This window comes from Macrosteles quadrilineatus, unplaced genomic scaffold (genome assembly GCF_028750875.1).
Source record: "Macrosteles quadrilineatus isolate MER2022 unplaced genomic scaffold, UCM_ALF_1.0 Scaffold_1__1_contigs__length_201487025, whole genome shotgun sequence".
NCBI lineage: Eukaryota > Metazoa > Arthropoda > Insecta > Hemiptera > Cicadellidae > Macrosteles > Macrosteles quadrilineatus.
Genome location: NW_026542594.1, coordinates 126184779 through 126255443, shown reverse-complemented (window position 1 = coordinate 126255443; position 70665 = coordinate 126184779). Strand labels below are relative to the sequence as shown.

The window sequence follows — 70665 nt, the reverse complement described above, 5'->3', positions numbered from 1 at the left end:
TTCCTTTAAAAATAAAAGGAGGGAATTCTAGACTTGGGGGGGGGGGGGGGGGTTGAAAGGCCAAGTCCAAGAATTGTAAAGAAGTCAAGAAGGCAATACAAATAAAAAAAACTGTAAGATGGTTATTACCGAAAAGTAGTCTTTAAAAGGCATTGTGGGGGGCTTCTGTTCCCCATAAAAAAGTCAGAAGCTTAAAAAGTTATTTCCCATAAGAATAACTTGGGGGAAAATTCTTAAAAAGGGTTACTATAGGATAATTTCACTTTTTAAAATTGTCTAGTTTGTTTGGAGGACAGGAAATTTTAAATTTCGGGGGGGGGGGGTTGTTATTGTAAAACGCCACTTTTCAAGAAGGACGCAAGACCTAAAGCAATAAAGACCTACAATCATACTAAATTTCAGATATCCAGTTGATTTAGAATTGGGTAAACGCGATTTAGACCGACGCACTTGTAGGAATGACATTGGGGAAGTCAATATTTTGGAAGGGGGTTATTATTTTCAAATGCCAATTTCCGAAAAGGGTGCAAGACCAACAAATGGGCCAAATTACAGTATCTCCAGCTAATCTAAAAATGGGTAAACGTGATTTAGACCGATGCACCTGTAGTGACTATAGGAAAGATATAAGGGGAGAAATCAATTTTTGAGGGGCTGGGAGGGAAATTTTTATATGGTTCATTTTACATTCACCTAGGTGTTAGCTTTAATACAGTAAAATGTGTCTAGTTTCAATACCCTTGTGCCCATATAACATGTAAAGAGTCCTTTTAAAACTTTGTAAATGTTATGGAGCTCGTAAACATATTTCACATTTTGACATTAAACTTAAGTTTTAGGGGTTAAGGAGTAAAGTTATAAAAAAGCATGTACAGTGTAGAATTTAAGGTAAACTAAGGAAAATACAAAGCATTAATAATAATTGCAAAAACAAATCGCAAAGTTAGGAAAACGTAGCGAAAACAAAAAAAAAGACTTAAAAGGAGATAGGTCCACCATTTTGGATTTTTGGGGTGGTTAAAATTTGAAAATGGGAATTTTGCAAATTTCACCAATTAATTTAAGATCCCATACTACGTTACTGTCAAATGTCAAATCTCCATCACGTTTCTAAACCTTTCAGATGAGCACACCAAAGTCGGCCACTTTCAATGTTATTCTCCATAAGAATAACGTGGGGCCCGTAAAAACTTTAAAATGTTGACATTAAAATTAAGTTTTAGGGGCCAAGGAGTAAAGTTACGAAAAAACATGTAGTGAGTAAAATTTAAAGAAAAGTAAGGAGAATACAAAGCAATGATAATATTTTCAAAAAGGAATTAATTAAGTATGAAGAAATAGCGAAAACCGGTAAAAAGTTAAAAGAAATTTACCAAATTTAGAAAGTAGGGCGTTTTTTGAAGCCGAAGGAGTGCGATTTTTGGAAAACACCCAAAAAGGTTTTGTAGAAAATTTAATTCCTTCCTGTTCATGAAAATCCTTTCAAATCTTTTCTAGCTCTTACTGTTTTCGAGCTATATCCGTTTGAAAAAAACGTGTTTTATCGTTTTCAGAGGTCCACCATTTTGAATTTTTGGCGGGGTCAAAATTTTAAAATGGGACTTTTGCAAATTTCACCGTTAATATAAGATCCCCTACTACAGTAATACCAAGTTTCAAGTCCCTAGCACGTTTCTAAGCGGTTCAGATGAGCATACCAAAGTCGACCACTTTCAATGTTATTCTCCATAAGAATAACATGGGGCTTGCAAAAGTGGTAAAAAACCTTTAAATTTTGACATTAAACCTAAGTTTTGGGGGTTAAGGAGTAAAGATATAAAAAACATTAAAAGAGTAAAATATAAAGTAAATTTAGGAGAACACAGAGCATTTATAATATCTGCAAAAAGAAATTATTTAAATATGAAAAAATAGCGAAAACCGGTAAAAATTTGAAAGAAATTTACCAAATTTTGAAAGTAGGGCGCATACTCGCCTTTGGCTCGTAGTCGTCATTGGTGGTAGGATGAAGGGGCGTGATTGTCAAAAAATGCCTAGAATAGTTTTTTAGAAAATTTAATTCCTGACCATGAATATTCTTGCAAATCTTTGCTAGATACGTTTTCGAGTTGTAGAAGTAAAAAAAGTGTTTGATACTTTCGGAAGGGGGGAGGGGGTTAAGTCTTGAAAATGGAGCTTTGAAAAATTGTAAGGGCTTATTTTTGGTAACATTGTACACTATTGTAAAGTTTAATTCTCTAGCAGGATTCTAAACGTTTTAGATCCTCATACCAAAGTCAGCCACTTTCAAGGTTATTCTCCATAAGAAGGGGGGTGGGGGTGGTTTTATATTTTAGGGGGGAGGTTTAATGTTGTAAAATGTCACTTTTCGAAAAAGGCATAAGACCTATAAACGTGCCAAATTTCAGATCTCCAGCTAATCTAGAAGTGGGTGTTAGCTGAAATATAGTAAATTGTGTACAGTTTCAATACCCTTGTGCCCATTGAATAGGTAAATAATCGTTTATAACCTTGTAAAAGTGGTAAAATATATCAAATTCTGACATCACACTTAAATTTTGGGGAAAAATGATTAAAGTACCTAATGAAAAAACATGTTATATGAGTATTTTGTATAAAATGTAATGAAATGAAATATTACTTTATTATCACAAAAACATTTCACAGATACAGCGTTAGCTGGTGAAATAGGTGATATTGTCAGAGATCTTAAACACTAAGTTACATAACAAAACTAAAATCCACATAGCTTAAACTAAAATATATTTACTTATCAATTAAAATAATTTCTAATTTTTAAATAATTTTAAAGTAATTTCTGACTCTGAAAATTCTTTAAACTCTTTGCTAACTCTTACCATTTTTTTGTTTAAGCCGTTTAAGGGAAAATATGTCCTCAATAATATGTATTTTCGAAAATATTTTAAGGGTATTAAAATTTGAAAATGTAACGGTTTTGATTTTCCTAGGCTGTTTGGGACTAAGACGGACGTCAAGTCTCTAGCTTGTTTTTAAATGGTTCTGATGTCCATTCCAAAGTCAGACTTTCAATGTTATTCCCCGTTAGATTAACATAATGGGGGAGAAATTGTTAAATTGGGGGAGAGGTTATTATTGGAAAATGTAGCTTTTAAGAATGTCCTAGGTCGTTTGGGGCCAAGACCAACAATCCTACCAAATTTGATATCTCCAACTAATCTTAAAGTGGGTAAACGCGACTTATACCGATGTACTTGTAGGAATAACATATAACATTGGGAAAGTCGATATTTCGGGGTAAGGGGGGGGGGTCATAATTAAAAAAAAATTCACTTTTCGAAATGGACGCAAGACCTATAATCGTGCCAAATTTCAGATCTCCAGTTAATGTGGAAATAGGTAAACGTGTTTTGGAACGATTAACCTGTAATAACATTGGGGGGGGAAGTCGATATTTCGGGGGGGGGGGGAGAAGGTTATTATTGGAAAAATGTTGACTTCGTAAAGGGCACAAGACCTACTATCGTGCCAAATTTCATATCATCTGGCATATTGTATAGCTATGGTATATTATATCATAGCATTAAATAGCTGTTTGTTGTATTTTAAATTCTATATATAAAAAACAATATGATATCAATATGAGGGACGACAGGACATGGCAAAATTTAAGAAAGGACGAAATTCCATGTTGTTGGACAGAACCCACTACAACAACCGTGATTACTTCGATGGACTTTAAATGTGTTTACATTATTAACTGATAATTATTTATAACAAGTAGTTTGGTTGGTTTGGTAGCTTAAATTGTTATTGTTTTTTAATTGGTTTATTAAATCTTTGTCAATCTAGTTATACTTTTGTATTTTAGTAAAAAGGAATGAAATTACAAATTTTTAAAATTCGTAACATAGTGGAACAGCTACGTCAAAGTAAGGGAATTCAAACTTTTAACGGTGGCTGTTGGCATAACTATGTCTGTCTATTACTACCTGTTTTTTATATATATATATGTTTCGGATGACAAATAAACTGAGCTATTGACACGTACGGTGACGGAAATTTGAAATTAAAACCAGTGATATACAACTAAAAGAAAACGATAACTAATTTCCACACATGTTTAATTTTCAACTGTTCAATTAGCATAATGTAACATTATCAATCTTGCATATTTTACACGCTGGCTGTATATAGTTTACACAATCATTTAATTAAAATTCATGATTGGACAGTGAAATAATATTTTGTTTTTGAGAACAACATATTTTAAAACCATTTTGTTCGTTTTAGCGAATTTCCTATATAGGGAATAAGCTATTACCGTAGGTCTCATGGTAAGACCTGTTAATAATTCAGCATTGTCGTATGCCTAATGGTTACGGATAAAATTCAAAAAAGTGCAAATTTAAAATTCCCATGTTATTCTTATCGAAAAAATGAAAACTGTTGTAGTTTACTTGCGGTTATATGTTGATCAAATTTGACAAATTTATTTTTTCCATCCTATACTATTGACGTTTGGTCAAAAAACACTGTTTACCTTCCCCGTAGCAGCAAACCTAAGCACTCGTTAAATCTAATGTTATTTAAATTGGGAATATGTCTTACTTATGGAAATATTTGAGTAAATATGTAATCAGACAAGTTGAAATTCGCTTAGTCTGCAGGTTTGCTGCGGCGGGGGTATTATTCATTTGTACTGAATCGATTTTCAAACTAACATTTTCACGAGGGCCTAAAGTGGCTCTTTCTAACAAAGACTTAAGTTTACCTACTAAACTATTGTTCTATTACAGTTATAGTAAACATCCACGAAGTTGTATTATTTTAGTGAAAGATACAAATTGAAATGACGATAAACTTGTTAAAATTTAAATAACGATACCACATTAGGTCTCTATTTATTGTTCGGAAGTATCTTCAGAAAAAATTGCCTTATTCCTCCTTACCTTAGACCAGACTCGCAACACATGTATTGAAAACAGTCGTTTTTTGCGGTACCGGTATGACAAAAATGCATTGCAATAAAGAAAAAATACGACTTGACATTGTTTACGTGAAGAAAGCTGTAGGTATAGCAGGCAAGAGATTGATGCAGTGCCGGATTTACCACTAGGCTGCGGTAAACAAAAGGCGGCCGCAGAGGATTGGCAAAAATATTTGTTCAGTACTATACCAAACAAATTAAATTTGTTGACCATCAATTTGCTGTGACCTCGTAATTTCGGCCGGAGGATTATGTTCATGATTTTTTCCGCGGCCGTGGGTGTTGATAATGATATTCTCGTGATTGCGGCCCGCGGAAGATGTTGACGATTTTGCCACAGTTGCGGTTATTGATAATGATGTCCCCGTGATTGCGACCCAACCCAAGGGAGATGTTCATGATTTTGCCACAGTTGCAGGTGTCGGTGACGATTTTCCCTTGATTTAGGGTAAGTGTTCGGGATTTCTCCACGATCGTGAGTGACGACGATAATGTCCCGCAAATGTAGCCTGTGGAAAATATCCCACATTATGCTGTAGGTGCGAATGTCAATGATTATGTCCTTGTGATTGTGGCTCGCGGGAAATGTTCACGATTTCATCCGCAATCACTGGTGACGATGATGATGACTGTGTGAGATTTTTATGATTTCACCGCTATTAGAGGGAATTCCACCACAGGTTTGGGGCCGCTCAATTAATTTGGCCTAGGACCCGCAAGCACCTTTAAATCCGCAACTGGATTGATGTATCAGTTATTCTCTGTCCAAACTAAGTTTATAAGTTATCAATTAAATCTGCATACAATTTACTAAATCCTAGACTCTAATACGAGCAAAGTCTGTTTGTCTGTATGTCTGTAATATTTATGTTGTAATCCAGTGGAAGACTACATTTTGGAATTAGGGAAATATAGCCTTAAAAACGTGTTTGACGACAGCCACCTACATCAATAAAATTCGTATTTCACTACACAACCCAATTGAAAATTTAAAAATTTAGGTGGGTTGCCTAGTAACTATGTTGGTTGAACAAAATAACAAGTAAAAAGTATGCAAAAGACTTGTAACATTTGTTTATAACTAGCCATCCACTGTATACGTGTAATAGCAAATTATAAAATACAGAACAAAGTGAAAGTGTGTCCCAACAAAAAATTATCATACTGAAGTATTGACCTCACCTAATATACCATGTCGTTTAGGAATAGAAAGTGAATGTGCACTGGCGTCAACTCAATGTTTCACTCTTATTTAAGGGTAGATTTTACAGTTTATATGCACTCTTTTTATAGTTTACATAATTTGGTTAGCTGTATCCATATCAAATTGTAATTTCACTGGAACAAAATAATAAAAGCCAAAATTACTTGTAAACAACGTGAGTTTCCTTTATAATGTATTGCTTTTACAATAGAAATAAACTATACAGAGCCATGGCTCGGTCACACTGTACTTTTATTTATATTGCAATGTGCTTCTTAAATTCACGGCTTTCGTGAACTTTGGCTTCAAAAGTTTAAAATAGCCACCATTCTCAAACGGTTTAAGAACCTTTATTCATACAACACACAAAGATAGCAACTAATAAGATTAACAATTTTGCAGAATTTTGACACTGTAGCTCAAAAGTTAAGGAGTTATGATTCTTTTTGTAAAAACACATACAGACAGACTGCCGATAAATGGACCTAGATAGGAAAATATGGTTATACAGGTTTAACTTTTTTGCTTATTTTGACCCTAGGAATTACTAAGTAAATTATGGCCCCAACTGTTTTGAACACCCTATATATATATTCTTCAAGGATTGAACTATGAACCAAGTATATTTAGTGAGTTTTATCCACCACTGCCTGGACCAAGTTTCCTTGTTTTACGACAACCCGAGTTATTTCCGCACCTCTCCACGTTTCACCACTTCTAATTAGTCTACTTAGTTATTTATACAAATCCTGGATTTATGTTGATCTTTATGTTTCTCCGACCGCTATATTTATAACAATATTGCGGCGCCAAGCGTTGCAGTAAACACTATCTTCCTCTCCTTTTCTCCTTCTCTCCCTTTCACACAGAATCTATTTCCATCTGGACTGTGAACACTTTGTTGTGTTCCCTAGGGTTACACAGGATTATACAACAAAATAAGAAAACCCGAGGGGTTTTTTTTTCAATCTGAATTTAGAAAGGTCAATGTGGCTAATTCAATTACGTTATTCTGTCATACTTTGTTATTTAATCATGTTAAGTTGTTTAAGACTGTCCATAATTTCAAAAGTAATTTACTGGCAGTCCCAATAGAGGGGAACAAATTACTCTAATTGGTGATTTTTATTAAACAATTATTATACAGGGTGTTTCCAAATTGTCTGGACATATTTTGTGGGCTTGTTCCTTGGGCTAAGACAAGCATAAAATGCCATATAAGTCTGGGTCTAAAATGCCTAGATTTCTGTTTGTCAGTCTGTTTGTGATTTTTAAGAATTATTTTATATTTTGAGCATTTTTCAAGATAGAAACTTCAAAATTGGTATAGGTATGTACGGTATTTTAGTAGGTAAAAAGAGGTTAAAAAGTTTCGTTCCAATATCTCAAGCCGTTTCAATATGGCGGCCATTTAAAATCTAAAATGCCAAATTTCATGAAAACCGTAAATATTAAGGAAATTGTTCTACAGATCAAAAAGATAGAGAATTTAAACCCATATCAAATGAGACCTTGTTTGTTAAAATCGGATGACAAACAACCAAGTTCCGGTTCTCAGTTTTTTCTTTTTACATTCGGTTACGCAATTTAAGAGGACTTCCATATTGTTTATTGCAGTTTTACAGAGCAGTATGATAGTCCTATTAAATTAATTCATTTATTGCGTAACTGAATGTAGAAAAAAACTGATAACTCGGTTGTTTGTTATCTGATTTTAACAAACAAGGTCTCATTTGATTTGGATTTAGATTCTTTATCTTTTTGATCCTTACAACAATTTCAAAATATTTACGGTTTTCATTAAATTTGGCATTTTAGATTTTAATTTGCCACCATATTGAAACAGCCTGAGGTATGGGAACGAAACTTTGTAAGCTCTTTTTGCCTACTAAAATACATGTTTATACCAATTTTGAAGTTTCTTTTTAGAAAAATGCTCACGATATAAAATAATTCTTAAAAATCACAAACAGACTGACAAACCGAAATATAGGCATTTGAGACCCATACTTATATGGCATTTTATGTTTGTCTTAGCCCAAGGAACAAGTCCACAAAATATCTCCAGATAATTTGGAAACACCCTGTATTGCATCATTTTTCCTATTTTGCAGGCAACATTGATTTGTGGTGTATTTTTTCCTAGTACAGCTCCTACGCCTTCATTATTTCAATGAATAATTTTCTTAAATGTATATATCTTTTTAGAGTTTTAAAATTTCACATTTCATTTACATTTTTATTTCAGTAAATAACTTGTCTTCCTAAGATTTACACAGCATAAAAAGTGGATGACAAAAAAAGTCTTGTAAGTTATTTAAGATTTGACTAAACTATTCAGGCATAGACAGTTCCTTTTCCTTATCATATGAAAGTACAATTAACTAATATTTGACAAACACCTATTATAGTGTGCTATCAAGTCTGGTCCAAACCATAGGATAGGGTTTGTTTAGTCCAGAAATTAGCACAGCTTAAAAAAGCAATAAACTTATAAGTTCTTAACACAGTGAGTCGGCTCCCATGGCATGTGAAAGTACATTGATTGCACTATATTGCTTGTTTATGGGCAATTCGTAAACACTTTGGCAAACTTTAGCCTACATCCCATTGAAGGTGTTTTTAAAAAACAAAAAAAAAACATATATTGTGTTTTATGTGTAAAAAACTTAAGTTTATTAAGCTAATGTTGCAGTTTATTAATGGTTGAAAACCAATTCATCAAATTTAATAAAACTCTATACTTCAATCAATATCTTTGGGGTTCCACACACAAAAAACAACTACTCCATGGGCCAATATTAATTACACTAGGAGCCGTAGTAACTGTAAATTTCCTTCAAATAGAAATAGTTTGAACATAAATTTAATAAAGTAATTAAGATGTTACTTAGTCTACATTCTGTTCCAGGGTATTTATTGTATTCATCATTAGGAATAATTTCATATACATTGCAAAGCAGATTATTGAAACAAATTTTGCGTTCTTATTTTAGACACCATAAGGCGAAAACTATCCAGTTATCGTAGTGATAGTAAGCTGCCAATAGCAGTAACTTCTTCCCTGTGAAGAAGACTCACTAGAACTATGAATCCGATACGATGCTTATATTTAGGGTTAGTATTCTTGATCATTAAAAAAGCCAATGTATACTTAAGAAGTATCATCCCTAAGTATCATATTTTAAGCAGTAGTGTAGTCATAAATTTTCCAGTGCGACAACGCTCATCATTGTCGCAGGGAAAATACAAGTCGCTTACCGAAAACCAGGTACAGTATCTTTGGAAAAAGCAGAGTGGGATGGCCTTCACACTTGTTCTCGCCCCAACACAAATTGTTTTCAGTCATGATAAGATAATACCTTTAAGCAAAATTTTCAAGAAGAAAGAGTTATCTTAAATGAAGTTTCATTCAACCACTCATTTCAGACTCTTTTAGAGTGACAAATTATTCTTTCTTTTCCAATTGCAAAAAAAGCACTGTGAGCAATGAAAACCTTCAATAGCTCTTTATGTTGTTTAGAGGTTTTACTATTCAGCATTTGTTTTTTTATTGGTGGCAGAAGATTTTTAGGATAATATTTAGTTTTACACGTTTTCTAGACCAAAGAGTTAAACTTGAGAGAATAAAACAAAAAATAAATATTCAGACAGGAACACAGAGTTATCTGGACTAAATCGACATTTATATTAATATTTACAAATTTTATAATAAATGTTTTACCCTGTCAAAGCAACTACTTCTGGTAAAAAGTAATGAACCACCTTATTTTTAAGGTATTGTATTTTTAAAACATACCTAAAAAATTGTTATGAATCAAGACAAACTAAAACAATAGAATATGTTTTTTTTTCAAAGTGTTTAATTTACTTTTGGGTGAAAATCTGGTGTAAAATTCTCTTTATTTCTGTCTTTGTGTAAATACTCTCACTAAATACAAAACGTATATTACATTTGGATTTGGAAACCAGGGAGAAATAAATATTATTTAAGCTTATACATTTAAAAATTCAAGGTAATATAATAAAATGGAGATTGAAAATAGATCTATTTATTCAAAAACATGTATATAGCTTTTAAATATAGTGCAAAAACAACATAGCTCTTTAAATTGTTGCATTTCGAGCCAAAAAATCTAAATTGATGCACAATGCAAAAATATATATATAAAACTAAAATCTTGAGTATAAACTATGGCACTTCTCAACATTTTTCATTAAATGCTACAAATAAATCAAACAAACTATCTTTTAATAACAACAAACCAAATACTAACTTTTTTGTGAGCGAGCTGCAAGAAAATCAAAAATGCCTAAAACGTTTAAATAAATTTATAATCATCGCCTAGCAAGTGATGAATCTATATTGTTGAAACTTAACTAAGAGAAAGACATAATCATAGATATATTATAACTTTCTAAAATATAACCAGATTCTAATAATCAAACGGTACAAGGATAGTTATAACGAAACTAACTAACTATAATCCATCTTGATTTCTTCTTATTCCTTTAAGTTTGTGTAATGTAACTCTAGATTTTGACAATAAACTGTTCAACATTTACTTGTTTTAAGTAGTAAGTCCCTAAAAATAGGAAATATGATAGAGTGATTTGCCTTAAGTTACTTATAGCAATATCTCATATCCAAGGTTTTCTTCCAGTCAGATGCCTCATGTAGTTTCACAAAATTCATATGAGTTATTAAATAATTCCTTAAAAATCACATGACAAACTGTATGTGAACACAAGTTTATTTTGCAATTCTATCACTAGAAATCTGATGTGTTTATATATTTTTTTGGAACAAAATGATTAAAAGAAATTGTGTTTGTTGACTAATGAGTATAAAACAGTGTTTCTTTTTTCTACGAGCTAGTTTGAGCTGCCTGGATTTGTTAGAGGATACAGATAACTAAAATGTCTTATTACTATTAGTCTCAAAAAAACCAAATCGCATGAAATACAATAAAATAAAACAACACTCTAATCTTGCAATATATTGGTCTTCCTCTTTTACTCATAGGGTTTTGCGGCCTATGTCATTAGAATCTATAGTGGTTTTCAGCATCAACTGTGTCAAACCGTGTCGGTTCACTTTAACTTTGAAAAGGCATGATCAATGGCTAGGATGATGATGCAGTTGACACAAAAAATCACAATGGATTTTAGTTATTTATCATTTTTGTTGTTATTATCATTTGTAGGTACCACTACATGGAAAATGAAGTTTAAATAACGGTTATTGGCGTAATGTGTGTAAAAATAAATTTAAATATTAATTAAGTTAAAACCAGCTTTACTAGATTGTGTACCTTACAATTAGTTGAATCAAAATCACTTGATGATTCAGTGCCATTTAAATATAAAAAAAAAAATTGAATAATATGTAGGTTATTGATGAACCTGATAGGGAGAAATATATATTTCATTTGTTACAAAAATTCCAACAAAATCAATTTTTATTGAATAAGGCATGTTACCCAATTTTTTTATAAGCCTTTATTTACAAATTTCTTTCTCCGACATTTTGAAACAATAAAAATTAGTTTTGGTTAGTCAACAAGTGAATCAAACAAACATTTTATACAATAAAATCTAACAATGACTAAAAAAATAAATCTACTGGTTACCAAACTAAAAACATATATTAATATCTATCAGTTGATAATGTGATGTAATCATATGGCACGAAAATAACTGGTAAAAATACAAACTAAAGTATAACCCCATAACCCTAACCAAGTCAACAACACAATTAATTACAAATTGAGATGTAGAATGTGATTTCCATTTGCATATCACACGATGCTTATAGACATTGAGCCCTGCAATAGCAACATTAGTGTATTGCTTGGACCATCAACATCAGGGTAAGGAAAAAGTAAAAATGACCATGAATAAAGACTATTTATGCCAAGTTAAAGATAACTTGGTATATTTAACCAAAAAGTCCCTTGCTGTGGAACATTATTTTGACCTCTAAATGTTGCACAACTACAGTTGTGCTTTTATTTTATTTTAATTTAAAATCAAGTCCCACTTAAAACTGTAACAGGACGTAATATCTGCTGGAATTTTTTATTTTCACACAAGAATAGATTGGTGTGTGTGATTATAAAGTGTATGAACTTTGTGGGAAAAATTATTTTATTGTTTTATAAAACTAACAAATACAAATAAAAATATATAATGTCTTATACATGTTTTTAAAACGGGAACCCAATTTGGTAACCTTAACTTAAACCAAAACAAATGAGTAAATATATTTTAATCTTAAAATAAAATAAATGTATTATGATGCAAACAACTTGCAAAAAATCTAACAAAATAATAAAACTTTAACATAACTAATACATCTACCTTAAAACAAAAGTTTTATTTGTTCTTTTTTACCTTTCACATATAATTATTTGTTTTATCATATCTTCTATGTATTATGTATATTTGTCAACATAAGGTATAACACTTATTTGTTGTTTTATACAAATAATTCAATAATATAAATCTTTATAAAGCTCTTAGTTTTACAATATTACAACCATTTTCAATTCAATATAAATGTCTCAAAGTAAACTCTTAAACCTTTAATGAGTACTTAACTATGGACAGTAAAAATATTTTCATTTGTCTAAGTTTTGCTCTATCAAAATATGATAAAGTACACCTGTCTTCTAAATTATATTTTATGAATGAATTTGAAAGTTAAGCACCAAAGAATATTCGGCTTATTTCCCTTAGAAAATGTTTAAGATTACCTCGAACCAATCAGACAAAACATTGTGTATATTTTAGGATTGTTTCCAAACATATATATAGGCCTAAACATCTTTAAAATATTTTTTTACCTAAAAACCATGAAATTCAATCAAAATATCCACGAGAATAATTAATTTATTTGCTAATGGTTAAACTACATCGTTTTGACTAAGATGGAAGCGAACCTACATTATAATAAACTAAACTACAAAAAATGAACACATTTTATGGAGCAGCTATCTGACTCGATGACAAGTTTTATGTGTGATGCAATTCAAATGGAACCTCCAACATTTCAGTTGTGTCAACTTACACCTTTGATTCATGTGTACACCAGTAAATACACATAATATATGTTAAAAATTATTGATTTTATTCAAAGAGCAGAGTACTGAACCTTAAAAATATATTATGAGTATTTACCCACGTACATTATAAAAATGTGAGTGTAAGGATGATAACTGAATTGCTAGAGATGGCATTTTTTTTAAGTTAAATCCCTTACTTATAAACCTAACATAGTAAAAGATTTTTAAGTTTTATCTTCACGAAAAATGTAAAAATGGGTAATCTAATCACCAGGAACACATGTAAAGCTATAGAACTGACAATTTAGTCCGTTATATGTAAGGCACTTTGTCAATTCAGTAACGAACCGGTGAAGTGGTATTTGTGGCATTTTGACAAAATATAACAACAACAATTGGCATGAAACTACTGTATTAAAAATATATATATATATCCAAAATAGTAGAGTGTAGAACACTGGACAGATAAACGTTTGTGCTAGGCAAAACTAAATAGTATCCTTGAAAAATGGTCTGTTGAGAGTATTGACTGTATAAAAAATAGAGTTTACACCACTAAAGGAGAGATTGCACAACCAAACCACTTAGCCTGCACCAGCCCTGGAGATGGTTTGGCACTTGGACTTTCATTTGTTTATGTTCAACTCTGCCAACTGCAAACAAAATTTATTTTAGTAAATGTGAAGAGAAGCTAAAGTAAACAGGATTCTAAGACTTAGATAAAGAATTCAGAAAAAGTGTATACCCGTACCCTTTTATTGGGGTGGTAAACTTTAATAAAGCTTACAATAACCTTCCCTGCGAAACAAGTAAAGATTAACTAACAATTACAAGAAACAAATAAAAATCTTTGAAAGAACAATGTAAAAGATTAATATTACTATGCAGTTCATTAACTGTTCATAATGTGTTGAAAGATCATGTAAACAATATAATTGTAGCCAAAAACACCCAAAATAAGTTAATGCAGTAGATACAATCCATAAAATAAACTTTTTAAGCATTTGACTAAAAAATAACTGTGCTAACTCTATATAAATTTCACATAAAAATGGAACTTTATGAAAATATGATAATGCCAAATTTAGTTTGAGTTAGTCTAATAAATGCAACCTAATGTAAAATACTTTCTCAATCAATGTGAGGAAGTTACAAACCAGGTGTAAGCAAATGCTTCGAAAAACATAAGTGTTAAGTTTAACCTAAGAACTTAATTTCATTGCATATTGTTTGAACATCAATAGTTCTTCATCAAATAAGAGTTAAGATGATCTTCCAAAACTTCAAATCCATTTCCAAATAATCAATAATACTTTCATTAAAATTAAATATAAACCTATTTAAAGGGAAACTAATCAAATTAATCCCTTAAACTACCCATCAAACCCAGATGATAAAAAAATATTGTTCACACTAGTGGTATTAGAAAAACTGTGTTATTTATTTTTGAGAAAATTCATTTGCTCAAATACCAAGTTGTAAATTTATTCATCATTGCCTCCAGAATTGATTTAGGATGTGTAATAAAAAGGAAACGTACCTTAACATCAATCCTATTCAAGTCCAAGGCGACTAGTTACGGAACATTACAGGTTCCATTTTCAAGCCGAGTCTTCTTAAAACTGATTGAACACATTGTTGTTGTCATCAATGTACAAACAAACATTATTCAACAAACGAACACAGATATATTAAAAACATTAACAATGAATACATGTAGTGTTTGTCATTATATATGGTAGCATTGACCACCGGAGGTTGCGTGTTATGGCGAGATTTTCACGATTTCAGATTTCACCTCGGTACAAGATGACATTATATAAAAAAAGGTTGTTTTTATATTAATCCTCTCCCAACCAATTAGTATTTTTTCAAATCAATAATTTCTAAAGCAACCCTATGTTTGCCCAAAATCCTAAGGCTTAATTTTTTCCCCGACCCGAAGTAAGCAATTCCGTCCTGCAGACCCATAATTAATATTAAGAAGAGAGGCAAATATGGAACCATCTATAAAGTTCCGGAATCAGTCCCCTAAGTCCTGTATGTAATAAGATTAACATTGATGAGGTTGAGGTACGTACCCCTATTTATCAAAAGTTGTAAATTTTACGGAAACCTATTTTTGATTAGATGGTGTTACCTCTTTCTCATCATCGACTTCATCCTCATCATCAGAACCATGACGGGAGCTTGCAGGGGTTGTGTGGCGAGACGCAGCTGGACTTGGAGGTTCTGAGAAGGGACGAGGGTAGTTCATGGTGCGACCCCCCATCCCTTCCTCATCATCATCTACATAGTCTGGGTACACGACCTGACAAGCCTTCTGTCTAGCCTGCCTGTAGTACTGTGAACAAACAGATCACCGATCTATATTTCAGATATGGTTTTTAATATCTTGAAGATTAATGTTTTGGTTTATATTAGTAGACTTAAAGCTTCATTATAAACTCTGAAGTTTGACGAACACACAAAATCTGCAGAATTTATCCCTAATACTTTGCTTGTTACAGTAATATGCATTTGCAGAACTTTGGCTTTTGACGTTTTGTTTTTTTCATTGTATTTTATTGCATGTTGCATGACAAGATCTATTGCACTGTATGTGTTTGTTTAATGATCAATAGTACCACATACAGTTTAATTAATTTAGATTAAAATCTAAAGGAGAAGTTTATGCTTTTTAAATAATATTGTGTATGAGGTACATTTAATTATTGTGAATTAAAAAACCATTCAACAAAACCAGATTTTATAGTTTGGTTTAAAAGTTTAATATATACTATGGTTTAAAATCATTTAAATCAATAAATGGAGGATTTAACAGTCAGGGTTAAATCTAATAATTTCAGTGAGAATGAAAATAACTACTGGCAAGAACGAAAAATGGAAATCTCGATCTCGTTGATTAACTCTCAACTATCTAACCAACAAAAAAATATTACGCAGTTTGATTTTAACCTGAGCTAACTATAAAAAAGCTAGCTGGCGATTAATGGTTTTGATATTTCTTCAAAATATAGCATCGAATTAATGAAATAAAATACTTAGCAAAAGACTCAAAACTAAATTTCAATTTTCAAGATACATTAAATGATATCTAAAAAATCCACAGAACTTACGATTCCCAGATTTCTCCAGTCTAGTAAATCACTGAGACGTTCTGTTCGGTTACGCTGAATGATACGCTGTCGTCGGTTAAGTCGAGCAAAGTCGTACATATATTGAGCCAATTGCTGCACAGAGTCCTCTAGACCAATGAAGCGACGGTCTACGATGTATATTCCGTAAGACAGTGGATCAGCAATGTGCTCCTGCATGAAGCATCCAAAACCTGCAACCAATAATTTTTTTATGTCAGTACGAATTCAAAATTTTACTAATATGAGACTAGATATTAGATAACCTATACTTTTTTTGAGATATTTAGTCAACAATAAAAAATATAAAGGAAAATTAACTCTTTTTTCAACTCTATCCAAAAATAAGGATTTAACAGTATCACCTGCTACAGAAAATTGCCATATCCGTTTCGGCATTAACTAACAAACTTCATTAGTTTATTTTTATTTTTTAACACACATTTGGAAGGATTCCATCTTTTCACTCTTTCAACCTAAACTTAATAACTTTCAGTTTTATATGGTATCAAGTTCAGATAACACTTTGTTATAGATGGACGAGATTGGATTTTTATTTTGAGACGAGACAGAATTTTTATTTCTCATAAAATTTTGGGACGGGATAGAGACAGGATTTCCCTTTTCATACACCAGAAATGCACATATTTTAAACTGATTTTGTAACAATGTTAAATACCTACTGATTTATGACAGATGACTGGCTAAATACAAAAATAATAATAATAGGCAAGAATATTTATATTTTTTTATTAAAAATCATCAGTATAAAAAACAAAACAAAAAGCAAATATTAATTAGGCCTACCACGCATAGGATATCATGGCATTATACATCAGCATAATGAATCATCGCATGGTGATATCAGTTAGTATATAGTTCAACATTGAAAAATACAAAATTTATCAGTCTGAAAACTCAGTTTTACAAGCTAAGTATTAAATACTTCTTATCATTTAGACATGTATACATATAGATATGTACATGTTAACACTCAAGAATAAAATAGTAATGCCTTCGCAAAGGAAACACAATAACTACGCGCTCCTGTATTGCGGGTATTGCATTGACTTTCTGCAGGCGATTTTAAGTTTTTTTATAATCTCTTCTCAAAAAAATCTTGATCAAAATAAAATCTCATCTCACAAGATTAAAAATTTCCCAAACATTTTTCAAAATGTTGAGACCCATCCATCCCTACTTTGTTTAACAAAATTAAACCATCTATGGACTTTGATGTAAAAACTTCAAAGTGGTATTTAAGGTATTGGAAGATACAGAATGATTTAGGATATTGCCGACACAGTCCCGAATTTGGTTGCATTGTCTCAGCGACTGATTTAAATACTTTTACTATCATAATTAAACTAATGGTGTCTTCTGTCTTTTCTATGAAGAGGTGTACAATACCTGAGAGGTTGGTGGTGATGGAAGGAATACCCATGACAGTACACTCAGCTGGGGTGTAGCCCCATGGCTCATAGTAGCTGGGGAATACTCCCAGGTGACAACCTCGCACAAACTCCTCGTAGTCTAGTCCAAACAGAGGGTTGGTGGATGACAAGAACTCAGGGTGAAACACAACCTGTGACACAAATGTGTTAGAATCTGTCAACCAAATATAATGAAATAGGTAAATCATTTATCTCTACTTTGTAGGGATGTGTCGAATGCCAATCTCGAATCCGCCGAATCCTAAGAAAAGATTCAGTTTTATGATTCGATTAACGAGATTCAAGGTTAAAAGAGGCCGCCAACCTCTTTAAAAAAAAAAAAAAAAAAAAAAAGGATGTAATTGATTTTGTTAGGATTTGGATTCAAATTTGAGATTGACATTCGACCATCAATACTACTTTATTTCTTTCTTTAAACAATCCTGTTAAGAGTAAAAGGTTTTAATAATGTGTGGTTGAAAAATTATTGTTGAAAAAAACAACCACAGATTTTGGCTACTATCCATCTTTATTGTAATCTCAATGTAACAAAACTAAAAATAATGGTTTTAATAAAATCCTGACAAGAAAACTGCAAAAATACTGGTAACTGTGTATTAAACCAATGTTGTATCGAGAAACGGTGTAAAAACAATTTACCGCATCGAACCGCGACTTTAAATTTTCTGTATCACAGACCCCTAGTTCTTAGCAACACCATAACCGTCTCCTGTGATTGCAATTTTTTACCACCAAACGAGGCTAAAAGAAAACCTTGTTAATGAATGAACACTCAGCCGCAGGGTGACAGTTATTATTCCATCATTCTACCCGTAAATGATGGTAAATATGGTAAACGTCTATGTGTTTTGCATATACGACAGCAATGATAGTGTTACCTTGACTCTGTCGTGCACAGTGTTAAACAGATGGCAGCGTCTGATACAAGCCAATACAGGATCAGCCCAGTCGTCTATCACGTTGTGTGTAGTGATGGGTGGTAGCCCTGTGCGCTGCAGCGCATACAGACATCGCTTGACCTTCACTTTGTCCTCTTTGGTTAGCAACTCTTCCGCGTTCGGCAATCTCCCACTAACAACAAATGATTATTTCAATCCCTCACTAGCAACACATTACATTACGATCTCATGCTGATAACATACAAGAATTGCAATTTTCAATTTTGGTACTTTCCTGTTAAAGGGAACATTCATTATTATCGATGATTTTGTTCTCGATATATCGATATTAACAAATTGAAACATATCAGCTGACAACTACGATAAATAAATATTGTTCAGAATCAACAAACAATAATTAAAAAAAAAAAATTGAAATTAAACTGTTCTAAACTAACCTAACAAAACTAACCAAACTTGCTGTAATGTTTAAAACTTCCGTTTAATATTTTCCACTCGCCTTTACTGTTATCAAACGGAATTTTTAAATAAAACAGCAAGTTTGGTTGGTTATGTTAGGTTAGCTTAGAACAGTTTCATTTCTTAATCCATATAGACTATATTTTAGCATAAAGATCAGCTGTCAATTTGTAATGTACCGCAAAGGAAAACAAAAATATCGATATATCGAAAAAATCATCGATAATAATGAATGTTCCCTTTAACAGGAAAGTACCTCAATTTTCTGCCATGACAAGGTATTGAGGATATTACACTAATTTAACCCTTTCAGAATTATTTTCGACGAGTACAACAGCCAAATTGAAATGAATTGGCTGAGTCTTAATACAAGTTTAGTCCATTTGATGAACTATATTTTTCATAATACTGCACCATTTGATTATTGAATGAATAATAAAATAAAAAAAATTATATTATTTAGATTTATAAGAAAACTTCCAGAATGGTTTGATCTTGTATTTTATTATAAACAAACAGATGATACCGAGGTATTAAACTTGTTAGTCAATCATTACAATTAATTACATTTACAATCAAAGATTATTAAGGAAATGAATTAACAGCCGATTCCCTAGATTCAAGCTGGTTCTTTTTTATGTTAGGGATAAAAGAACTAAATATTGAAATAGTCATCTTTGCTACAGTATGACAAAATCAAATTTAAGCAAAGGCAATGCAAAGTGAATGTTACCTTAGACAAATCTCGTACATCTGCTTGCTCATTTTGCTCTGGATCTCGTTTATGGTGTCTCGTAAACTCTTGGTTACCGCATGACCTCGTAAACTCTCCACATTGAAGTTGTTGGTCTTTGCAGGGAAGATGAGGAAGGCGACTACCGTAACATCTGGGTGTGATGACTGAGGGCAAAAGTAGAGAATTTGTGAATAAAAAAACAATAATTTAAAATATTTGTTCCTCTTCTGGAAAATTTACTTTGTCGACACTTACAACCCCTACAAAAATGCACACTTCATCTGACATCAATATAACTGATACTGAAACATTTGTAAAGAAACACCTACAAGGTTTATTTATAAAACTTTTAAATACAAATGTGTAAGTCTTGCTACTTAAGAGTAGGCTGCATGAAAATGGTTTGATGAGCATTCATGCAATGTCACTAAATGTCTATAAAATTTAACAGCAGTTACAAAAGACTACTATACAGGGTGTTAAAAAAAGGTGGGGACATAATCTAAGTAGTGATTCCTTGGGTCAAAATAAAGAGAAAATGAGGAATAACATTTTTTCCAAAATCGCTTTGTTAACCAGATATCTACAATTTTTTTTAAATAAACATCTTTGGATTTTTTAAACCGATCTTTACAAAACTTGGTATGTATGTTAAGGTAGAAGAGACCCATGTAAGAAAATAAATTCATCTTGATTCAACTTAAAATTTCAAAATGGCGGTCATTTGAACTTTTTCAACTTAAATTACTCAAAAGCGGCTGATTTTATGAAAAAATGTCACAAACACTTTTATTTGGCATTTTTAATTCCCTATCAAACGGTACCAAGTGCAAAAAGATCGAATAAGAAATAGCTTTAATATTACAATTGTTAGTTGTAAAATGGGGCAAAACTGACTAGCTTCTGCCTTATTCTACCCCATTTCACAAATTCACAACTAAAAATCATAATATTTAACTGTAATAACTGTTTAGCTGTAACTGTTATACTCATTTAACCTTTCATTTGCCCGGCCTCTTGTGCCTCAAAGGCCTTTTCGTATAAAAAAAGCAAGCCTATGGAAAACATGAGCAGGTACAGTACAGGAATGTATTAAACTGAAAAATTTTAAGTGGTGGCAAGTAGCCTGTTGAACTACTAACTGAGCCACCGACTCACCAAATTCAACTTAAGAACATCCGGAAACCTAAAATTTGAAACTAGAAGTAAATTATTTAAATAAGAGTGATCAAAAAGACTTTTAGAACTTCACCTTAAGATAGTGGTTTAGACGAGCGAGAGCTTCAATGAAGATGTCTGCTCCTTTGTTTGAAAACTCGTATCTGCCTGCTGTGAAGAAGTACAGAGTCTTTTCCAGGTCAAAGTCATAATGCCTGAAAGTTGAGAAATAAAAGTAATAAAAGGTGTCTAAGATAGATCTGGTATAAACTTTAGGACTAGGAATCATGTATATGTTGTCTTAGGTTTATTAATAGATGGAATTGACACATGAGGAAGAAGATAACAAGACGGTATCCCCTGGAGAGTCTAAGATTTTCCAAGAAAACTCTACAATAAAAATAGGAAGAGTCCAACAAAATTCTATCTGAATTTCTTTTTAGACATTAAAAAGAGTGGTCTATTTTGATGATATATTAAATCCAGGAATTCACTGTATGCTCTATTATGAAAAAAATTTGAAAAATTTGATCATGTCTCTCCCTTTTGAGAAGTAGCTAGTCTGCTTTACGTTGAAGCCATGTGCAGGTTGTTGACGTGCTGCATGACCCACCGAGTGTTGTCTCTTTGTTAGCCCAACTATTTACGCGAGAGGCTTTCTCTTCACGACGAGGTTTCCCAGCGCAGGACACGTCATGGTGGGAGGCTTCACCTCCCAAGAGTTTCTCTAGAGCTTGGGAGGAAGACCTTCTCATATTTTGGTCCCTCGTTGTACAATGGTCTACCCGACGGCATGAAGGTTGTTGCATCTAGCAAAACTTTTAAAGAAAAACTTAAAGATATGTTTTTAAGCAATTTGTAATTATTGTCTAAGTGTATAACGGCCAAATAGCACCTGTAGAGTAAGATATTTAGCATAGTGACGAAAGTTGTTCTGAAAAGCTGGTGTACCAGAGAAATGCTTAATAAAGACATTTTTATTTATATATTTATTTATTTATTATACTTAAAATATGTATAATCCTAAATAAAAATCTGCGAGGGCTGTCCAGAAAGTAGCAGACGTTTTGATATAGGCATAAACCATTTACAAAAAGAAAAAAAACAATATACATTTTAATAAACATTTTGGCTAAACTTTCAGGCTATTTTGCCATTTAAATTAGGTCATTTATCATAGCGTGGTACAAGCTTTTCAATGCCCTCTTTAAAGAAATCTGCCGCCCGTGAGTTTAACCATTGGATTACACCGGATTGGAGATCAGTGTCAATGCTCAGTGTCAAGCATTGCGTAGTGAGCCACAATTTTCATCACTGGAAACAGATGGTAGTAACTCGGTGCCAAATCCGGGCAGTATGGCGGATGATTGAAAACTTTCCATCCAATAGCTCTGGGGGTATGATTGGCCGTAAGTGGACGGACGTTCTCATGAAAAAACTAAACTTTTTCACTAAGTTTTCTACAGTCCTTGTTTTGGATCACACGTCTTCATTTTCTGTGTGTTTAACAATACCTCCCTCAGTTTATTGTTCGAACATGTTCAAGAAAAATCTACCAAAATCACTCAATGAGCGTCCCAAAACACAGTACCCATGATTTTTTTACTGGTAGCATCTGCAAACACTTAATCAGTTACTTGGGCTAATGAGTGTGACCTCTTTCCATCGACTGCCTTTTTGTTTCACAGTTGATGTGCTTTACCCAAGTCTCGTCACCAGTTATGATACGATCATCAACATGGTTTCCACTTTTGTCATTCTCTTTCAGAAATGTCAGTGCTACAGCAACTCTTTGTTTTTGGGTGGTCTTCCGTTAGCAATTTTGGAACCTACAAAATGTGTGGTATTCAAGTTTACCAACCACAATTTCATGAGGTAAACTCCGTGACATTTGAGGAAAATGTTCTGGAAATTCTGTAATCGTAAAACAACAATTTACACAGATTTTTCATCGATTTTTCCCACCAATTTATCAGTCACAAGACTAGGCCTACCACTGCAATCCTCGAAATATTTCAAACGAGCAAAACAATATTGTCAAGCTTAGACACCATTCATAATAGTTCTGCACATACACACTTTCTGAAATATAAAGAATACTTACCCATAAAAGTGTCCTCTGACGAATTCGTGGATCTTTTCTTTCGACCTGGCGTGAAGGTTCTGGAACTCGTGAAGGGCAGAGAACTTGATGACGTTGAGACCGTTAGGAGTGATGACTTCGGCCTTACGTTTGAGCAGATGTTCAGCTTCATATCCGGTGATCTCAGAGACGGTAGTGAAGATGTGAGCGAGATGAGATGCGGCTCTCTCCATGCAGTATCGATGATAGATCTGCCGTTTCCCTGCTTCCTCATCAACATTGAACTGCAAGCCAATGCATCATTACAGAATGCTATTTCATAAATGTTCATAAATATTTTTGCACTTTCTCAAGAAGCTTGGCGGAATCAATTACAAACTATGGAACCAGTGCAGAAGTGTTTTGAGCCAAATCAATGACAATGTATGTATACCCAAGCACTGCCTCTATTACATAAATCCTTCAAGTCTGATTCATAATTAGTGGCAAAACTTACTTGATTAATTATGAATTACTTGATTAAGTTATAAATTTGCTGGTCTGAGCAATTTTTCTATACTGCAGTGTTGCATAAAAAAAATAGATGCTACTGCAAGGTAAGTAGAAATACCGCTAAAATAGAAAATTAGCTACTAATATATGTTTGGATATTTTTTTTATCAGGAGTATGCTCAACCTCCACCTATTGCCTGCACACTCTTCCCAAAAGTCAGGAAAACTTATTCCGAATTTTTTAATTCCTCAGACTGCAAATTATTTATACTGTAGTACTGGAATGGAGAATTTTACTGTACTAAAGTTTTCATAGAGGCTACCAGGACTTACCGTGCTGAGATTATTGTAGAAGTCAGTGTTGCCAGCACAAAGGTATCGGCCGAGCAGTGTTGCGTGTGTTGTAAACACTGTTGCCACAGCAATCTGCTTGGTCCTCAGAGCTATGAGTCCAACTCCAGCCTGCCACTCGTGGAAATGTGTGACTATACGAGGTGGCCCAGCATTTAGCTCCTCCACTGCCTTCTTGAACTGTACAAACAAATTAACACTATATAAAATGGCAATATTCAGGATCATGGTCTTCAGAGTTGGTTGTATCACATCACTCAGCGGCATGATGATGTTAAGGCTTCAGAGCAGATGGGTTGGTTCTGAGATTGTAGATTATATAATATTATATTAGGCCTATACTAGCTGTTACCCGTCGGCTTCCCCCAATATAATTTTGTGTTTTATTAGTAGTAAGAACCCGCTGAAGGCTGAAATTTCCTTTTGCATTAATTTACCGTCTAACTGTCCTTTTACCAGGGGCTTCAAATTACTCCCCCTGGAACATTCGCCCTATTCGCACAATATTACAAATTATTTTTTAAATTTAAATCATAAACACAACTGTGAACAATCCTACTTTGACAGTTCTGCTTGGTTTAAAAACAAATAATAATGCTGCTACCTGTTGGTAAACCTTGTAACTTTCTAATGCTATTAAACATCATAGAACCAACTGTTTAATTGAAACAGCTGTTAAGATTCATTACTTTTAAATATGAATACCAATACTCATAAGGTTAATATGGGAAACTACAGAGCTACTGGGGTGGAGCCCGAAAGTCAGATCAGAACAAAAACTACTTAGTTTTCTTATGTAATGCCTAAAGAATCAGTATACCAAATTTCAGCCTTCTAGCTAGTCTGGAAGTTGGAGAATTAGTGATGAATCAGTGAGTGAGTGAGGGCTTTGGCTTGTATATGTTTAAATTATTATTATATATATATATCTCTTATATTAGAATATATGTAAAAAACCTTTTTAATCGAATCGTTGCTTCGAATCGAAAAGTTTTTGCTGCTTCGCACACCCTTAATAATAATAATAATTATATTATATGGATTATAATGTATTCTGTGTAAGAGGATGGATTACATTCTGCTTTGAGGGGGGTTGGGGCAGGCCTGATAATTTTAAATATTATGCAATGTCTTCCATTGATTGGAATGTAATCAACGTGTTGTTGCTCTTGTCCTATACATTCCTTGAATTATTCCTCTTGCATTGGAATTTTAAATTACTAAACAATGGTGTTTGAGTATTAGGTTTGTATTTTAAGATTTTTAGTGTTAAAAAGTATTGTTTTGAATATCTATAAACTGTAATACTCAAATTATCCTGGTGTAAAAGGTGTGATTGCCATTTTCTTGAGACACCCTTAATATTCTTAATAATCTTATGATAATAAAGATTATTTATGATTACTTTAGCAGGTTGTAAATGACACAGAATAAATACAGTTCATATCAAATCTACATTGATGACATTGATTGGAAAAATATTCAAACTCAGTCGCAAATATTAGATGGAGTGCATGTGACAAATCGCACCTTCAAGTTCCTTTCTGGTTTCATCAACCCACAATATAGTTTCTAAGATCTCAAAACACAACGATTGACTAGCCAGCCTAAGCCGGATGAACCAGAATCAGTAAAAAAAGTTGATGAAAACTTTTCCATCAAAACTTTTTTAGATACACAGTTTTAGGGAGAGAGAGAAAATACTTAACACTGAACCAACTATGTTTCAGGTCTAAGTTTCAGGTTCAGGTCTAAGTCAGTCTAAGTAATATTAGAAATTGAATTTTTTTTCTCAATAAATTAAACCTTAGACAGAAACAAGACCAAATTTCTCACAATTCCCCAAGTTTGACTTCTTCTTAGTCCTAGTTTGTTGTTAAACTTCTAAATAAATTCTTCCTTACCTCAGCAATGAATTCAGCAACTAGAAAGCCGAGAATGACAGCATCATTGGCCTCAACGTCTAGGTGAGGAATCCCAATGTTGGTTGAGGCCCACAAATCCTGCTTGAACTCATCCAGCTTCCAAGCTGCGGAGCCGATGTCAAACAAGATGAGTTGAGGATTGCCATCAACCAACCAGGTGCCAGTGTGTACCTACCAACATTTATTTTGATAAAATTAGAACTGCTAAAGAATACAATAAAAACATTCTTGAGGCTGGATTCATTACAATATATGTAAAAACTATTTTCATTTTCTTAAGTTTGGTAATTGTGAAATATTGTACATCAGCCTAATAGATAAACAACCCCACCGTATTTTTATGTGGTAAGAAGCATTTGTATTACATACGGGCGTTATAAGGAGAGTAGGCTACTTAAGCTATAATTCAACTCTCAAGTCTCTCAACTAAATATATAAAACAACCAACAATTGTTCATAAAAAAATATGTAAAATTATTTTAGAATCATCTTAAACAGAACCATTTCAACTTTAAGTTATTAAGCTGGAATAGCTCAAACAGGCATTTAAACTATATTCATTAATTTTATTACAAAAACCAAGAGAAAATATTAAACCACTAAAAGCTAGTTATAAGAAAAAAATTAAATTTTTACTTTAGTTTTCATACAAAGTTTGATGTTAAAAAAAATTTGAAACATCATATTTTTCTCAATAGACCTAATACCTAAACAAAAAATATATTTTTTTAGTACCCCTAATGAAAATAAACAAAATTAAAGTTAAATATGAATAACATAGAAAAATGGCATATTGTTAACTACAAGAAATATCTCAGAGTAGTTAAAAATATTCCTTTCATTGTTGTTTTATGTGCATTTGTTATGATGATTAGATTTGAGCAGTAAGGTGGTTGTAAAGTTTACCACCCTTGTACGCAGGAGCTCTCTGTTTTATACTTAACACAATTTTTGTATAGGCTAAATATAAATCAGAAATACATTTTTAAAATTGATTTTGTTTAGAGTTTTTCTCAGTTACTGAAGTGTCTCATAAGATTTCAATCCATAAAAAACATCATAGAATCATATGAAACATTGTATAATGGAATGGACTTCCTACATGGTAAGCCTTTAGTTCTGTCTATGTCCACCAAATTCCACACAGTGAAATGGGCCTCCTAACCTTTGTATACAGTGTGAATTTACATTTTTAATGGTACTCGCTAGTTTCTTTAGAAGCACATTATTGTCAAAGCTTTTAAGATGTCAAAACATAAAAATAAATAACCAAACACTATCGTAACACAAAATAAAACGAAGACAGCTTATGTAGTTCATATAAAAAGCAAAACTGTTTTTTTTATTTCAGTGCCATGTTGTTGACTAAAATGTTATACAAGAGACAGAAGTAAGTCATATTTGTCGTAAAAGGAATTCAAGGGCAATAGAATGGATTATTAAAATTTTACATTCTACACTCTATAATCATGTTTACAGAGTACGATACCTGGTAGCCCCTCTCCCTCATACGGCAGACTGCAGTGTGTAGAGGACTGCCTACATGGAATTCCTGTTCCTCCACCTCAGTCCTAGCACATTGCTCCTTGTATGGTCCTAGCAGACAATACTGATCTCCCATCTCCTCTGTAGAAACATAGGCCTTCGATCGGATCACGGTGTAGATTCCTCCAACTAAAATATTTAAGTAATCTGTTTTAGTCATCAAGTAACATTGTTCAAATAATTTATTATTTAAAAGATGTTGGTCTTGTAATCTTGCATTTGGCAGACCACATGGGTCTTGAGCGTGGATCAAACACAGCAAAGCAAGGAGTTTGATGGTACAGTGCAGGAGTGAACTATACAGATCAAATTTAGTGGCAGGCACCAGGATTCAAACCTATAACATTGCTGTCATGGGATTTGTAGCATGTCGTGCTGCCGGCTGAGCCACCAACAAACTATGCGCATACTAAAAGAGTAAATCTAAAGCTTAACAGGGTAGTGGGAACAGTAAAAGAGACGTTAATGCCTACTGTTCTTCTCTAACTACCAGCATTAAAGATCTCTTTCTGAGATCTGCCATAAATTGGTAAGAGATTCCAGATCAATTGTGTATGCTCCTGAAAACTTATCTTCCAGGACAGAAATAAATTTAAGCTCTGTCATTTATAATTGCAATCATTTTAGGATATGCAATCGACAGAAATCATCCAATATCATCGATGCCACTCCCCGCATCTCCCCCATATGGACTTTGTTAAACTAGTTTTGCACCAATGAGGTGTAATTTAACTAGGTACATGCACCAGATCAGTAATTTGACTGTGGTACCAAGTCTGACTTTTAGAAAACAATTGCCCTCTATCATAAATAAGTTGGTTAACTTAACTTTAATCCACTATTCAAATGAAGTAAGGCTAACTAAAATTAGAGAACTTGGTGGCTTTATAGCTAGTGGGCCTATGTTTCTGTTAACTGTATATATTTACCTGATTTTAATGAAATGAGGAAATTTACAAGGCCACTGATATTTTTTTTTTCTTTTAGAGGTTGGTGGCCTCTTTTAACCTTGCATTTGCCCGTCCACATAGACTAAGTGCCCGTGCGTGGATCTTTAGCAAAGCAAGGAGTGAGCCGGGTATTTTAGATAGATTGCATTTGGTAACTATACCAAAAGCTTCATAGCACATCTAGGAAGTACATTTTGGAAACCTTAATATTTTAAAATTTCATTTTTATATGGAATAGGTTATTTGAGGACCTTTTTTTACCATGTACTAGTTTTCTCTATATTACCTTTCAGTATTTTATAATAAATGTTAAAATTTATTGTAATTGTATCGCCAGCAAAATTTGAGAACAGTTTACTGCTACAGATTCATAAACGATGACTGAGAAACAACTGAATTTAAAATTTAAGGAGTGGTAAAAAATTTGGTCTAGTAGAACTTTTTACTTTTGCGCTGTAATTTCTATACATTTTAAATTAAATAAACTGATTAACCATAAATTATGATCTACTTATTAACACTTTCAGATACTTAATACCTTTACTTTTTACTTTCAGATTAAATTCAAATGGTGTAATCAATAATCATACTTATTTATACAATTGGACATGTACTATTAAACAAAGTAAGTCAAAAATAGATATTATGTTAATTGATATGTGCATTTTAAATTAAGTGTGTTAAAATGTTTCCCCTAATTCAGGCCTTATTTTTTTTAACTAAATATACATATAAAATAAACTAAATAAGTTCATGAATTTAAAACAAGTTATTTGTTATTATATTTATATTGGTTTTTACTACAATGGTAATTTTCCAAGAGAATGGATGTAGAAATAAATAGCAAGTTCAGTTATCAGGGCAAAAACTTATGAAAATGATTATTTGAGTGACGTCTTACAGCGCATTGGGACCTTGGCCTGATAAAGCTGAACTCCAACCTAACCTTGGTCTTTTGTTATCAGCTATCACAGACCTTTGATGACAGATTCCAATTTTAAAATTAAATAGGGCGTGTCTAAACAGCATAGCTATCTTTGAATTTGGCTAAAAAATTACTATTTATTTTTTAATCGTGAATTAGTGAGAATAAATACTAGTTTTAAAAAGGGGTTGTCATTTAGAGACAGATAACTAATTTTGAAGCCAGTAGTCACCCTGCATGTTCTTCATATTCTTACGTCGCTCGTTTATTTGTATTTCAATCATAGAAAAACTGTTACTTTATGTAAATCAAACACTTGTTTATGAACAAATAATTGGTGTGTTTTCTTCAGCAAACAACCATCAACATTATTGTGAAACAAAGCATTAATAAAGCCAATCCAAATATCATGGGCAGTTACCAGTTTGTAATTGCACAAAGCCTGTTTTACTATTTGTCCACACATGTAAACAACAAATAAAAATCACAAAATTACTTAAAATAGCAAAAGATGTTATACTATTGCAAAATTTATAATAAATTCTTATAAAACACCATATGGTAGCATTAAAGACTTAAATATCTCTTCAAGTGGCATAATTGTCCATCATCTGCAAGATCTATTGCCAGTACTGTATTCACAATTCTATGCATCATTTAGCCTTACTTATTATTTCACAAGCATGAAGGTGAGATGGATATTTACTGTATCCATGCTACTAAAATTTTGTATTAATGCAAGAAATAAAATAAATATGCAATTGATAAAAATAAAAGGTTTTCATAAGCGCATTGATAAGTAAGGTATAGGTTTTGTCTTTATAAAAATTCTAAATTTAATGAAGGTGAAAGACAAAATCAGCCAATTATAAAAGTGCATTTTGAATGTATTATTTGAGATAAACCATACCAAAATACCACACTGATTCAGATGATCAACCAACAGCAATATTATCCATAAAATGTTTAATGTTTCAATTAATAACCACAGAAAAATTGTACAGATTCAAATTACATCATCTCCATAAGTACAGCATTGTGTGAAAGATTGACCAGGGTTGCTGCAATATTGACTCAGTATGCTGCTTTGGAGTTTTAAAATTGTATTCAAAATTTAAAATGCTTGTGATCAGTAATGATTGCACACAGAATTAAATCGTAGTTTACATGCCAAATATGCCCATTACTTGTTTGGCACTTCGGCCAATAGAACTTGCAAGTTATTCTGGTACCGTGGTTTCAAAACCTCAATAGGACACTGAAGTAAACATTTCTATTTTATGTAATGTCAGGAGCAGTAACACAACTAACTTACGCTCTATTCAAATGGGGATTAAATCTGACATATCTAAGAAAATATTTGAGTAAAAATCCAATCAGACAAATGGAAGTTTGCTTAGTCTGCAGGTTTGCTGCGACAGGGATTTTTTTAAGGATGATGTGGATGTTCGAAGGCTGTCCCCTCACCCTTAAATATGGAAAACGATTAAGCCTAGGCCTATATAAAAAATAGGAAGAATGTGTTTTTGCTTGAAAACTGTAAAAATATCAGGTGGAATATTGGTAGGGACTCATAGATATTTTTTAAAGTTTTGGGGGAGGACCTTTCCAAGTCTCCTCTTTCCAAGTCCCTCATTGGGTTTGAAAACTAGAATCACATTCTACCAAGAATCACCAGTTTTAATATCATCTATAATTCATTTGGGTATAATTGGTAGAATCATAGGTCATCCAAAAACCATCAAGAAATTCCACGGTCATAGAAAATAATAATGATTAAATATTAAGTTCAGTGGTTGAAGATTTTCAGTGCCATTACAAAGCTTGAATATCCAGGGGCTTTATACATTTTCCCTGGTTCCATAGCTAAGACATAAACTATTTTACACACATTTTAAGACATTTTGTTCAACAAATTTGTCTGTACTTAAAAATGGAAGATCATTTTTAAATGCACTGTAAAACAATGTTGGAAATCCTACTATTCAATTACAAGTTGAAGCCAGAGAATAGAGCTTAAAGAGCTTAACTCTTAAAAAGGAAGCTTAGCTTGGCTTTGGCAGAATTCAATGAAGTTCCAAGTAAATTTTTATTACTATTAATTCACTGTATACATTTATAAATTGCAAATTTCAAAAATCTGTAAATAAGTCAAAATGTGTTTCATAAGAAAATGTCCATGAGTGTGTCCAATTTGTTGCTGCAGAAATGTCTTGTTTCTAAATATATTTATTTTTCTAAATCACTGTAAGGGCTAATTACATATAGAAACAAGCACACAGTGTTTTAAAACTACATGTTATTTATTAATAATTTCCAACTGTATATTTAAGTGATAAGTGACTTTTTTGGGAAGTAACTCCTGTAAAAAATCAGGAACTTGATATGTGAACTTATTCGTATTATTTTTACAATACAGTCTTAGTTTACACAGAAGAATAGTCAAAACAAAATGATGAAGCTTCAATAAATAGATACTTAGGATTTGGCAGCTCTTGGCAAGAAATGGACGTTCTATTTGGGTCCAAATCAAGGTTATCTTACAACAAAAGGTCAAAACTAATAACCTTTCACTGCGTAAACAAAGTTCTATACCCATTATCTCAATTGGGCTTTAACGTAAAGATAATAAAAAATAGCTCAATGAATTGGTAGGAGATAAACAAACTTATTGTTGATTACATTAGGAACACCTTTCAATTTTAACATTTGCATAAAAAATGAGAGATGTAAACAATGACAAATAACAGTTAATTTTCAGCTTGAAGTTAAAAAACCTTGGCCTTTACTATCAACTTGGCTAGTTTTTCTTCCTCTCTAGAATATATGCAGAGAAATAATTGATCTGCACATTTTTTCCTTACTAAGTAATAAAAAGGGTCCTGTTATCTAGTTTTTCAAACAAGGAGAACTAGTAAATAGATTTCCCAAGTTAATACTGATATTAATAAAGAAAATAGCAAATGAGTCTTTGATACATTAAAATGCAACTATATATTATAAATAAACAATATAAAATGTTCTTTACTCAATAAACGAGAAATATGTTAAAATTGTTCTCAGTTTTCTCTATTGACAAAAAGGCAAATAATTCTAGATTTTAAATTCAAAGTGAAGTTTTTGGCTACGTGCAAATTAAAGAGTGGAATCTAGATAATTACCAAGCAAAAGTTATGCCTCCTAAGAAATTTTTACTTGTCTTTGCCTACAATTACAAGTTAGAACCAAACTTCAACTTTCTGTAGCAATAATTTTGACATACATATGTATTAGTAAATGAAGTGTACGCTTTAAACAGAAGTAATTTCAAGTGTAAGATGATAATTAAATTAATTTGAGAATTTGCCAACTGTAATATAACATGATAAAGAATTCTAGGGTAGGATCCCTTAAAGAGAAATGAAAATGCTTTAAAAATAAAAACCTATAATGTAACAATATTACAACACCCCTGCTACAGCAAACTTGCAGACTAATTGTTCATCTTGCTTCTGTAGTTTCCTCTTCATTGCGTAGAAATAGCTTGAGCTAGAGTTATAAATGTTTAACATATAAAACTTGGGTGATGAAGGTCATGAACTTAAAATCATTGTCAGTTGTCACAACTTAGGACCTCAGTATCTTAAATTTTTAGTACGGTATTACACCTTGATAACTCAAACTTTGCTGACTCGAAAAACTCGAACTTAACCACTTCAAGTACAAGATATCTAGGTCCTACTGTATTTATTGCAGTGAAATATACTATGTGTTGTGATGATGAACACATAAAAATGTATATTCATACGATAGTACATTTTTAAATATTTATTAATCGGGCATTTTATTGGACATTATCAGCAGACAATTTTTAGAGTAGACAGCTGATGTCCTCAACTCCAGCTGATTTTTTTAACCCTACGATAAAAATAAATTGCACAATCTTTCGTTTATTCACACCAATAAACAAAAGATTGTGCAATATTAGAATAGGTGGGAAATTCAAGAATATATCAATATTAAGTATTTATGCTCCCACAGAAAAAGCAGAAGAGAATGAAAAAGACCTGTTCTATGGCATGTTAGAAGACGAGATAAACAAGTTACCACAATATGATGTAAAATTAGTTATTGGAGATGCGAACGCAAAAGTAGGAAGGAAAGAGGTGGGCAGAAATAGGAGGTAAAGAGAGTCTACATGAATTAACAAATGAAAATGGGCTGAGACTTCTAACGTTAGCCAGCTCAACAGACATGAAAATCTGCAGCACAATGTTTCCAAGAAAACAAATCCATAAAGCTACCTGGACATCTCCGGACGGAAAAACTTTCAACCAGATAGATCATGCACTCGTAGACAGTAGACACATAAGCAGCATTACAAATGAGCGAACAGTAAGAGGAGCAGAGTTTGGAACAGACCTAGTGCTTATTGGTATAAGACAAAGAATAGATTTAAAAAAGAGGAAAGCTGTGAAAATAGAAAAGTTAGATACAGAGGAAATTAAGTTACCAGCAGTACAAAAAGAATTTCAAATTAAACTTAGTAATAGGTTTGAAATATTAGAAAACGAAACGTTGGAGTTATCAGAAACAGAACCGGATCTAGTCAAAAAGCAATGGGAGAGAATTCATAAAGCTGTCAAAAGTAGTAAAAGTGTATGTGGAAAAAACCGAAGATGAAAAAAAACCAGGGTTTACAGAAGAATGTCAGACGTTGATTGACAAAAGAAAAGTAATTAAGCTTAAGTGGTTATCGAGTAAGAAGGCATTAAACGAAGAAGAACAGAGAAGGGCAGAACAGCTAAGAATGGAATATTGTGAAATCAACAGAAACACTAAATTATTACTCAGAAGATGCAAAAGAGAATTCCCTCAACAGAAAGTTGACGAAAGCAGAAAGTGATAGAACAACAAATAATGCTAGAGATTTTTACAGAACAATGCGCTTCTTCAAATCTGGATTCTCGGCACGGAACTATGGTATTAAAGACAGAAATGGCAACCTAGTAATGGACAAAGAGTCTGGGATTAAAATATGGAGAGACAATTTTAGGGAACTCTTAAACTGTGACAGCATAGGAAATAAAGACATAGAAGACAATTTAAATTACCACAATGTGCAGCCTAATATTATGCCGACTACTGAAAAAGAAGAAGTAGAAGCCGTAAAACAACTGAAAAATAATAACGCCCCTGGAGAAGATGAAATTACAACTGAGACAATCAAAAGCGGCGGAAAAGTCCTTATGAAAGAAATACACAAATTAATAATTAGGGTATGGGAAACCGAAACTATACCAGAGGAGTGGACAGAAGCAGTAAGATAATTGTGGATAAAAATATTCCTATCCACAAGAAAGGTGATAAACAGTTATGCTCCAACTATAGGGGTATATCCCTTCTGAATACTGTTTATAAAATATTTTCTAACATTTTATTATCAAGGCTAAATCCCTTCACGGAGACCATAATTGAAGAACAGCAAACAGAGTTTATGAAAGGAAGATCTACAATCGACCAAATCTTTTTGCTGAAACAGGGAATTTCAAAATACTGGGAGTACAATAAAAGTGTATATGGAATCTTTATTGATTTTAAGAAAGCATATGACAACATAGACATAAAATCACTCTTTAAGAACATGGAAAAGCATGGTATACCAGAAAAGTTGGTAAGATTAACAAGACTATGCATAAATGAGCCCAAAGCTAAAATAAAAATAGATGGAGAAATATCTGAAAGTTTCCACATAGGGGTGAGACAGAGGATGGAATTTCTCCAACACTCTTTAATATAGCTATAGAAGAAGCCTTACAAAAGACAAAAAAACCTTCAAGGAGGCATAAAACTGGGAGTAGACTTAAATATATTGGACTAAAATTGTTCACTTCTGCCGAAACGCTAACAATAGAGATGTAAATTTCAACATTGCCAACTATTCAATTAATTGTGTGGAGAGCTTTAAATATTTAGGAGTTACCGTCAACAGTTCATATTCTGAAGATCTGGAGATGCAAAGTAAACTAGCAAATGCCAATAACTGTACAAAACTTTTGTCATCCAAACTGTTATCAAGATGCTCAAAATTAAGATTATACAAGACCATTGTACAGCCAGTTTTATTGTATGGAAGTGAAACATGGGTCCTCTCCGAAAGAAATTAAGAACGTTTGATGGTGTTTGAAAATAAGGTACTTCGTAAAATATTCGGCAAAATTTATGAAGAAAGAGTTTGGCGCATAAGGAAATATAGAGAGCTGCGTGCCCTATATAAACAGCCTGATATAATAGCGCTTATAAAAGCCAAAAGAATTAGTTGGCTAGGTTATGTACTTGGGTTTTGCACACTCCATCAGCCTATCCCTTTCTCTGAGCCCGGAGGGTATGGTTCTCGAGAGTGTGGGGGGTTCTCCCTGGAACCTCAATTAAGTTAAGGGTGTCGCTACCTTTGGTGGATAGGTTCATCCGGGTAGGTCCCACTTCTATACCTGCCTCCTTTTGGGAAACCCCAAACCCCTGATGGCCTGGCAGTGATGTTGGGCTAGACGGGCAAACAAAGTAGATCCGGTGCTGGGGTCAAGCCCGCTGGGGGTTTCTGGGGATCTATCGCCCTGGTTATCGCTGGTTCCCAGCAATGGGTAGGCCTCGATCGGGTAGTGGTGTAAATAGGGGGTTGGTCCCCTTCCTCCTGGCTTTGATGGCGGGTTTCGGCCTGTCAGGGATTAGATAGGTCCCGAGTGTTGCGTTTAGGGCATTCCATTATGGTCCTTCAGGGTTTCGGCCCTGGTGGAACCCATGTGGAGTGTACGTGCTACCAAGTAACCGGTATCCCTGGTTAGGATTGAGGGGTAACCCTCTTTCTGAAGGGTTGCTTCGGCAGCCGGTGAGCTTGATGGCCTCAAGTCATCCGCCCATAGTGTGTCCAAGGTTGGTGCGTAAGCTCCGGCCTACACTATGGGTCCCGGGTTATGTTTAGTTATAGGTACCGGGTTGCAGTCGGGGTGTTTTTGGCTCCTTCGTCAAAAAATTAAAATGAAAATGAGGTCATGTACTTTGGAGACAGGATGGCACAAGACTGAAGGAGGTTTGTGAGGCCGTAACTACAGGAAGACGTCCGTTGGGTAGGCCTAAATTAAGGTGGTATGACCAAGTCAAAAAGGATGTGATCCAATGCGGAGGAGAAATCTGGATGGCGGAGGTCTACGAGGCAAAATATCAACTGAGATTTGTGACGCCCCATCAGTAAGTAAGTATGATAAAAATAACTAATTGGATCAGGAACGCTTTGATCGAAAACAGCCGCTTTTGCTGCAGTGTAAGAAAACTGTATATTACATTACTAGTCCAGAAATTGGGTTTTAACCGGATGAGTATGGTTGTTCCCACGTGAGACAAAGTCGGATTCGGGATTACTATTCAAGTATGGTTATTTCGGAAAAGTGATGTGCGATATTTTTTGCCATATTACTTTTAACAGACCCAACAATAAAAATAATTGTACAAATTTGTTCATTCCCACCGACTAAAGGGCCTAACTATCACTACTAACTAATTCTAAGGGAAGTTATGTTGTTTGTTTATAATCACTTATTGCCAATAATAATAACCAGCTGATGTCCGGTAAAATTCATTACCGGTACCATACCATACTCTAGTACGTCATATGATTAAGCAGGCAGCAAACGGCTATTTCCTAGACTAAAATCATGTGTGTAAACTCTTTTAAAACAAAGTCGTGTGGTCAAAAAGTTAACTACCCACTATGTCTGTTTACCCACTATGTGATATTTAATCAAACAAATGCTACATGGATTGTTTACCTTTATTAGCGACCTCCCACGCAATTTCAAAGGTCCATCTGTTGTGAAGTGCTGCCCTTTGTCCTCGGTCCATAAACACACTGAAGTCATGCCCGCTGTCCACGCGGTAAAACCTTTTGTTTGACTTGTTTTGTGACATTTTTAACCTAAAAGAAAATAAATGTTAGACCACTCACAGTATTAACCCAATTTAACTTGTAAGTATATATACCATCACAGGGAACAACAAGTTGTGTTTAAAACTGAAAGTTAAATACTGAATAACATACCAAAAAGTGTTTTTATGTGAAATAAATATATAATCTGTGGCTAATAATAAATCACCATAAAAAATATTTTAAAAAACAAGTAAGGATTTCGTTAATTTGCACTGGAGGTAGATTGTTAAGGCTGAATGAAGTGGGAACAAAAATTCATAAAAACTCTTTGGTAACAGTAAATACCATGAATAATAGGCTAATGTTGTATTTATTAGGATATTATCATTGTGACTGTGGTATGATTAAGTAAATCCATTTTTATTTTCATACTTACTTACTTACTGCAGTGGCCATAGGTACCCCAAGTGGTACTTGGCCTCGCCTACACATTGCCTCCAGCCTTCTCTGTCCTGCGCCTGGTCTTCATTTCTACCCAGCTTCCTCAAGTCCCGTCGCACCTGGTCCTTCCATCTCAGTTTAGGCCTGCCTGGTGGCCTTCTGCCTTCTGGGTCGTTCCTTAATACACTGCTTAAGGTTGTGCCATGTTCTCTTCTGAGGACATGACCCGCCCACCTAATGCGTCTGCTTTTCACCTCAGCTGTTATATCTGGGTCTTTATATAGCTCTCTTATTTCGAAATTATGTCTAATTCTCCAGAATCCATCTTCTTTAGTTGGGCCATATATTTTCCTAAGAATTTTGTTTTCAAAAGTTACTAAACGTTTTTCTGATTTTTTGCTCATTACCCAACACTCAGATCCATACATTAGTGTCGGTCTAATTATAGTTTTATAAACTCTTACTTTAGTATTGCGGGATAACAGCTTTGAGCTCAAAATTTTGTTACATGCATGGAGGCTTCTGTTTGCAGCATTGAGTCTGTTAGTTATTTCCAGTTCTTCATTATTATCATTTGTTAATAAGACTCCCAGGTAGGTGAAATTGTTCACTTTTTGGAAAACATGGTTTTCTATCTGCAGGACTTCATTGTCCTCTTCTTGGTCATCTCGTCTACCACATTGCATATATTTAGTTTTTCTATCATTTATTTCAAGGCCAGCCTTTTTCGTTTCCTCAATCAATATTCTGACTAGATCTTCTAAGTCTTGTTTTGTATGTGCTAATATCGCAACATCATCCGCAAAGGCTAAAATATTTATTTTCTTTCCTATCTTTATCCCTACCTCTGAACTTTTAACTTTCTGTAGTGCTTCTTCTAGAGCAATGTTGAAAAGTATTGGGGATATTCCATCTCCCTGTCTCACTCCAGTGTCTACTGAGAAAGCCTCTGACACTTGTCCTTCCACTTTTACTTTACATTTTGAGTCTTGGACACTTAATGAGGCCATTTTTATAAGTTTTTTTGGAATTCCCTGTTTTTCCATTACTTTCCATATTCTTTTTCTGTCTAAACTGTCGTAAGCTTTTGTAAAGTCTATGAAAATGCAGTAGAAAGATTGTTTAAATTCATAGTATTTTGCTATTGATTCTTTTAAAATGAAAATTTGATCTATGGTAGATTTTCCTTTGGTAAAGCCAGCTTGATGTTCTCCAATGATGGTTGATGTGTATTCTTCTAATCTTCTCTGTGTAATTTTTGACAATACTTTGTAAGTTACATTTAAAAGTGATATACCTCTGTAATTGTTACACTCCTGTTTACTGCCTTTTTTGTGTATGGGGACTACTAACGCTTCTTTCCATTCATCTGGTGTGTTTTCTGATTCCCATCTTAAATTACTTTGGTGTCCCTCAGGGTTCAATACTAGGCCCTGTTTTATTTCTTTGCTACATTGATAAGATTCCAAATGCACTGTCGTGTGTACCTTGTGGAAATATGTGTTTATATGCTGATGACATTGACTTAAAAATTACAGGAATAACAGTAGAACACATCAAAACATATACCTTTATAGAACTTGCAAATATTAAAAATTACTTACTATCTAATAATCTTGAAATAAACAAAAATTAAACTAATTGTTTATCATTTTCAACTAAGCAATGTAGAAACGAAATAGAACCGTTGATTATTTTGGAGTCTGATGAAATCAAAGAAGTCGAAAAAATAGATTTTTTAAGTTTGAAAATTGATAAGCACCTATCCTCGCAGGACCACGTTGATCATGTTTGCTCAAAGATTAATTCAGGGATATTTGCATCGAAAAATATGTCTTATGTATGTAATATCAGTACTTTGAACACAATATGAAATCATTCTCTTGTCCATAGCCACATTTCATACGGCATATCTTTATATGGAACTACAACAAAGAAAAATCTTATTCGAATCCTAAAATTACAGCAAAGGGCATTAAGAACAATGATAGGATTAAATAATGATGAAAGTGTAAAAATTAATTTTAAACATTTTAAAATGTTACTAACTGTCTTTGCCCAATACATTTTTGAAACTGCTCTCATTGCGAGAGAAAGCATACCAGATAACGCACAATTATGCTACAATAAGAGGAAAAGCCCTTAGTATTATATAAATTGTAATTTTAGCCTACAACTGTATTTACTAGGTTAGGAATTTGCCACTAATAAATGTACAATATACAATTATTGAATAAAGATATTGAAATTAAATTAAAATGGCAACCTCTAATGATTAATTACATAAATATATAAGTAGGCTGAAAGTATTAAATTTTGATATTAATAATATAATATAATATTAGCCTCAATTGCAATGAATCCTATCATAACATTTAAGATATATAGCCTGATAATTAATTTGACGTCTGTTTTCTAAAAAAATGTTCTAATGCAAGTTATTTGCTGTTTTGCTGACTCTTAAAAAATGTACCATTTTATATACCAGTCTGAATACTATTTTATAGACTTGTGGTTAAATTGAAATTTCCTTTTTTTAATTCAATTTACTGTCATCAAATACAATGAAGTAGGGTTTATTTAAACTTGGACCAATTCATCTTTCAGCTCTTCCTATTTGGCTCAGGAATTACTATAGCAGTATTTACATGTTTTTACTTTTAAGATATGATGTGCTCATCTGTGTTGTATATTGAAACTTAATATAAATATTAGGGTAATAGGAATCAATCTCTCCTTGAACAGGTATTGAGAGACCTTCAAGACTAACAGGAAAGGAAGACATTTTATCATTTTGACCTTGCCTTTGATACTGTAAACAAGCATGGCTTTGTGGTTCTTTCTTCATTATCAAACATTCCATGTTGGGAAGATAAAATATATAAGTTACTTCTAATAAAGTATTTATTATATTTAAGAATATAATTATCCATAAAAATTGAATGGCTACCTTCAAATATGTAGTATATCAAATGAATTATGTTTTAATTAAAAGTATGTCATTCTGAATCTAAATCCACAATGGAATAGTCAAATGATTGTTACTGAAATATATATGCATTCTTTTCCTGTTTTCTACCTACATAAATTTTTGAACATGCAAGGGAGGAGAATAATATAGGCTTCTGGATACAAATTTAAAATGTCAAAGTAAAAGCAAAACAATTGAAAATAAAGATATTAAAAGTAAAGAAACAGATACTTTCTTTTTAGCGAATTTCCCATATAGGGAATAAGCTATTACCGTAGTTCTCATGATAAGACCTAGACTCGGGACCAATTTACTTTTTCATTTTGAGGTCACCAGAGAGCAAAAATACATTTGAACCTACAGTTCAAATTCATATAGGTATATATATATATATTTATTTATGTATATGTGTGTCCGTTAGAAGGATAACTCGAGCAAAAATGATCGGATTTTGATGAAATTTCGTACAAATGTGTGAACCTACGTTTATTCAAACGAGTTTCCGAACCAGCATAATCAGACTATGGAAACGGGGGTATATGGGGCGTTTTATTGGGTAAAAATTGGTTTTCCCATTTTTGACTCTAAAATCATAAAACTTTACAATTTCTTTACAGACCATTTTGTAGAGCTTTAAAAAAATAAATAATTTTGTGTATTGAAGCGTTGTTCTATGCCTAATGGTTACGGAGGTAATAAAAAAAACTTTAAATTTAAAATTCCCATGTTATTCTTATGGAGAATTAATGAACTGTTGTAGTTTGCTTGTTTATGGACATATTTGAATCAAATTTGGCAGTTTTATTAATTTTATAATAAGCTATCAATATTTCAATCAAAAACACACCTCAATACCTTCCTTGTAGCAACAAACCTAGGTACTCATTAAAATTAATGTTATTATTTAAATGGGAAATAAATTTGAGAATTTTCAGGGAATATTTTAGTAGAAATCAAGTCAGTTAATGGGAATTTGCTTAGTCTGCAGGTTTGCTACGGCGGGGGTATTTTCTGTTAAGTTTTCAAAAAATCGCTTATAAAATTACATTGAATTAATGTATTTTTGCGTAATTTTTCAAAACAGGGAATGTTCTCTATACATGTGAGCACAAAATTATAACATAGTTTTAAATCTATTAATGATTGCTGGGATTTGTTGAACCCGGAACAACAGGAATAAAGCCTACGATTTAAACATAGACCAACTGTGTCTCTAGTTTTAGTTAGGCTACAGTTTTAATGTTTTGGCAAACAAAATTTCATTGAAAATTGGGTTTTTTATTGTACATGCCATTGGCATTTTCAGTAAAAGGAGTCCAAACCACATAAATTTTTGGGACATGCTAGTAATCGAACCCCTCTCTCATGAGGCGTAGTTTGAGGCAATAACTACTAGGCTAGCAACACAATACACTTTACCATTCCACCAGATAATTGTCAATATGACTTTCTCGTAGATTGTCAGTATAATTTGTTATAATTGTAAGGCTTAGGTTTGGCTTTAAACTCGTTCATTTATGTAATTTTTTTAACAGTAGAAGCTTATATGGATGACACTTAAAGATGAATACAATGAATACAATGAATACAATGAATACAATGAATTTATTTGGCCAATCAACAACAACATTGTTACAGGCTATGTCAATGTACAAGCATAAAATAAAATAAATATCAAGACTTAAAAATCAAACCAAGCATGTGAAAAAAAATATGTTCAAGACCATGCACAAAAAGATTCAAAGCAAACAAATGCAGTTCATGCAAAATGCATGCACTATGCAAAAACAGCAAACAGGCTGTTCAGAGGAAAACTTAACTAAATACAGTTTCAAAAAACTCTTTGAATTTGAAAAAAGGATTTTCAATCAGCCAATCAAATATTGCAGTTTGGAAGTTCTTTCTTTCCAGATTTCTCACATGACCAGGAAGGTGATTGAACAGTTTTATTCCTGAAACAGGGTATGACCTAGCTCTTTTATCAGTCCTGGACCGAGGAATGACAAGCTTAGAACTAAACCTAGTGTCATGATTGTGCACTGAACTGGCTACATGTAAATCATTCATGCTGTTCTTAATACTAACAAGGCATTGGAATATATACATATTTACAACTGTCAGAATTCTTTGTCTCTTAAACAAGGGCTTACTGTGTTCTTTATAGTGAGCATGACAGAGAATCCTTACTGCCCTCTTTTGCAGTCGCAGGATCTTTTCGACATTGGGTGAATGGCCCCACAAAATTAACCCATAGGATATGTGAGGTTGGAAAAATGCAAAGAAGGACATTCTAAGGGTACTCTGTGGCAATTGGTCACTTAGACGTCTTAAAAGATGTATTACTCTACTTAGTTTAGTACAGACTTGGCTTATGTGGTCTTTCCAATTGAGACAGGGGTCAAGGGTTATACCAAGGAGTTTGACAGGCTCTTGGAAAGGAACAATCTGGGAATCACATAGGCTAAATGTTATGCACTGTGTTTTCTCATTATTGAGCACTAATTTATTGTCAACAAACCAATTTGAGGCTGACTCAAAAATCTTCTTAACAGACAGCTCTGCTTGTTCACGGGTCACTTTACATGATATAAGGGAAGTATCATCTGCATACAACATGCAATTACCTTCAAGTCTGGTATAGAGGTCATTGATTGTTACTAAAAATAACAGAGGTCCCATAATGGAACCTTGCGGAACCCCGTGTATTACAGGTAATGGTTTAGATGTAATACCATTCCAACTTACAACCTGTTGGCGATCACTGAGGTAGGATTTGACCAATCTCAAAGCACTGCCTTCTAGGCCATATTTTCCCAATTTCAGGAGCAAAATTTCATGTGACACGCAATCAAAAGCGCGAGAGAGGTCACAAAGTATTACGGAGGTAGATTTCTTAGACTCAAAAGCATCAACAATTAATTGTACAATAGAATCAACAGCCAATATAGTGGATTTGGCTTTCCTGAAGCCAAATTGACCAGGCACCAGAAGGCTGTGTGCTTCAAGGTGGTCGTACAATTGAGCAAACATAATAGCTTCAAACAGTTTAGAAAATACAGGAATCAACGATATTGGTCGATAACTTGCAACATTGTCACGGGACCCTTTTTTATAGACAGGCACAGTTCTAGAGACTTTTAATGGAGCAGGAAAAATACCTACTAAAAAGCATACATTAACCAAATGGGCTAGTATAGGTGCCAGTGCCCACACAATGTGTTTCAAAAGATTAGGTGTCATGCCATACACATCTTTACTGTTAGAGAGTTTAAAGCCCATAACAGCATTAATAATGTCTTGGACCGATACATGTTTCCATTCAAAAGTAGGTGCACCATCAGGTATGCTTGACAGGATCACAGGAGAGGATTGTGTTATATTTGGAATGGTTGACAAGATGGACTCAACAGACTCAACAAAGTACGAATTGAATTCATCAGCAGATGCAAAAGACGGATCAAGAATATCAGGCTTTGTTTGAGGTCTATTTTGATTTATTAAATTCCAGGCCGCCTTACAGGGATTGGAAGCCCCTGTTATGTATGCGGCATTTGAGTTGATCTTTGCATCCCTCACATTCTTACGGTATTGTGTTCTAAGCAGCTTAAGCAAGTTAGACAGATCAGGTCTTACACTAACTAAATCATTAACTAAAGTTATCATGTTCTTTAGCCTAGAGAGTTCAGGGGTATACCAGTCCTTAACAACAGGCAAACCATTATTTTTAGAAGCCCCTGACTTGCCAACATGCACCTTTTTACATTTTATTGGGAAAAAATGATCAAAGGCCATGTTGAAGTTGACATGAAAAAACATGAAAGCATCATTTGCCGTCAATGCTTTGATTTCATCAAACCAGAAATGTGCATTCAGTTCTAGGTATTCTATAAGTTTAAATTCTGATGCTTTGGAGCAAACATAAACATAAATTTCCGCTTTCCTCTTCAAACTTTGAACTGCTGGTTGAAAAACTAATGCAACCAGTATACAAGTACAATAATTAATTACCGTTTAGTGGTTATTGACTGCGATTTACAACACTTGGTGTGAACTGTATTTTAGTTATTAATTACCACCCTGATTTTATTGAATAGGTTAGCTATCACAGATACATGGACCACACTTTCGAGAAGCAAAATCACTGTTAATGTCACAGTGAGCTAATGTTAGCCTATGTAAGTTTATGTTGAAAACTTTTCAATTATGACATAGGCCTATTCAAATTTGAATTGGAACAGACACAATAATGAGCAGAATAACCAATTCACTGTTGCAATTAATATTAGTTTATGGTTCAAGGAGTTAAAAAAGAGATTGGTATAGTATTAAGGAAAGGTGACAGAAACGTACTTTTAAAAACATTTTAGGATACAAAAAAATTACAATTTTCCTTCAGACATGCAATAAGTTGTAAAAGGCTAATTAAAATCAAAATTATAAATTGAAAACTTTCTATGGAAGTGTGAATAAGTAGGCCTAGCTGTAAAAATTCATAAGGCCAAGTTGAAAAACATGTTGCTCTACAGTTGACACAGTTAATAATTATTTTCACTAAGCTGGCGTTACAAACTGTGCTACCATGAAAGTAGTTAGGCTATGAGTGAAGTGATTAAAAAATCGACTTATCTTTAGGCATAACAAGAAGATGTGGCTACAGCTTCTCAACTGGGCTACGCTAGCAAGTTTGGTTAGTTAGGTTAGGTTATAACAGTTTCATTTTATAATTTAATATAAACTTAAAATCTAGCCTAATGAAGGTTTAGGCTACTAATGGAATCGATATGTTCAATCAATATTAGCTTAGCCCAGTTAGTTATGAAACTGCACCCGCGGGAAGATATAAATAAGATTGTTAAAAAATATTGTAAGCTGTCAAACCTTAAAAAGCACAAAGGTTAATACTTTTTTGTTTACTAAAATAATCTGGTACTTTCCTGTTAAGTAAAGAGAACATTCATTATTATCGATGATTTATTTTCGATAGCCTATATCGATATTCTTGCTTTCCCTTACGATCAATATTCCTTCTGTTTTAATGTCTTGCATCTTCAAACACATTTTGGCCTTTAAATTAAAAATTGCGAACTAATCTTGTTTAGGAAAAAATAATAGCCTATGTAGGCTAACTTAAAATGTAATAGATTAAGAAAATAAAACTGTTCTAAACTAACATAAAATAACCAACCAAACTTGCTGTACAATTTCAAAATCCTTTTTTAACAGAAAAGGCATATGGGGAATATCAAACGGAATTTTGAAATAGCAAGTTTGATTAGTTAGGCCTAGGTTATAGTAAAATTCAATCTTTCCTGAGGCGGATTACTGGCAGAACCAGTCGACCACACTAATAGCCTTGTCCCTTGGCCCTATTGTGTGTGCGCTCGGAGCTGGGCATGCGGCGGCCTGTCCCAAATTAGTCATTCCTGCTGGCTCCAGTAGGCTACAGTTATGAAATTTTTTATTTTAATAAATAAGTTTAAACAAATCACATAGCGTAACGCATCGTGATCGCCTGATTATTTTGATATAAAATTTGAAGAAATTCGACCAATTCCACGAATATTAACAGATTCAAACATACTAGAAGTACTAAAGCTATATCTTATACATAAACTCATGTGATTTCATACATTAACGTTTTTTATAGTGGTTTTGGGTCATGAAACATATCCCAGGAGTCGATGTCTGTTTTCACCTATAGTTTACCATGTTTCCTGACTATCACGCACCTAGGTCATTGTGACCCATGTGATATTTTTTTATTTCCTTTATGTAATGCTGCAAAATAATTTGTTGTAAATAAAGAATTTCTCTCTCTCTCTCTCTCCTGAGCGAAAATTCCCTGGTTTCCATTAATTGTTTGGCATAAAAATAAACATAAAAATACCGTACGTAAAGTATGGAAAAGAAAAGTTCCCCCAAGTTAAGTTCTAAAATTGTACAGTATTGTTTCGTAAAATTGTTGAATAATATGGTATGTTTTTCTCAACAAACAATGTTCTTGTACAGTTTATTCCTACCATGTCCTAACTTATATATTATTTGGAAAAATGCGTATTACATGTTTAATCGGTTATTATTCATGGAATTGGTCGAAATTTCCTCAGATTTTATATCAAAATAATCAGGCGATCACGATGCGTTACGCTATGTGATTCGTTTGAACTTTTTCTTAAAATAATAAAAAGTCCATAACTGTACTGGAGCCAGCAGGAATGACTATTTTGGGACAGGCCGCCGCATGCCCAGCTCCGAGCGCACACACAATAGGGCCAAGGGACGAGGCTATTAGTGTGGTCGACTGGTTCTGCCAGTAATCCGCCTCAGGAAAGGTTGAATTTAACTATAGGTTAGGGCCTAAGTTAGTTAAGAACAGTTTTTATTTAAATATAATTTTGTTTAAATTTTTTCTTGATACTGAATATAATTATTTATCGGATCAAAAAAAATTTATAGCCTAAGTTATATCGAAAAGAAATCATTGTTAATAAAATAATGAATGTTCCCTTTAACAGGAAAGTAACCAAAATCCCTTTATGCCTATCTAGGCTGTGAAACTGAACTAGGCCTATCTCTTCAATTAACTTTGGTCGCATGTAATTTGGCGATCAGTGATTAGGATGTGTTTTAGAGGTTATGTCAACACTCAACAGTTAAGCAAAATAATATACAACATGCATTTCAATTTCCTTGTGGATGATAGTAAACAATTGTGGTATGAGCTAACTGAACTATAATAAAGTATATAAAACGTAGGGCTACACAGTAAATAAAATAATGGAATACCCTTACCAAAAACAATGACTAGGGCTTCAGTTAGACACTCATCTAAAAACACACTTTTCTTTTTAAGTCTCTACAGTTCACAAAACTCGCGAACCGGCACAACAATAGCAATAATGTTTTCTATGGTTGAAAACAAAAACCAGCATTGTTTTAAAACCCCATACTGATCCAGTTAACAGTTTACAGAGGTCTAACTTGCCAAACTAATTTCAATTCTACTAAATGCATTCCAAACAGGACCAGCCTTGAGCTTTCGTTTGCCCATGTCGTCGTCGTGACCTTTGGCAGAAGTCCCAAGGTCAGGAAGTCTGCTAAACAGCTGTTATAAAGGTTCTTTTTCTTTATTCTTTGGTTTTAAGGCACACTTGATTAAGCGTCATGCAGCTTTTTACCAGTAGTTTATGTTTGTACAGTATATAAAATATCTGTATATAAAATATCACTGTTGTGAATTTTTCTGAATCATGCATTGACATGTTTTATACCTTACAAAGGTTAGTTTATTTTAAATTCAGTTTCTATAAAAATGCATCAGTCGATCCGTCGGGAACCCATGGGTTGAGGAAAGGAGTTTTCTGCTAAATCACTAAGGATGGTCGGGGGTTAGTGCTTGTATTTATTTATTTATTTATCAATCCAACGGCAATACACCAATTTACATTTCGATGGATGGCTAATAACATTAAGGATATAATATTGAAGTATAACATAGAAAAAACAAGTGCTTAAGTATAACAATAAATAACAATAGATCAATTAGTTTTTACAACAACCAACAAACAATATAGTTGTTACTTATAGTTTGTTATTCATAGTTTGTTATTTATAGTTTGTTATTTATAGTTGTTATTTATCTTTTTATGTCTTGTTATTGAAGTCTTGTTTTCCAGTTTTTTCACTACTTTTGTACTGACCTGTGATTTTTTTCTGCTTCTTCTGCATGCAAGACATTGTATTATTCATGTAAAAATGGTGCAACCGTTAACAAATAAATAAATAAATAAATGTCAATTAGTTTTTTTATTGTTAATGTCAGATGTGCTGTTTGTTTTGTATTGTCTAATGTTAAATGTATGTTTTTATTGTTGAATCTCCTGTTACCGCCCATAGCAATTTTAACAATTTTTTGTACTATATATTGTTGAGTTTTATTCTGTTATTGTGACTTCTTTTAACTGTTAAAAAAATTTTATGTATTGTTGACATTTGTTTATATACTTATATACTTTTTTCAATCAACTTCTGTGATAGAAATCTAAAGACGATTTAAAGATTGCTTCTTATTAATAATGGTTGTTTTCTTAAGAAAAGCAAATTCATGTTTGCTATAAATTGTACCTGACGATGGTCTATAAATTTTTGTAATGTTTTCGGCAATAAATGTTTCTGATTTCTGATTAGAATAAATACTAAGGCTGCACTTTACTTTAGGTCCTACATTCATTCGAATGAAAATATCGATTATTCGATTGTTTCATTCGATATATCGTTTGGTCAGTTAGGTTAGGTTAACCTTACCTAACTAACCAAACGATATATCGAATTAAACAATCGATTAATCGATATATCGATCGATATTTTCATTCGAATGAGTGTAGGACCTAAAGTAAAGTGCAGCCAATACATGCCAATACTAACGAAAGAAAACTTAATTGACTGCCATACAAATAAATACCCCGCCACAGCAAACCTGCAGACTAAGTGAATTTCCATCTACCCGTCTGGACATCTACTAAAATATTTCCTATAATTGTCAGATTAATTTAATATTTGTATAACATTAATTTTAGTGAGTACTTAGGTTTGCTGCTACAGTGAAGATGATATTGAGATGTGTTTTTTTATTCAAATGTGATAGCTTGGTATAAAATACAGCTGTACCTATTTTGTATATAGGTACTAGCCTGTACATCTATGTATAAATAATATTTGTTTAGTATCATGCCACGGCCGCCTTTAACTCCAGGCCACCGCTTTCGATGTGGCAGCGTCGCAAGTGGTGTTGTTACAGCTGTTTTGTTTGGAAGCAGCTAATGTCATTTGTGTATTTACGAAAGATTGGTTACTGAACTATGACAATATTGACTCCGCTTAAAATGTACAGATACATATTTTTAATTCATTGTTTCGGTTTTCAATTCTGTATGTTTTAGGTTCAACATTTTATATGAAGTTTGTCACTAAACAACACCACTTGCGACGTTGCCAATTCTACCAGGACACGGCCTGTAGTTAAAGGTGGCCGTGATCATGCTCTGTTCAACGAACAACAATTTTGTTTCAAGGCTGGACGCTCTACTACGGGTGCCATCGATGCCATGGTCCGCACAGTCTTCAATTAATTGTTTTGAGAGTCGAGAGGCTGCTTGGGCCACTTTTATTGACCTAAGCAAGACCTTTGATTGTGTTGGCCATGGCATCTTCCTCCAAAAGCTGGAGTATTATGGTATCCGTAGTGGGGACCTCAGCCTTTTCAGGACATACCTTGCTGATCGAAGATAGGCAGTTTGCTTAGGCAATACCTGGTCCTCTATCCTATCCTCTAACTGTGGAGTACCTCAGGGCTCAGTATTGGGCATTCTCCTGTTTCTCATTGCCATCAATTTCTGCCTCCACGGTGATGCATATTTGTATGCAGACGATACCACTATTCTCAGTAAGGGCGTAGATGTAACGCAGCTTGCAGCTGCAGTGAAAAGTAGTCAAAATTTTACCTCTGAATGGTTTGCAGCAAATAAATTCCTTGTCAACGAGGACCAAACACAGTCTATGCTATTTAGCATATTTACCTCCTCCGTTATATAACCATAGGCTATGTTATAAGGTTATATGGAAACTAAAATAAGCCTGCCATTTTAGGTAGGTAGCCTACAAATTATCGTTCATTGTTTTTGTCGCTCTTCCGTTTCTGACCCTGACCTCATGCTAAAGCAGAGCACCCTCAAGGGATAAGAGGTGATGGTAGTTCAAACTCCATCTTATTAATGTCTTCATTATGAAAAACCAGCTGGATCTTAATAAAGGTTAGGTCCGACACTTAGCCCTATTTGGCATATTTTTTAATGTTGGAATTAGGATCCACTCCCTGCAGTGCCATGTTAAGTCTTCATCACGACCATTATTGTCTTTGTGGCAACTAATAACTAAATAACACACGCACTCTGAATTAATTAAACATCGATTTCATTTAACTTTCGCCACATGAAATTACATCACAACTCTGCTCTGAGAGCCTGAACTAAAATAAGCCTGCCATTTTAGGTAGCCTATAAATTATTGTTCATTGTTTTTGTCTCTCTTCCGTTTCTGACCTCAAGCTAAAGCAGAGTTGTGATGTAATGTTATGTGTCCAATGTTAAATAAAATCCATGTTTAATTAATTCAGAGTGCGTGTGTTATTTAGTTACCACAAAGACAATAATGACCGTTATGAAGACATAACATCCTCTCCACCAAAAAAAGCTATATCGTTTTAATAATATTTAAGCTGTCTTCACAACTAACTCATGTAATTTAGGTAAATTTGACATCAATGTCCCATAATGACCCTTTAACAATTACCTCTATTTTTAGGTATTAGTATAACTATAATGTAATGATGAAAAACCCAGTAGTTTATGAATTGTTTTTTTACAAGCTTGAACTTTTTAAGAAATTTTTAAAAACATGTAATGTAAACTGTCTTTATCATATGAAAACAACTTAAATATTATAAAGTGTTCGGATATAAGATTACAACCGCATGTTTACCTACCGGTAAATAAGACAAGTATGAATTAGAGTGTAAGAACAAAAGTTGTTCTGCTCTTTTTGAGTCTAGTCTTGTGCGTCGTTCTGAGATTATATAGACTTTATATATAAAATTATATATAAAAGTCTCTCGCACGAGGGGAACCGATGTTCCAACAACACAAAACTTCGTTTTTACTACTTTGCTGGGTAGTGGATAGAATTCCTCATTATATTTCCACCAAAGAAGTGGATTATCCTTGCGTCCGATACATCATCTTCTCTGTTTAGCTCCACAATATCGCTTCAGATGTTTTGGATTCTGAAATAAAGCACAATACTGTATTGAATTATAGCCTACAGTATAATACATAATTATTATTATGATATAATCATACAGTAATCCTAATATAAAAACTGAGTGTGCATTATTAAGATAAACAGAAGGTCATATCATGCTGGTGGGTATGTCAAATGAAAAATCTAGGTACATTAAATAAATACACTAAACGTATGTATACACAATATAAATAAGTAGGTGAGAAGACAGTGTATGTATGTGTGTTTTATAAAATACCTGGTGTTTTGAAGATATCACACGAAAGCTATCACGATCCTTCCAGACTGAAAATGTCGATGTTTGCTCAGATTGATCATCTTCTTTTGTTTCTTGGTCTCAAGCCTCATTGGCAGTTGATGCATAGTCAGTTCTTGTATACCTTCTCTGCCAAATACCAGCCATCAACTGTGAATAGTTGGCTTTGATGCCATCAGCTGCATTTTGTCTGAAAACACTGCCAATTTGAATCTAGGATCAAGCAAAGTTGACAGTGTCATTGTTTTGCTTGATTCCATTTTAACCAATCAACCCTTCCAGCTAGAGTCAGTTCGAAACTTTTCCCTAAGCATTTTATTGCAAACACTAACTTATAAAGCTGTCGGTCAGGGAAATCATCTGGCTGTCTGCCATAAATCCCCTCTCCTCCCCTACTTTTCGTTACCTCCTCGTCTTCACTACATCCTGTAGTTCCACAATTATTGACAACATGTAAAAGGTGGAATTCCACCTGGTTGCTACCTCGTTGATGAGTTTTTTTTGGGTCTAAGCCCATGGTTTTATGTACTTCAATAAATTTACTAAAAGTTTCTCTAACTTCTCTTGAAATGTGAAACAACAGCTTTTACATGTTCAATCAACCCTACAACGAGTTTCAAGCCATTTTATAAAATTAAATTGACTGTATGGGCGAAACGCCCAGCATGTTTTACTTAAAGGATCGTTGCTGCTCCCACTATGTTAATAGCATTGTCACTGATTAAAATTGCAACCTTATCACTTATGTAGTAACTACTATAACTATAAAGACAACATGGCGACATCTAGTTACACACCTTGCTAGACATGAAGTGACGATCATCAAGACGGAAAACTCCTTGACCGATCGGCAGCCAATCAGGGAGCTCCACGCCGATGTAGGCAGTGCAGCCACCCAGTAACTTAATCTGTTTCCGTTACTAATAATCTAATATGGTCCTATTGCTACTATATTACACTCGCCACCATTTAGATTAGGCCCACACTACTGCTGTAAGACCACAAATAACATACTCTTCCAACATAAAACTTTCTCTTCATAATAACTTCTTTTTTTCATTTTTATTAATTAAACCTTGATTCCAACTTAAAAATTCTTCTCATAAAACTAAAATAAACTCTTCTCACTTCTGCCTGAATAGCTTAAAGGTCTAGCTTTTCAGGCTTTTGAATTGTCCTTTTTGACCTTCTAAGATTGGGCGGGCTGCACTGCACTACCGCAGGTGAGTCTTCATGTCTTGGCTGGACCACTGCAGTCTCAGAGTCCTTCAATGGAGATTGCCGCCTGGGCGAAACTTGCTGCCTCTCCTTGTCCTCTGAAGTTTCCCCTCGCTCAGGAAGTACTGGTTTCATGGGAGACCTTGGCTCACAACTTGGCACTGCTATCCCCTCCTCTTCCATGTTCACTCTAGACCTGAGGTGGTCAGCATGGCAACGCCTAACTTTTCCCAATACACTAACAAGATATATTACAGAACTTTTTACTTCCAGAACTTTTCCAGGTACCCAATCAATTTTCTCCTGCCTGACAGTTTTGACGAACACTTTCTCTCCAACTTCAAAGGACCTTGCCCTTCCCCTATGCCTATCCGAACTCTCCTTCTGTCTGTCCAGGTTCGTGTCAATACGAGCGTTGAGGTTAGGTTTGAGAAGTGCAAGCCTAGTTTTAGGTTTCCAGTTGAGAAACAATTCTGCCGGGGTAAGTCCTGTTACAGTGTTAGGTGTATTTCTGTATGTCATTAGGAAGTTATCAAGTTTATTTTGCAAAGTCAGAGAACCAGTACCACCTTCACTCAACACCTGTCTCAACAGGTTCTTCTTCACTTCTTGAACGCAACGCTCGGCCGCACCATTTGACGCAGGATGATAAGGAGGTGATAAGACAAACCTTACTCCATTCTTCTTTAAGAATTCTTTGAACTCAAAACTTGTAAAAGAAGGGCCATTATCAGATACTAGAGTGTCCGGAAGCCCATACGATGCAAAAAGTGAACGGAGACGCTCAATGGTCTTGAGAGAACTAGTAGATTTCATAACAAACACCTCGATCCACTTGGAAAAACTGTCTACTAGTACTAACATTTGTTGCCTAGAATTAGTATCTTCAGCGAAATCTATGTGCACCCGTTGCCATCTGCCATACACACGGGGCCACTGTTGGAGAGGGACTTTTGGAGCTGCATTCCTCGTACACTGACAAATATAACAAGAAGACACTGTTTCTTCAATACCTTGTTCTATACCGGGCCACCACACATAGCTACGTGATAACAGCTTCATCCGTGTAATGCCTGGATGTTGATCATGAAGCAATTCTAAAACTTGATTCCTCAATTTTGTCGGAATGACCACACGGGCCCCCCACAGAAGACAATTACTATCCACAGAAAGTTCATCTTTCCCTTTTACAAAAGGCAATAACTCTTTATCCACAGCACCATGCCAGCCGTGCCAAACATAATCTCTTACTTTAGATAATATAGGATCAGTACCAGTGAATTTAGCAATTTCCTTAGAAGTGATAGGTGATTCGGTACTCACCGTGCTGAAGCAGTTTAGTACCTCCACGCATTCCTGAGTGTGCGAGATAAAGTTGTTTTCCAGTTCCAGTGAATCACTTGCCGGTAACGGCAACCGGGATAAGGCATCGGCATGTGGCACATCAGACGCCTTGCGATATCTCACTTCGAAGTCATACGAAGCCAAAATCAGGGCCCATCTCTGTAGGCGCGCTGCGGCTAGGCTTGGGGTTCCTCGCTTTGAGCCAAAGATAGTAGCCAACGGCTGGTGGTCACTCTGTAATATGACATGTTTTCTCCCGTAAATATACTTATGGAATTTCTTAGCACCAAATACTAATGCTAGGGCTTCCCTATGAAGCTGAGAATAATTTTTCTCACTTGGACTTAGAGTTTTAGAGGCGAAAGCAATAGGCCTCTCTTCGCCATCAATCAAATGGGACAACACCGCCCCCACGCCTCGAGGGCTTGCATCACATGTAAGCACTAGTGGCTTATTGACATCATAATGTGCAAGAATATCAGAAGATAACACCCAGTGTTTACTCTGTTTAAAAGTTTCAGCACATTTCCTAGACCAAACAAAAGGAACATCCTTTTTCAACAACTCATAGAAACAGTTCAGCTTATCAGAGAGATTGGAAATAAATCTACCATAGTAATTAATGAGTCCTATATATGATCTCAACTCCTCCTTACTTGATGGTTCCGGGGCATCCTTGATGGCTTCCACTAGCCCTTCTCGTGGACTTATACCTTCAGCCGACAACCTATAACCTAAATAGTCTACAACAGGTTGTAAAAATTTGCATTTACTATCGTTAACCTTCACTCCGTATTCTTGGAAGCGTTGAAGAACTTGCTCCAACCTAGACACTGCTTCAGGGTATGAATGTCCGCCAATCAAGACATCATCAAGGTACGCTACCGTACCGGGAAGATTTTTAATTATCTCATCAATAGCTGCCTGAAACAAAGCAGGTGCACTGGATAGGCCATATGGCAAACGAGTAAGACGAAATAATCCTTTATGTGTTGCCAAGGTTAACAACTCCTGTGAATCCTCAGCGACCTCCAGTTGAAGATAGGCTGTCTGTAAATCAATAACAGAGAACACAGAACAACCAGATAATGAAGCAAAAATATCCTCGGGTTGAGGTAAAGGATAGTGTTCAGTTTGGATAACTTGGTTTAACGTTACCTTAAAGTCCCCGCATAGCCTAACTCCTGTAGGCTTAGGCACAACAACCAGTGGGGTTGCCCAGTCGGAACTCAAAACAGGATAAGCAATTCCATCATCCACCATCTTGTCTATTTCCTCTTCCACTTGTTTGCGAAGAGCGAACGGCACTGGACGAAATTTGCAGAACTTCGGTACAGCTCCATCTTTCAAAATTATATGTGTCTTCACACCCTTGATTGAACCTAATTTTCCTTCAAACACAGAAGAAAACTTTTGCCTTAAATGCTTAACATCTTCCTTGGCCCTAGGCTGAACCGAGTCAGCAGATTGAAGTGAAGTTAGGTTAGGTAACTTGTCAATAGAGTTTAGGCCTATTAAAAACGTGCTCGTCGGAGCGGTTTACAGTTTTATCTTGAGAAAATATAGACTTCCAGTCTAAGGTTACATGTTCAAGCCAGTTTCTACCTAGCAACATTGGTTGACCCGTTTGGCCTAACTCTACAATAACTAACGGCAAGTCCTGATAAATTTGGTTGGCCGCTTTTACTCTAACCAAAATCTGTCCCAACACACTTACTTCATTTCCTGAATAGGTAAGTAGTTTTACATAACAAGGCTTTAAAGCCAGATGTGAAAAATATTTACGATACCACTCAAAGGGGCAGACCGTAAGGGCGCTGCCTGTATCGAGCTCCATGGTCACATTATGGTTTTCAATCATCAACCCTACTTCATAACCCGCCTTTCCATCTCCAAGGCCTACACTATACAGACATAAGTCCTGTAAAACTTCCGATGTCTCTTCAACATTGTGAACCTTAAACACTTTTTTGTTAGTCCTAGGCCTACTATCAGACACATCCTTTGACCTACACACCTTACCAAGGTGTCCAATTTTTTTACATATATTACATTTAAAATTGATATAAGGACATTCGTGAGCCTTGTGCTCTTTCGCACAACGATAGCATTTGAGCTTATGAAATTGGCCAACTAGGCCTACCTCAGGTGACCTTGAAAACTTAGCTGATTTAACTCCATGCTTGGCACTTAGGCCTACTTTACGTGGACCTAGACTCATTTTATTTAAATCATGAACATGGTTCCCTGAACCTACAAAAAGACTAGTTTGTTTTTCAGCTTGCTCTAAGGTTAGTGCTAATGAAAAAGTTGAATCCAAATCTTGTTCATCACTGAGAAGTTTTTGCCTAATTGCCTCATTGTGGATTCCAGATATTAATTTATCCCTGAGTGCATCCTTAAGAAAGGCTTTGAAGTTACATGTGCTTGATAAATGCCTAATTGCTACCATAAAATCAGCAATACTTTCATTGGGACGCTGAACACGTGAGTAGAACGTGTAGCGTTCGGCTACCACTAACCTTTTTGGAGAATAATGTGCTTCCAACACCTTTAACAGATCCTTATAATCCTTGGAATCTACCGAATCTGGTGATACTAAGTCCGTGAGAACAGCCAGAGCTTTTGGTCCAATTACAGTAATCAAAATGGATAACTCCGATCCTTCCTTTACGCTGTTGGCCTTCAAGTAGTGTTTCAGCCTCATTAAATATGACGAAATATCCTCTTCATGAGGGTTAAATTCCCCCATACTCCCTATTGAACGGGACGACATGGTTCCTCAAATTAATTTTTCAACAATCCGCACTCGCGAAAAAGAAGTTGAACAAAATTAACTTTACTACGACTGCGCCATTTGTAGTAACTACTATAACTATAAAGACAACATGGCGACATCTAGTTACACACCTTGCTAGACTTGAAGTGACGATCATCAAGACGGAAAACTCCTTGACCGATCGGCAGCCAATCAGGGAGCTCCACGCCGATGTAGGCAGTGCAGCCACCCAGTAACTTAATCTGTTTCCGTTACTAATAATCTAATATGGTCCTATTGCTACTATATTACAACTTACATGAAAGTTTGCCATTATTTGGTTTATGGCTGCTGCCAACTTCTCCCTTGGATGTTCTCTAATCGTACAGATCTCAGCTCAAAGCCATTATACGAGGCATGTTTTGAAGTATGTACCGTTTTACAATCTAACAAAAACCAGGATACTTATTGTAATAATTATATTTTTATTTGAAAGCCAGTATCTTAATCTACTTTTTGACATAGTTTCCATCAATATTAAGGCATTAACTAAGGCATTTTTCATCGACTTTATGCACTAATTCATCGCTTCAATGACGGATGGCCGCCCAGTGTGTTGCTCATGAACGTTGGTGCGGCCGTCTTTAAATGCCCTTACCCACTTGCGTGCCATTCCATCACTCTTAATGTTCACGCTATACACTTCACTAATCTGTCAATGAATTTCAATGGCTTTCCCACCTTTAGCACTTAAAAATAGAATTACAGCGCGCACTTCACAGTCGGCGGCAGTCTCAATTGGCGGCGCCATTTTGAATGATCGAAACCGGATGTAAACAAGGCCGATTGTTGCAAAATTTCCGGCGCAGGTTTGCCAATATATGCACATACTCAGCTCAAATGTTCAAAATGCCAATCGCAGCGCTGGAACGGAGAAATTTAAAAACTGTACTTAAAAAAACATGCCTCGTAGTTATGAAATAGGCAATAATTGTCCGTGGTGTTAGCTCTGTCAACTGATAACACCATCTAAAGGACAGCATTCAAACATATTTAATTCTCAGTGGGTATCATTGTTTTTTTTCGGTTTGGGAGTTCATATTTAAATAACTTCTTGATCAGCATTGTACGTGTCATTAAATTTACGGAAAGTAAATAAAAGAAACGTCTTATAACACTTAAAACATATATTTACGCTTATACTGTTACTCACAAGACGGTAAATATACAAAAAAGATGGTAAGTGGTGATCGATTTCGATTGGACACTCCAATCATCATCAGACCCAATAGGTGAATCATGCCTGTTGCCTGTTATGCGCCTGTTATGCGGAGCATTCGCCTATTGGGTCTGATGATGATTGGAGTGTCCAATCGAAATCGATCACCACTTACCATCTTTTTTGTATATTTACCGTCTTGCGAGTAACAGTATAAGCGTAAATATATGTTTTAAGTGTTATAAGACGTTTCTTTTATTTACTTTCCGTTCATATTTAAAGGATAATTGCAAAGTTTTTAAAACCCCTGTCTTCGACAATAGGCTGGTAGTCATACACAAATAAATCCAGAAGAGCTTTATATAATTTTTCTTTTGAGTCATGGTAGGTCTTTTTTCATCCCTATCCATCGTACCTGCATTTCGGTACTAAATAAATAATCGAGATAAATAATATTACGAGCGAACCACAGAATATTATTTTCAACATATTTTACAGATATTTTTTTAAACAGTGTAAGAATAACTGAAAGATTGTTCTTAGATTACAACCACGATTTTCCCTGATTAGCTGAGCACATACATACGATTTTATATCTAAATAGTAAGTACCTCTAAATACATTTGAGTTTTAATAATTTTCTCAACTTTGTTTTGTTAATTAAGTGTATGTAGTAGATAGCTGTAATGGTCACACGCATGTATTATTACGTCATCTTTTTTTGGCCATCTGTATATAATTGCAATGTGAAATGTAAAATGGTGTTAGCCGTATACAAATAAATAAATAAATAAATAAATAAATAAATAAATAAATAAATAAATAAATAAATAAATAAATAAATAAATAAATAAATAAATAAATAAATAAATAAATAAATAAATAAATACATAAATAAATAAATACATAAATAAATAAATAAATAAATACTTAAATATCTTTCAATATTGTACCATTTAAATAGGTTTTCGTTTTATGAAAAATAGGCATTCGTCCGGTTATAAATATCCAGTTATTTTATGTCATGCATTTCTAAATTGGATTACAGTGATGAACTAAGAAAAATCTATTTCGCTGAGAACTTCAATTATCTGGTTTCACACAAACGTAACTTGTTGTGTTTATAAATCAATAAACTTTGATAGTTTATTATAGGCGAGCTTTGAGCCAATAAAATACGTGAATAGTAATCGGTTTGGGCGTTTTGATTCAGCCTTTTTCACGATCAGGCTGTTGTTACCAACGTCTCAAAAATAATTCCCTGCGAATCCCTACCATTAGGCTCCGTTTCGATTTGGTCTCGATCAAGAATAAGCCGGCTTTCACATCATTACGCTCTGTCTCGTGAACCCATTTTTATAGTCATATAGTCCGGGACCAACATCTGGTCGCGGACTATGAATTCCCGAGCTCGTGAACTGTCCCTTGCACCCCCGTATACACTTTGACAACAATGGATAACCAATTAGGCCTGTATGTTACGTAGAAAATTAAAGATGAGACGCGGGCGTTCACTGAAAACACAGTTTTAGAAAAATCTGAGAAGATCAGAATTTTTAAAACCTGAAACACCTGTGAGAGCGGATTAGAGGATGCCATTGCAATTGCACATGTTACTCCAGAAATGCTGAGAAATGTTTGGCGGGAGGTTGAATTCAGATTTGACGCCGGCAGAGCCTGAAACGGTGGCCATATTGAGATTTATTGAATATCGCCAAAAACATTTTGAGTTTTTCTATCTGTACATATGTAAACGTTAAGTGTAGTTACAATTTTGTAAATAAAAAAGTATGTAAGTTGTTTTTGGACCACTCATCTCTATTTATACTCTACTCACATTTTTTAGCAGTCGAGTTGATGTAATTTGACCTGATAGAAGTAAGTACGATTTAATACAGACATTTTGATAAACTACAGCGTCCATGAGTGTAATTTAATTTAAGGGTAAAATCATTTCAATTCCCTCATGATTAACATGCCACCTCTTGTGATTATTATTTTATTATAAGATCCTCACCTGAGAATCGGGTGAAGTTTATCGGCCATTTCTCAAACTATAATTGCAGTTACCCCCAAAAGCCCAAGATTTACTACAGCTACTGTAGTTCACCATGAACCTGTTTTACTATAAAAATAGTGTACAGTTTATTTTAATTGTATTTCCTGCGGCAGTCCTCCTGTAAAATTATTTTGTATAATAATGTTGTGCTTTAACTGTAAGGATGTACGCGATTTTTTTACCAAATAAAAATGATAACATAAGTGTTCAACTCGATGAGTAACAACATATGTGCACATAATAATGAACATTAGGTAAGTTAATGAAAAAAAAAACAATTATTAACTGTTTTACATGCTTCACTTTTTCAACAATGATTATAATAAAATCTAGATTATTTTATTCTTTTCATAATACAGTACAGGAAACTAAATCATTGTAGTAACAGTGGAAGGATTGTAGTTCCAGTTCCATTGAACTGTTGCAGCGACAACAAATAAGTCATGTAACTGGGCACCGATCTAGAAATACAACCGGAGTAGCATCATGGATGTAGGTGTATTTGTTACAGGCAAAGTATATAATGTAAATGCAGGCATTCTATACAATGACTGAAGATTTTAGGCAAAGTATGGAATAGAATAATAAAATACACTTTGACTAGGCATTGTGTATGACAGTTAGGCATTTTATAAAATACCCACATGTTTATGTGTGCCAGACAAAGTATAAAATACTTCGTTAAACAATTACCATGTACTGTATTTACCAGGAGTGAATTATTTGGTGTATTAGGTTATGTCGGTTAGTTTTAGTTAATTTTAGATTAGATTGGCTAATGCAAAAAGGAATCAAAAGTCTAACACATTCTGCTTTAGAATAATGAAATATTTAATTTTGTATATTGCTTGATTAGGTTAGTTTAGGTTAGATTAGATTAATTAATGCAAAAAAAGATACGACAGTGTAAATAAAAGTCCTACAACATCATAGTTTATATATATTGCCTGCAGTGCGAACAGGCATTCTATCATATTGACTATATAAAAGTCAATGATTCTATCTAGAATAACTAGGGAAAGTAATTGAGCTCTATTTCATACTTCACCTGGTTCATTTTTAGGAAATGTATAGAATACCTAGTCATTCTATAAAATATCTGTTTACATACTTTGCCTGTAAACATATAGTCTATATATCAAGGGGTAGCACTGGCATGGCAACTCTGTAGAAAATCGAGACGCTGTAACTTTGTTAGGTGTTGATTATTCTGACCAAGTAGAATAATCAGCTCATTGGCTCGTTGATTGCCCACAATCCCCTAGTTTGCCTTGTTAATCAGTAGGCCTAATACTAAGTACTCTTTCTATGGGGTAATCTGTATTTATCCCCCTCCCCCAGTACAAATAGTGACCAACATCTCGCAAGTCTCTCATTCAGTGCTACACCTCTTATTGTATCTTCAGCTCAGTAGTCAGTAGCGTTGATCATGGAGCCGAGGATTGTTGCAACGTAAAACCATAGATTAAAAGAAGTAGACATACTCCTTTTGTCTATACTCCTTTTATCTATGGTAAAACGTAAACGAAAACAGAGCGAATAACGAATCTGAATCGAGGAACGGTTCCACTCCACTGTCAGCGTCGCGCTCGCGACGGAACAGACCGACGAAACCGGAAACACACTGAAAACGGAACTAGACTAGAGCGGCCTAGCGAGCGCAAAATGAAATGGCATTATGCGGTATTTACTCAGGGGAGGTATAGAAGAGGCTACGATGACAGCTGTGGGCTTCTTATTAGGCCCCCCATACACGTAACGATCGGCCGGCCGGCGAGAGCCGGAAGGCCAAACTGAACAGTTTGGCCTGTGAAAGGAGGGTCCCCATACACGCAACGATTCGCCTGCCGGCCGGACTGAAACTTCTCCGCCAAGTGGCAAGTGTGCAGTCAGTTTGCGTACGGCAAAAAACGTTTTGGTTACTTGCTTAAACTGCATCTTTTAAGTCACTGTTGTGGTATTCCTTTGTTTTAAACTTCCACAGACATGCTTTATGTATTCTTCTATAAAGGCTAGCACAATACAATCCGATTGTATTGTCACAACACATTTGTATTGTCATTGGGGGGGGGGGTATTGTTCCCCTTCCAGGCGAAAAGTCGTATCTCGATTTCGGTAATTTTTCAGGAGAGCCAAGAAACTGAAAGTGCCTTTACTCTTTTTACTATAGCTCTTTACTCAGAATATGTAGACAAATCATTTTTTTATTGCTAATAGAAGAAGAGTCAATGATTACATTGAGTATAATAGCTTAATAATAAATATGTAATTAACTAAAAATATATATATTTATTTAAGATACGTCAGTTCGTCTGAACAGAAATCAGAATGTATAGTAAGATATGACATATATATTGAAGATACGTCAGTTCGTCTGACACAGGAACCAGTATGTATAGTAAGATACGACTGAATTATTAAAGGCAGTGATGGTTGAATAATGAAGTTATACTAAATTTCAACCAAACTGAATGATTACTTATTACAACAAATAATTACTATAATTGGTAATAAATGAGAAAAAAATGTTTCAGCCCAAGTTTTATTTCAGAGGCTTAACAGTGAGGTCCCTTATGTTTTTTTTTGTCTTTTCAAATTGATTGTTTTGTAATCAGAATCCATATGGCTTGTTTTAAAATGTATTTGTTGTAGGTTGCTCTTGCATACTCTTAACTCTACAAACTTGGTCCAGTCAACAACTGCGTTGCTATCGTCTTGCACTTCTCTTTCTTTAAGAATTCTAAGCTGTTGTGACAATTCTTTAAAATCCAAAAAGTCATTGAACTGTAGATGATGGACTGAATAAGGTTTGTCTTTTCTAGCAAGTTTGAAAATCGGATGAAGCTGGGAAGGCACAAAAATATCCCCCGCTTGCTTTAGTGCATAAGAGATGGCAGAATGGCAGGAATCCCCTTCATTCTGACCGTGGTATGCCTCAAAGTATCTTAAGTTTATTTCTTCAATATTTCTGCTATGTGCAACTGAGTACAGCAACATGGCTGGTACTATAGAATTTTTGTTCTGTCCTGGGCATCCGTCAGAAAATAAATTGACAGTTTTGACTCCTTTCATATCAAAACTTTGAAGTGCTTTAAAAACACAAGTAGATATTTCGCTCGCTCCCCTCTTGCTATGGGTCTCATCCCAAGTGTAACAACCTACATCTTTATTTCCTATGTCGTAAACAGTAAGATTGAACACTGCTAAACGTCGCTTATAAAATAGTGCACTTTCTTTAGTTATTGGTAGGTGGATGACCTGTTGCAAGTCGAAGGAGGCAGTCATTTTCGTTTTATCCTCTGTAGATTCTAGCTTGCAATTGTCTTTTATTTTTCTTACAGTCTCTTTTTCTCTTACATGAGAATCATACTGTACTTTTAGTTTTTGTTTAACAGTGTCATTTCCAGTCTTATACGTCATGCAAAGTGAGCACTGATCCTTCTTAGGTCGGTGAAATGAAAGGTGTTTGGTAACAAACACCCTTCTGTAAGTTGCAAGACTAGGCATGTCTTCTCTTAGCAGCTCCTTATATTCCTGTTTGAACATGTTATACATCTTTGGGAGTGTCAAATCGGGGTGCAGGTAATCTCTAGAGCTGTTGGCTCTACAATAATGGCTTTCAACGTGAGGAAATCTGTTGATATGCTGATCAATTAGCTGTCGGTTTTTCATTTCCTTCTCCTCTACTGATTTTGACTGGCGGCCACCTCTTTTATCGGGTTCAACCATCCCAGTTTCCGTTAATTTACCAACTACAGTTCTAACAGTTCTATCAGAAATATCCAAAGAATTCAAAAACATTTTTTTGCACACATTAAGTCGAACACCATTTACTGTGAGGTAGTACTTTAGCGACTTCTGGCGGCGTGATTCCTCTTTACCTGATTTTTTGTCTGAGACTTCTGTATGGCGAGCGATAAATTCTCTTTGGAGCTGCAAACATCCTAAGTCATAGAAATTTAAGAAAATTTGCAGCCTATTGTCATCATTAATCATATAACATTCTTTCCCTAACTTTTTACATGTTTCAGTCAGGCATGCATCTCTTAGTTGTTTTTTAGCCACAGTTTTCTTTGTGTGAGGACTTATGTACTCTTGGCCTTTATTTTTGGCAGTTTTAGCAATATTTTTTCTGTTTTTCCTAGGTGATTTTTTTGGTCTATGCCGGTCATCCCCACCATCAATGGTAAACTCTTCTGGCAATAGTCTTTCTTCAAAATTTTCAGGTTGAAAGTCAGTTTGTATAGTAGTAGTGGTAGTACTTGTATGGCCAGTACAGTCATCATTGTTTTCAAAATGATGCCAGCATAGCAGAATAGTGCATCTATGGCATGCACTAAAAGTCTCTCCATTGCAATTTGGAACTTCGCAATGTTGGTTTCCATATAAATTGTCATCGTACGTTTCAGTCTGAAAGTGTTCTTCTACTTGTTTTCCAGTAGCTTTGCTTTTTGTAACAATAACCTTTTTGGTCTTTTTTGTTTTGTAGCAGGGCTTGTGTGTATTGGAATGAGATGTACAATAACACAATTCACAATACAAACATGAATCCGATATTTCTTCTAAACAGCGTTTCACTTCACAACGTCCAATAAAGTCTGAGTCTTTGTCCGAGTCGTCAATTTCACTATATGAAGAATATTCATATTCATCTTTCTGTTTTGCAAAAAAAACTAAAGGAATTTCATCTTCAGCACTCAATTTTCTTAACTTTTTCACTAGTGGCTCATCATCCGAGCTGTCTGAATTAGACATTGTATTATCTTCTAATTTTCAAAATTTATCTGTAACAAAAATATATTAGAATTTAACCTAATTTAAATTCTCATTGGACCTAAATTTATTCATAATTTATATTCCAATTTACATCCAATGAGAAAATAAATTATTAAACACAAATTTTAAAAGAATGAATTTCAATATAATTTATATTGAAATTCACTCTTTCTAATTAAAATCAAGTCTCTGTAACAATTGTCTATTTCCTTTTCTCTTCAATTCTGAATCTTCTTTCAGTTCAGTTCATCTTAATTCAGCCAAAGAGATAATAATTTTGCACTTTTGATTAAATTTCATTTTTTCATGCAATTGAGTCTTCAACAGAATTGGTCAAGAAGTTTTCTCGTGTTTCACAATTAAATCTGTAACAAAATAAAAGTTTAAGATTAATATGAATCTGAGATACGCCACGTTTCCAATTTATTGTGTTTAAAGCCAAGTTCAGACGAATAGACGTATCTTGAGATACGCCACTTAGAGTGACCTGTTAATCATTTTCATAATTCAGACAAAACGTCGTATCACAAGATACGCCAGTTCGGCTGGAACATAATTCCAGAATATGAGATACGACGTACTATTACAGAGCTATATCTTCTAAACGCAAGGAGATAGAGATACGCCGGTTCGTCTGATGTGTAGAGGACACTTTTGGGATTCCAGAACCGTCGTAACCCAAAAATCGATTTTTTTGAGATACGACCTTTCGTCTGGAAGGGGGGGTATTGTTGCATTGCAACAATACCAAACACTCGATATGGGGCACAACACAAAGACTGAGCAGAAAATAAAGTTAGGCTATGTCAATGACTAAGCAAGCCTTACCTCAAAATGAACGTACTGTAAATAAAAAATAATGCTACTACTGAACTGTTGGCCTTCCGGCGGCCTGCCGGCGACCTCATACACGTAACGATCGGCCTGAAGGCGGGGGTTGGCCGGACGACGACTGATGGGAATCCCATCAGTCGTCGTCCGGCCAATTTGGTCGTCCGGCGGCCGGAAGACGACCCCATACACGTAACGATCGGCCGGCCGGCCGATCGTTACGTGTATGGGGGGCCTTAGCTGAGGGAACGCCATTACCGTAACAAAACGATCGGTAGCCATCGGCCTCGGTGGTCTAATGGTTAGCGTGTCGGGCTGATATACTGTAGGTTCCGGGTTCGAATCCTACTGGTAGATTTTTGTCCAAGATTTTTTATTATCAGCAAGTTTGGTTGGTTTGGTAAGGTTATTACAGTTTAATTTTATTATTAAGTCATTATAAAATTTTAATTGAGCAAATTCTAGTTTTATTTAATAAACAGAATTATTTTTCCGATTACTAAACTTTTGTTATATTATTTCTTTATCAGCAAGTTTGGTTAGTTCGGTTAGGTTATGATAGTTTAATTTTATAATTAAAAAATAATAAAATTGAATTTGAGACATTTATAATTTTATTTTATGAACAGAACTATTTTTGCGATTAGTAAACCTTCATTGCCAAAGTGCCTTCAACTTTCAACTACAGCGCTGTTCACGGAGGAATTTTGAACTAAATGCCTCATTCGTACCTCCCCTAAGTCAGACCCGCATTATCCCCATTGTGGGTATTAGGAGTGAAGTGACTTCAGTTTCAGTAGAGAAAAGTCCGCCTAAAACGCCGGCCGTCAACACGTGCTCAATTCGGAAATCTAGTCCAGACAGACGGAGTCTACAGGGCGCCGGTTGGTCTATGGTCACTGGCGCCTCTGCACGTGAGTATAGTGACACTGACAGTTCTCAAAGTGCTTGCCGCGTGCGTAGGCTATCCAAGCGTGATAGGTCGCTGGTGACGACGACTCTTTTAATGAATGGGTGCGCTGCTACACAAAGTTACCCAGTTAAACTGAAAAATATGAACAAGAATAGGAAAACTAAAAGGTTCGTACTAGGCTATGTTCAATAATGTTAATCTCTTGTTAGCTCTAGATTTATTGGTGGTAGCCCAGCCATATTAGGGATATTAGGTGGAAACAATTTCCAAAATGGGGAAACTTTACACTAGCTAGGTCTACAATGCAGTTGTCTGAGTGCAATATTGAGCGGAGCAAACATGGACCTACTCCAATACTTTACTCAGCCAAAGTCAATGCAACGTCTGTTTTACGTACAGTACTGGTAGGCCTAAATGGAATTCCTATCTGCAGTATCTTTGCCCAAGGCGAAGTTCAATAGCGGGCCACCCTTAATACCTCAAATACGGCTGTGCGAGCCCCCAGGCACCTTGTTGCCCTTATGTAGGGCCGCCTCTGCTTGCAGTATCCAAAATCAATGATATATTCGGTTCACATAAATGAAATAGCTTAGTATACCTATTTGCAGTATCCAAAGTCAATGGTAAGTTATATTTGGTTCACTTAAATGGAATAGGCCTACCTATTTGCAGTATCCAAAGTCAATGGTATAGGTCTATATGGTTCACATAATTGGAATGCCCATTTGCAGTATTCAAAGTCAATGTTATATTTAGTTGTCCATTTTGTAGTAAATTATTGATAACTTAATGATATAATCGATTGTTCTTCCCTTTTGGTCTGTAACTTATTTGTAATGTGCTACCTAAGCTTAGTTAATATGATTTGCTAAGTCCAGGCGCTGAGGGCGTTTGAGCATGTTTAAAAGCGTAACAAAATTTTACTTTTGATTGTTGCTATGGGTACCTAGTAGATGAAGAAAATAGACGTGTCTCATTCCTAGGGGTTAATAACATGGGGGAGGGGGTGAAGTTGGGGAGGGCTGTTTTGTACAAAATAGCTTATATCTCAAGAACCAAAAGTCATTAAATAGTTAGACATGACAAACTGTACAGAAAAAATGCCTTCTAAAAAATATTATGTAGTACCGTAGTTTGACAGAAAACGAGAAGGAGTTAGTGAAAATTGAATTTTTTGAATTTACTATCCGGAATATATTATGATTTTTGTTGTTGTTTGGAACCACTGATTTTTAAATAACAACTTTGGAGAGTATTATACAATAGGGAAATAATATTTCTGTAGGCCCCTAGAATAAAACTATTGCAATACATAACTGAACAGCATACAATCCTCAGTTCCGATAAACCTAATAGGCCTACAAGCAAAGATGTAACACGCGTCACGGTCATTGCTCTAGCTAGGCACCCCGTACAAAATTGCTTGTATCTCTTGAACCGAAGTCATATGAAGACGTTAGACATGTCAAACTGTGCAGAAAAATGTGTTTTACAAAAATGATTATGAAGTAAGTTAGTTGAACAAAAAAACAAGAAAAAATTAGTCATAAATAGTAAATAAAACTTTGTGTAAATAGCTTGTAAAATATTCTTACCTATAATAGGCCTACAGAAATATATACTCCTTTATAAAGTTCTCTTTTAGAGAATTTCCCCTATAGGGAATAAGCTATTACCGTATTAGGCCTACTCATGGTAGGACCTGGACCCGGGACCGATTTACTTTTTCATTTTGAGGTCCCTAGAGACCTAAAAAACCATCCATTCAAATTCATATATATAATATGTGTGTCCGTTAGCACGATAACTCGAGCAAAGATCATCCCATTTTGATGAAATTTTATACAAACGTGTAAACCTACGTTTATTCTAACGAGTTTGCGAACCAGCATGATCGGAGTATGGGAACAGGGTTTTATGGGGTAAAAATTGGTTTTTCCCATTTTTGACCCTAAAAACTGAAAATTTAGCAATTTATTTCCAAACCATTTTGTAGACCTTAAAAAACTAATAATTTAGTAGCCTATATTGAAGCGTTACTATGCACCTAATGGTTACGGAGAAAATTCCAAAGATCTGTAATTTTAAAATTCTCGTGTTATTATTATGGAGAATAAAGTAAACTGTTGTAGTTTGCTTGTTTATGAACTTATTTTGATCAAATTTGAAAAATGCATTCATTTCATACTTAAAACTATTAACATTTTACAAAAAAAAAAACACCTTTTTATCCTCCATGTTGCAGCAAACCTAAGTACTCGTTAAACTAATGTTATTTAAATAGGGAGTAAATGTGATATTTTTAAGGTGACATTTTAGGAAATTCGCTTAGTCTGCAGGTTTGCTGCGGCGGGGTTATTTAACTCTTTTAATTAAAAAACATGTACAATGTTAAATCAAAAGAATAGGCGACTGGGCTTTTGTCATTTCACGAAGTATTGATTCATAAGAGGTTCGCTCACTCTGCTCAATAAAGTATAGTAGGAGCACCTAGTAATGTAATCAGTTTTCCAATTTAGCCCTTGCACTTTCCCTCCAGACACTTAAATTTCCTCCTTTTTCCCTCAATTTGAGATAAATATCCCTGCGATTTCCCCTTGACTACTTATTCTCTTAGTCAATGAATAGTCATTTATTCAGTCTTTAAACAATACGGTACAGTATTGTAATTTACATAGTAATTAAGTATAATTGTAAAAATATATAAGCTGTCAATACTTATATACCTAATTAGACATGAAAAAATATCAAAATCATAGGCTGCCCTTAATTTAACATTTAACAGGTTTAAAATAGGCACACTTAACAAACTTAAACAATGAATGACAATGAGTCTTTCTTAAAAAAGGCTAATGGTTATCACAAGTGAAATGGACTGATCACAAAATAAAACTACAACAGGAAAACTTAACAAAAACAGGTTTAACAACGAACATAGAGGAGAAAAATATATTATTTCTATCATAAAATCACAGATGTATACAGAGTGGCTGAAAAGTAACTTGCACCCGCCTTAACTTTGAAACCATTTGAGATGTATAAAAAATCGGTTTGCGGCAACCTTCTTATAAATGAGAAGATGCAATAATTAATTATGGTTAGTTAGTTTTGAAAATTTTGCCTTTAGGGGGTAGTGAGGGTAGGGGGTAGCTCAAAATTTTCAAAAGGCAAGTATAGTCGAGTTTTGTATCATTTTACAGATATGGACAAAAATAAACAATTAACATAAAGAAAACCAAAATCGGATCACTAATAACAAAATGGCGCCCTAAAATGTTTCAAATCCTAATTACTATAGGGGTGACTGAAAATTAACTTGCACCCCCTTAACTTTTTAACTATTTGAGATATTTGAATTCGGTTTGTGGCAACCTATTTAGATATGAGGGGCTACAATAATAATGGTTAATTAAGAAAATTTTGCCCTTAGGGGTAAGTGGGGGTGGGGTGTAGCTAAAAATTTCCAATTAGGAAGTATGGTCGAGTTTGGTACGTATCATTTAACAGGTCTTAACAAAACTAAACAATTAACATGGAAAAAATAGAAATTGGACCAATAATAGCAAAATGGCAGTTAAAAATTACTTTGAATAACCATTGTCTTAGTAATTTTTAGCTGCCATTTTGTTATTAGTTGTCCAATTTCTATTTCCTTTAACTTAATTGTTTAGTTTTGTCAAGACCTGTAAAATGATATCAAACTCAACCATACTTCCTGATTGGAAATTTTTAGCTACACCCCACCCCACCCCCACTTACCACTAAATGCAA

At 34.3% G+C, this 70665-nt stretch overlaps 2 protein-coding genes across 2 annotated transcripts; both read right to left on the bottom strand.

The window, feature by feature from the left end:
- Nucleotides 1-10208: 10208 nt before the first annotated feature.
- On the bottom strand, nt 10209-47704 carry LOC128984495 (glycogen [starch] synthase-like). The gene is made up of 13 exons (XM_054403825.1): nt 47459-47704; nt 37157-37302; nt 27424-27608; nt 25914-26105; nt 23992-24189; nt 23188-23450; nt 21178-21298; nt 19923-20089; nt 18710-18902; nt 17788-17962; nt 16360-16571; nt 15381-15584; nt 10209-13893 (listed from the first exon to the last, which is right to left on the bottom strand). Exons 2-13 carry the CDS (start codon nt 37293-37295, stop codon nt 13867-13869), a joined length of 2076 nt encoding a protein of 691 aa, XP_054259800.1. The 5' UTR covers nt 37296-37302; nt 47459-47704; the 3' UTR covers nt 10209-13866.
- A 2313-nt stretch (nt 47705-50017) lies between these two features.
- On the bottom strand, nt 50018-57090 carry LOC129000448 (uncharacterized protein K02A2.6-like). The gene is made up of 6 exons (XM_054427414.1): nt 56805-57090; nt 55497-55729; nt 52995-55388; nt 52574-52684; nt 51901-51989; nt 50018-50138 (listed from the first exon to the last, which is right to left on the bottom strand). Exons 1-6 carry the CDS (start codon nt 57088-57090, stop codon nt 50018-50020), a joined length of 3234 nt encoding a protein of 1077 aa, XP_054283389.1.
- Between the last annotated feature and the right edge of the window lie 13575 nt (nt 57091-70665).

Coding starts and splice junctions, on each gene's coding strand:
- LOC129000448 (XM_054427414.1), bottom strand. CDS start 57,090: ATGGGGGAATTTAACCCTCATGAAGAGGATATTTCGTCATATTTAATG. Junction 55,389..55,496: donor GGCTATGCGGGGACTTTAAG/GTAACGTTAAAC, acceptor ATTGATTTACAG/ACAGCCTATCTTCAACTGGA. Junction 50,139..51,900: donor GCTGGTATTTGGCAGAGAAG/GTATACAAGAAC, acceptor TTTTCACTGCAG/CTGCAAGCTGCGTTACATCT.
- LOC128984495 (XM_054403825.1), bottom strand. CDS start 37,295: ATGTCACAAAACAAGTCAAACAAAAGGTTTTACCGCGTGGACAGCGGG. Junction 23,451..23,991: donor TCTACAATAATCTCAGCACG/GTAAGTCCTGGT, acceptor ATTGGCTTGCAG/TTCAATGTTGATGAGGAAGC. Junction 13,894..15,380: donor AAGTCGATGATGAGAAAGAG/GTAACACCATCT, acceptor TTTTGTTTGCAG/TTGGCAGAGTTGAACATAAA.